Raw genomic sequence first — 72089 nt, forward strand, 5'->3', positions numbered from 1 at the left:
AATCCAGAAGCAGAACTAATGTTTAGTGAAGAAAGCTTTTGTGTATCTGTCTATAAGAGGCACAAAAGGGTACAGCTGGGCAACCTAGCACACGCAGAGCAGCGGGATAACATGATAGTTTGAAGCAGGGAGGGAACTAGTATCCATTCAGACATCTACACTTCAGGCAAGCAAGTATGCTGAGCTACCTGCTGTGCCTGGGGCAGCTTCAGCTCACCTCACCTCAATGGCTGCTTCTGGGGAGGGAGATGCTCCGTTGTGTGGCTCAGTCATTCTACTGCATTATCATCTGAGGGACTCCTGGGGATCTTTTCTTTAAAAGAATATGAGTAATTATAGAAAATAATTTGTCCATACAGACACAGCACCTGTAAATAGATTTTTAAAATGGCAGTATTCCATATGCACAGCCAGCTACCACAGGCAGGCTGGGACCAGCATTAAAATGTGGCTTTTCCAGCAATAAAAGCCATTTCATTATCTAAAGCAGCCTTTCCCAGTTCCTGGTTAGCCCTGTTCCTGAGTGGCCCCTGAGTCAAATCTTTGTTAAAAAAACCAAACATATATATATATATATATATATATATATATAATTTTAAAACAAAACAAAATCAAAAACATAAACAAACAAACAAACAAACCAACTACCAAAAAAAAAAAAAAACCCAGTAAGATTTAACTTTATTGCATACCAATAATTTCGTGTTTGGAGAATACTCCTAGTGCTGGATTTAGTAACATGGAAAGCTCTGTAATTCTTAAATGTACAATTGTCCCATCAAATGTAAATTTCTGTTTGGTAAAATAGCATTGATTATTTCTTTCCATTTTAAAGGATTATTTTATTTTTTACAAATACCTAGACAATTCAAAAGGTATCAGATAGAAAAGATTCAATTGTGCACAACATTTTATTAAAAGTTCTACCTATTCTGCAGATTCATCTTTTATTTAACCGCTAAGTGAAATCTGGGGTGACCCAAGTGACCCAATTCCTTTGTGTTTTATAAGAAAAAGAAGAAAACAGAATTCTCTGCTTCCTGTATTTATTGGCAATATAAGAGAACTAATAATACAAAAATAATCTCTTGCACATGATTAACAAATTCCTGACAGCCTCACATGGCACTGAGGTTAAGCTTCTATTACAGTAAGAAAACCCTTGGACAAGGCAAGACTTGCTACCAGTTTTAGGCATGTGGTTCCCATCAGGACCACTGTCTTAAATTGTCATCGTAAGCAGAAGGTACTACAGTCTTAGGGAATGGATTTGGCCTCATCTCCAGTGAGATAGCAGTGGAGAATGCTAAAACACACACACAAAAAAAGAGAAAAATGTCCTAAAGTTCATGAAACAAGAGAGAAATTGGTCTTGTGAATTCCATAATGAACTAAGTCTCACAGTATCACTAGAAAATTGTACCAAAAACAACAACAAAAAACAACAAAACAGCTGAAAGGTCTGTTGAGAAATGAACACTGGGGACCAGTCCAGCAAACCTGATGCATATCCCAAAAACTCAAAGTATTGACACGGTGTCTGTATCATTCATCAAATGCTCCCATTCCCCATTCTTCTACACCATCCCTCATCCCTCAGCCATAAAATAAAAGCAATTTAAATGCACAAATCCTACCACAACTATTTAAAAAAAAAAAACAAAAAACTGACTTTTGCCCCTTAGGCCTTTAAGAAATGTTCAGATATAAATATTACTTTTTTTTCTTATTTGTTTCTCCTAGCACATCCTTACAAACCTTTTATATTGTGTTTTATTATCAACTTTTATTAATCTTTTTAGGTCTCTGAATAAGATTATGTATTAAAATGTTATCATATATAGTACTAATTAGGTTGTCCCTTTGCAGACCCTTTAGAGACTGGAATACTGAAGCACAGAAAGACTCCAGCTTTGAAAAGCACAAGACAGAAGTTAGTAGCCTTCAGGTGTGAAGCAGAAATACAGATCCCGATCTAAAGATCACTGAAGTCAACGGGAGTCTTTCTATTGACATTAATGAGTTTTTGATCAAGCCCTGAATGACCTGTCCACAGTCACACAGTCTATGAGATAGAAGGGAAACAGGAGACTGCTACCAAAATTACTTTTTCCAGTGAACCTGACTGGATGGCAGCATACTTGAAAATTTACCACAGGCCCTGGCTGATACCAGACATTCACAATGACATTTTTCATAAATGAAAATATGGCTTACTGTTCTAACTTTCTGGGGTTATCTTCCTTTTCAAATCAGGTACAGCTACTAGAAATTCCTGAAATTTCTGACCTGAAATGTCTGCTTTAAATAGAATACTTTTTGACTACTATGAACAGGACAAAGGTTTTATTGCTTTTGTATGTTTGTTTAGCAAAAAGCCTGGCTAAGGCATGAGTTTTGGTCCATCCCTGAACATTCTCTTGAGTTTTGGTCTGAAGTGGTAGTCTGGACTCATTCTCATTTTTTTCTACTTTGGTGAGACTTTTTTTAACTGACCTATATGTTCTCCATTGGTACTTGCATATAGTGAACTCTCAATCATAAAGGCTCGTGTACCTGAGAAGAGAAAAATTTTATACTGGAAAAAAAAAAAATGTGAGTATGTGTCTGTGTACAAGTAGATATATGTATTTATATGAACATACATACATAGGCATCCATATATGAAGTTAGATTTGTAACTTGGGTAGTAATATCTAGGTATCATACACCCAGATGTAAAAGCTCCTAAAACATTAAATATGAAAGTTAAAGTCATTTCACCATTCAAGATGGAATTAAAAAAAATATTCTTTTCAATACTAAATGAATACTTATTTAAAGTGCACAGCTCACTTTTACGTTGTAATATCCTAATTCCGTACTTCAGCATTTATCACCATGCAACTAGTCAGACTTCAGTGTAGCACAGCAATCTGAAGATTGAAATGTTCTGCTGCCCTATGGTGAATCTCAGCCTTGGACTTTGCTTTTGGAATCAATGCTACCCTCCCCAAACTAGAGAAAAGTTTGGACTAGATATGTGAGATCAGAATGTTTGTCTTCTCTTTCCCTCTCACCCCTCCTTTTTTTTTTTTTTTTTTTTTTTTTTTTTTAGCAGACATCAAAAAGGTCTGGCTTTTGAGTTTTTCAACTATTAGAAAATGAGAATAGTGCCATAAAGGTATTCTTACTTATTAAAACTTCTCTTGTGTTTCTTTACCTGATGTCTTTCTTTGTGTAATGCCTGCCTAGCAATACTGGCAAATTGTTTCTGAAGAGCTACAGAGAAGAAAAGGCTTTGATCCAATAGAAAAACATCAGTGTAATAGCAGCAGATACCTTTTATTTTCCAGTCTTTCAATGGCCCCCTTCAATTCACAAAACACACACTCAGTGATTAAAAATTCCTGTCATTTTTGTTTTAGAAGGCATGAACCTACAACTTTAAAGTGTGATAAAGTAAATCTTCTGCCGGAGTGATCAAGGAATTATGCTATTGTCCTGTCTTTATATTTTCCACAATGCATAAAGCATCACTGTCCTTAATTGTTCTTTCATCTCACCCATTGACTTGAAATCAGCATTGCTCTCCAGGAGTAGTATTAGTTTGAGAACTGGTAAAGAAAAGCAAAGAGGCTTAGCATACCTCAGCACTGCAGATTAAGTGCCTCTTCAAAGATGTCACCCCAGATGTGGCAGGCTACATTCCTACTTTCCCTGGCAACAGCTGTGGAGCCACATCAGTGCTACTGCCTTATGTTCCTGAACATTATGAGAAGGAATAAAAGCTGCCTTTTTAATGGCTTGCGTTTTTGTTGGGAGCATAATTTTCTGTTTACATTTCAAAAGGGCAAGCTTTCTTGTGTTTTCACTGCTGACAGATAAAGATGAGTTGATGTCCCATACACAATGCTTCCTTTTCGGGCTATTTGATAGTGCACCGTCTATTGGTTCAGTTCGTCATTCCTCCCAGACATTGCAATCTCTTTTTCACTAAGCTGTGATTATAAGTAACTGCTTGTAATTTCTTTAATGCCTTTGGTTGATTTTAGAATTGTTTTATTTCACTTCCAATTTAAAGTGGTCAGTGGTGTTACTGTGCAGTGGCCTGAACACAGCCAGGCTACAGATGCAGCAGATGCAGGAAAAGGAGGGTTTTGAGACCAAGCTCCACCTGAGGTGGGATTATCCACACAGGGGCAGAGAGTAAAAACTGCACGGCTGCATTGTGCAAGGGTGGGAAGCATTTGCGTTTTCATGTGTGCCTCAGGAAACCCAGGCTGGACTCAAACTGTGACCAAGAAACTGAAGTGTCTGTAGCCCATCCAAGGCCTCTGAATCATTTCGCTTCCTCTATAAAAGGGTTACAGTTCTGAAAAACAAATGCTGCTAGTGAAAAACAGCTAAACATATCAACACTCACTCTACGTTACTGCTTTCCATTAGCTGTAAGTTGTCTGTATTCTAAAACTGGTAGTATGTTTGATTCTGTGGACATACAGCTTTTCCAGCTTTTATTTTGGAAAAGGAAGACTTCATGGAATGCAATTTTTTTATAACATGTCTGTATGAGCCTCTTATTTCAAAACCTCTGATACACACAATTCAAATTCTACTATATGTAACATTTTCCCCTGAACTCTCCCCTTCCCAATTAATGTATTGAGCCATTAGATCTTCACTCTCTTTCCCATGTGTATGTTGTATCTTTAATCTGACAGAGTTTCCTGAACCTTTTTGTTTATATCAGTCTTTAAAGTTTTCCCTTTTTGCCAGGCTGCTTCCTCTAACCCACATCAATATTAAATAGTCTCATTGATCTATCATCTGAGGGTTTCTACATTGCTGATGTCTAAATGTGTTGTTGTCTGACCTGTCCCAGACTATAGACTACATATTTTTTGTAGCAATCACCACAACTTGCTTTGTTGCTTTTCCACCACTTAACACATTTTTAGTGCATGCACAACTGGTAGAAACATATCCAGATAGTAAGCAACCAAAATAAGTTGCTGTTTGGTAGCCTTCATGTAGCTAATTGATTGACTTGGAATCTAGCTTACAAGTTTATCACAATTAATACACACTTGTGAATACATGCCAGTCATTATCAGAGAGAAAAATGAATTACAGAAACCCCTGGTGTAATTGTCTTAGAAATTCACATTTCCAAGCCTACAAAATACAAAGTAGAGCACAATGTATTTAGGAATAAACATAACGAAGAAGGTGTAAGTAGACCTATTTCAACTACCCACTGGTATAGAGACACAATTTTAAATATGTGACCTATTTGTAATTTTCAGCACATCCGTTTTACAAGTAACAGCTGGATGTCTCTGAATGGAACCAGTTTATCTCTGTATGGTTAATAATTTATTATTATATGTGTATATTAAGGTTCACCTTGATGACAGAGGTACAAAAAAAAAGTCTTATTAAGATGTCTCCGTTACCCAGAATTGATCTGTACTGTAGCTAATGAACAAAATGCAATTTTGTTTATAGACTGTGTCCTCTATAAGTAGGTCACTCCTATGAATATCCTGGATATCAAATGACATCAGTTCTACCTACCTATTTAAGATGCAGGATAAACTAAAAGGAATTTAGTATTAAACCTGAGTTTATTCCCCACAGAACATTTGCTGCTTGCTCTGCTGTAGGGAAGTAGCTCTGAAAGCAGCTGTTCCTCTCTGCATCTCACAGCACTCACAGACATTCAAGCCACTTGTTACAGATCAGAATATGGATACTCAGGCTAATGAACTTCCTTTCCCTACAGACATGCATGAAGGAAGGAACCAGAGGTGAGAAAGAAGGCCAAATGGAAGGGAGAGACAGGAAAGACAGTGTGAAGAAAATGCTCAAAAGGGGCAGAACCTTATAATGTTGCTACATGAAATTGAGGGTAACAGGCATGAGTGAAATGCAGAATTTTCTTTGCACCTACATTTTCTATGGAATACTGTAGGAAGAGTTACCATGAGCATGTTGTGACTAGGTGGCCCATGTTGTCCACAGAAATATGATTGACATATGAAGTGTCAAGTGGTTTTTATTTGTAAAAAAGATTTTAATGAGCAATTAATCAGCTATTGATTGGCAAATTCTTGATTACTCTTAATGTAAGCTTTAAATAGATCCTAATTGTCTACTTACAAAATAATGGCAAAATTCTCTTTCGTGATCATCTTAAAGAGTGTGCTACCACTGTAGTTTCTGAAGAACACAAATGGGATTTCCCAGGAAAGAAAGAACCTTACCCATAATAATAAAAGCCTCCATAATCATATGTCAATTTAATCTCAGGATGCCAAAGTTTTCTGTGCCCATATTGCTTCCTGTGCAACTACACAGGAAAGGCACACAACAAACCCATCATAAGTAATACAGGAAAGTGATCTGAAACTCAGCAAGTGTAACACTAATATTCTGGGTATGCAGGTACATAACAAAGTTATTTTGTCCACAGAGCTTAACAAAGCACTAAGAAGGGCAGCATAAGTGTGCAAAGTCAGTGATGTTACAGCTCTTCCTGTGAGTCTGTTTCTGGGGTCTCATATCCTACATACCATATGAGTCACAACACCTAGACACGAAAGACAGACTGGAACTATAAATTATCTTTCTTTTTCTTTTTTTATTTAATTAAGGCCAGACTTTTCATATTGTTTTACTTTAGCTATTTTTAAATACACTGAACTACAGATTTGTAAAGCATGTTTAATACTTGCATGTAATTCTACATTGTGTACATTATGACTGAAAGTTGTGCTTTGAGCCCATGAAAAGTTTATTCAATTCTTTTTTTTCAGTCCTTCATTCATATATAGGCAAAAAGCCAATGCTACTTATACTTTTCCATGATGGGCATCCACAATTCAGATTAGTCAGTGTTAACAGATCTTATGTAATTCATTTGAAGGCACCAAAGGGTAAAAACTTGCTGTAATTTTTAACTCAAAAGAGGGGTGTAAGTCTCAACCTAGCAGAAACATGAAATCTGTTGAAGAAGTTCAGAAAATGTACAGTGAAGAAACTGTATAAAAGGTCTCCAGAAAAGAAGGAAAATTTAAAAGTAATTTCCCTTGTCACTCAGATACTTGCCTGAACTTGCATCAAAGAAAGACCTGACATAGACAGAGAGGATGTCACAGAAGAAACAGCACTCAGTAGAAAGGATGCTGTGAACAGACACAAAAACATTGCTAGGGAAAACAAAAAGCCAGGAAACAAAGCTTTAATTCTGCAAATCAGGAACATTAAATCAGGCCAAGGAACTAGGACCAACCTACATATTAAATAAAGAAGAAAAGCCTTTAGTACCATAAACATACCCAGAAGTTCTCTTGAGGTTGAGGGAAAAGAGTGTCCCTCTTCTGCCTCCAGACAGATGGGGAGGAAGCTGCTTCCCGTAGTCTGAGGGGAATGAAGAACTATTTCAAGGTCTTGGGAAGGATGGTGAAAGACTCAGGGGCTCAAGTGATCTTCTCTTCACTCCTTCCATCTTCAAGTGACGATGTGGGATGGAATAGGAAAATTCAGTCTCTAAATGGTTGGCTCCAAGACTGGTGCTACAGGCAGGGCTTTGGATTTTTTGATAATGGTTGGTTTTATAAGACACCAGTCTGGACAGTGTCACACGGGAAAGGTTTATCTCGCAGGGGTAAAAGGATACTGGGGCAGGAATTAGCTGGGCTCATTTGGAGAGCTTTAAACTAGGCTCGAAGGGGGATGGGGTTGTAGCTGGGCTTGTCCCAGTGGGGCAGCATTCTAAAACTGATGAGGACCGGGTGGCATCCTCTGCCCCTAGGGAGAAATCAGTGTGCTCTGCTCACTCCCTGAAATGCCTGTACACTAATGCGTGCAGCATGGGGAATAAGCAGGAGGAGTTAGAATCCTATGTTCAGTCGGGAGATTACGATCTGGTGGCAATTATGGAAACATGGTGGGACAGCTCACATGACTGGAATGTGGTCATGGATGGCTATGCCCTTTTCAGGAAAGACAGGCCAGCCAGGTGTGGTGGTGGAGTTGCTCTCTATGTGAGAGAGCAACTACAATGTACTAAATTCTGCCCAGGAGTGGATGACGAGCAAGTTGAGAGTGTATGGGTCAGGATCAAGGGGCAGGCTGGCAGGGGTGACACTGCTGTGGGCATCTGTTACAGGCCACCAGATCAGGCTGAGGAAGTTGATGAGGCCGCCTATGGGCAGTTGAGAGTGGCCTCGCAGTCACAGGCCCTGGTTGTTGTGGGTGACTTTAACTTCCCTGATGTTTGCTGGAAGGACCATTCAGCCAGCCAGCCACAGTCCAGAAGGTTCCTCCAGTGTATTGATGATAAGTTCCTCATGCAGATGGTGGAGGAGCCGACTAGGAGAGGTGCACTGCTGGATCTCATCCTCACTAACAAGGAGGGTCTGGTCGAAGCAGTGAAGGTTGAGGGCTGCCCGGGTTGCAGTGACCACGAGATGGTGGAGTTCAGCATCTTGTGTGGCAGGAACAGAATAGCAAGTAGAATTGCAACCCTGGACTTTAGCAGGGCTAACTTTGGCCTTTTCAAGCAACTGCTGGGGGAAATCCCATGGGCAAGACTGCTTGAAGGAAAAGGGGCCCAAGATAGCTGGATTGCATTCAGAGATTGCTTCTTCCATGCTCAGGATCAGAGCATCCCCACACGTAGGAAGTCAAGGAAGGGAGCCAGGAGGCCTGCGTGTTTGAATAGGGATCTGTTGGGTATGCTCAAGCAGAAGAGGAGAGTTTACAGGTCATGGAAGCAGCGGCTGGCCACTTGGGAAGAATATAAGGCTGCTGTTAGAGGATGTAGGAAGGCAGCTAGGATAGCCAAGACCTCCTTAGAATTACAGCTGGCAAGAGGGGTCAAGGACAGCAAAAAGAACTTTTTCAAATACATAGCAGATAAAACTAATACCAGAGGCAATGTAGGCCCACTGATGAATGGGGTGGGTGCCCTGGTGGCAGAAGATACAAAGAAGGCAGAATTACTGAATGCCTTCTTTGTCTCTGTCTACTCTGCTGGAGGCTGTCCTCGGGAGCCCTGTACCCCTGAGACCCCAGATGAAGCCAGGTCAATGGAGGAGTTTGCTTTAGGCGATGAGGACTGAGTTAGGGAGCAATTAAATAGTCTGGACATCCATAAATCCATGGGATGCATCCGCAGGTGCTGAGGGAGCTGGCTGAAGTCATTGCTGGACCGCTCTCCATCATATTTGCCAAGTCTTGGGAAACGGGAGAGGTGCCTGAGGACTGGAGGAAAGCAAATGTCACTTCAGTCTTCAAAAAGGGCAAGAAGGAGGACCCGGGTAATTACAGGCCAGTCAGCCTCACCTCTGCCCCTGGCAAAATGATGGAACAGCTTATCCTTGGTGCCATCTCAAGGCATATCAAGGATAAGAGGGTTATTAGGGGCAGTCAGCATGGCTTTACCAAGGGTAAGTCATGCTTGACCAACCTCATAGCCTTTTATGAGAATGTAACAAGGTGGATGGATGATGGCAGAGCTGTGGATGTGGTCTACCTTGACTTCAGTAAAGCCTTTGACACAGTCTCCCACAGCATCCTCACAGCTAAGTTGAGGAGGTCTGGTCTAGACAATAGAGCAGTGAGGTGGGTTGCAAACTAGCTTAAGGAGAGAAGCCAGAGAGTGGTAGTCAATGGTGCAGAGTCTAGTTGGAGGCCAGTATCTAGTGGAGTGCCTAAGGGGTCAGTACTGGGGCCAATATTATTCAATATATTCATTAACCATTTAGACGAGGGAATTGAGTGTACTATCAGCAAGTTTGCTGATGACACTAAGGTGGGAGGAGTGGCTGACATGCCAGAAGGCTGTGCTGCCATCCAGCGGGACCTGGACAGGCTGGAGAGTTGGGCGGGGAATAACCTAATGAAATTTAACAAGGGAAAGTGTAGAGTCCTGCATCTGGGCAGGAACAACCCCAGGTTCCAGTATAGGTTGGGAAATTACATATTAGAGAGCAATGTAGGGGAAAGGGAGCTGGGGGTCCTGGTGAACAGGATGACCATGAGCCAGCACTGTGCCCTTGTGTCCAGGAAGCCCAGTGGCATCCTGGGGTGTATTACAAGGGGGGTGTTTAGTAGATCGAGAGAGGTCCTCCTTCCCCTCTACTCCATCCTGGTGAGACCACATTTGGAATATTGTGTCCAGTTCTGGGCCCCTCAGTTCAAGAAGGACAGGGAACTACTGGAGAGGGTCCAGCGTAGGGCAACGAAGATGATTAAGGGAGTGGAGCACCTCCCTTATGAAGAAAGGCTGAGGGAGCTGGGTCTGTTTAGTTTGGAGAAGAGGAGACTAAGGGGGGACCTTATTAATGTTTATAAATATATAAAGGGTGAGTGCCATGAGGATGGAGCCAGGCTCTTCTCGGTGGCAAACAATGATAGGACAAGGGGTAATGGGATCAAGCTGGAACACAAGAGGTTCCACTTAAATTTGAGAAAAAACTTCTTCTCAGTAAGGGTGACAGAGCACTGGAACAGGCTGCCCAGGGAGGTTGTGGAGTCTCCTTCTCTGGAGACATTCAAAACCCGCCTGGACATGTTCCTGTGTGATCTCACTTAGGCGTTCCTGCTCCAGCAGGGGGATTGGACTAGATGATCTTTTGAGGTCCCTTCCAATCCCAAACATACTGTGATACTGTGATATTTTTGGTGCCTTAATAGACAAAGTGCAATATTTCTTCCCACTCCCCATATCATGTTCTGAAAGGTCATGTATTTGAAATAAGCATAGAAAAAAGCTTAGTCATGGGGTAAGCTGTGTGCTAACATCACTCCTTTATAGAATTCCTAGCAAAAATGGCATAGAGTTTTGGCCAGAAACAAGACAATAAGAAGTTAGGCACGGTGGAAGTTTTTCTCTATATAAATCTACTATGTGCTTCCTTACCTGACTCTGACACAGACCACAGTAGTAGCTAATAATTTTCCATAGCAATTCCTATCTCTGTGATAAAAAACACAGAAGTTATGTGTTATCTTCAGAATGGCTAATCTAGGTCAATCGACAAGTATACATTTAGTTGCCTTTGTTGCCATCCCTCAGATAACTCAAACTACATCTGTGATCTGTAACAGAATGCGGAAAATGGAATGGGAGAATGGGGTAGGGTGTAGAAAGGTGGAGGGACAAGAATCTGAACAGAGAGAAAAGGCAAACCAAGAGAAAGACAAGCAGTGCAAGAAAGATAATATATGCAAGAGAATCCAACAGGAGGATGTTGCTCTCAAAATCAAAACAATTTAGTCTTGCATGCCTAGGCTAAGCAAATTTTTTTAGCTTTTTTTTTCTATTTATTATTTTGTTCTGTATAAAATGTGGGAGGCCTACTATATTCAGGAGTCTCCTTGCATTACTCTGCAGTGAGAGCAATTTCCAAATGCATTAAGCTGTGAGGAGAGCAAAGATGAGTAAATTAAACCATATGGAAGCACAGAGAGTAAGAGGAAAGACAAAACAAAGATGATATCATAACAAAGAAATCAGAGAAAGAATAAATATAATAGGCATCCGTATGTATATTCAGGACATCCTGGGAAGAGCTATGGTAAGTGAGTCACAGAGATCTTGTGCAGTGAATCTGAGAGCTCCAGGTCATCTCAGATCTGCAGCACTGTTGCAGTCGAACTTTGATGTACATGTGTAGTGGGTCAGAGACATCCAGGGCACTCTAAACTCATGGAAGACGGTCTGAACAAATCATCTCTGCATGCACAATGCTCAAACATTTGATTTGCAGATGTCCAGAGGCTCCCGGGGAACTACAGTTCTTACCAAACTATAGGGCAAGAGATCAAATTCTTCTTTCAGTTTTCTTGTGAAAAAGAGTATCTGGAAACTCATATGCCTGGTATCCTAAGAAATTCTACAGAAACCATAAGAAGGAGCACAACAGAAGTAGGTAATAGAAGGGTAAAGTATGAGTGAAGAAATATTACCTGCTGAAAATCAGGATCTCTTCACAGTTAGTGACAGCAATTATTGTGAAGAGGTGATGGTGGAGTAGAAAGAGCAGCAGCAATGTCTGTATTATCTAAATGCCTACATGTAAGGCACTGACACACATCTAAAAGATCAGAGAAAAGAGAGAGCAGAGAGAGGAATTAAAAAGGAGAATGCTGGAGTATCACAGCATTTCCCAGTTGTATCCAGTTCCACCTAGCTTATAAGACCTATTCCTTGTCAAATTCAACTTTATTGATTTTTTGCAAATAAAACACTGCCTAAGTTCAGTTTTACAGACAACCATGCTGAGTGTAATGGAATGGATGAATTCTCAGAAGGTGTAAAACTGGTGTAGATGGCACTACAGCAGCCCTCCTCACTCTGTTCTTTACTTTAAAGGCCGGTGGGGTGAGGATAGATAAGGTCAGAGCATGTTGCCATCTCCAGTAATCTGGAAATATAGTCTGGACTGAAGTTAAAAAGCCCTAATTTGCTCTAATTTTTTTGTACCATCAGAGAAGTAAAGGCAAAGGAGGGAGCCAGCTATACCTTTGAATCACCAGTTATCCATTTCTCATTTGGTACAGTTGAGGCTTTAGTCTGGTGAGAAATTAGTGTTTGAATTGCATGTTTAAACATGTGGTCTGAAAGCACTTTATGAGCCATGTGTATTAGTGCTCATATTTGTGTGGGTCTGTTGAGTTTTAATCAATCAGCCTTGTTTCAGAAGACTTTAATTTTACTCTCATTAAGTATGTGTGAGATTTGTGTGTGTGCAGGCGCATAGATTTATCCCTGTCAGCATTTAGAAAATTACATGCCCCTAGTTAACATGTTGTACAGTACTATAAATTCTCATGAATATCACATTGCAAAGGATAAGTTTGTCCAATGGAATGGGATGGAAACTTTTCTAATTTTCAAACAAATTACCTCTGCTAAATAGACAGATATTTACTGCCTGTGCTTTTTTGTACTCTGTTTGTGAAGTATAACTGTTCTATTTAACACTTCTGCTGTATTTCTGGAGAGGGTGCCTGGGAAAAACACTGTCCAGAATTTTAGACGTTAAAAAAACTCCAAAACATACGTAGACCTGAGACACATTAACATATATCTTTCACATTCTTTTCATGCATAGGCTCTGCTCCAGTGGATGATAGCAGTCAATGTGGAGTTTTTGGATAATCATCTAATCACAGCAAAAATATGGAGGCAAATAAAGCAAATTACATGCCAAGTAAGATTTCAAGTGTTTGTCCTGATCAAATGGAAATTGCCATTCTGTCACACCTTGCACCATCGTAATTTAAGTAACTTGTTTCAGTGCACATGAAAAAGAAAGTCTCCAGCAACTCCTCTGTGCTTTCTTTCTTCCGTACCACTTGTACCTTTAGTTCTTTCATTCTTACTTAGGGCTACAAGGGTATAAAATCAGTAATTAACAACCTCTTTATTGCCTCTGCAATAGTAATGGCCATGTATAGCCTTGAGGTGCTAAGAATAAAAAACGGTTTTCCTTCCCTGTCCCTTGTATTTAACTAGCACTCCACAGTTATTATTAGGATCTTGCCAAAACTTCACCTTTCACAAGAATCTTGTGATAAAAGTCTAATCCCCATACAGTGACCTCTGCATGCAGTAATCAATACTTATGCTGTAATATTTCCCCTTCTTGCTGTTTCAGATCAGTCTTTAAAAAAAATAAATAAATAAATAAATAATTAAAAAAAAACCACGGCTGGGGAGAGATTAGATTATCAATTATCATGAAACTGTCTGCAACTTCAAAGGACTGCAGAGCAAGGGAAACCATAGTTTATCAGGACTGTAAGCGTCCTGCAGTTATCTCTCATGTCACCCAGATGTAGAGCAGTAGTTGGAGGAACAGCTTGGGTCTATGGTGAGAGACTGGGCTGGTGGAAAACTATAAAAGCAGCATTTTCTTTGGAACATGAATCATTGGTTTTGGGTCAGATATTGACAATAAGTAGGAACTTGAATGTGTTAACTACGAGCAGCTCGATCCAATATAGTCATGTATCTATGCAGCATGAGCATTTTATCAATAAGCAGACATGGGATGCTTTCTTTTTGCCCGAAACTCCAGTTTTTACGTAGGTCAACAGATTGTTAATAGCGTGTCAAAGAATGATACATTGATAGTCAGTAAAACTGCAAGATGTTTGTCCTCAGTCATTCCCACAAGTATTAAGGCTATGAGTTTGCACAGGAAAACAGCTTTGCAAGTCAAGTAAAACACAAAAGTTTGGAAGCAAAACTCTAGCTACTGACATCACTTCCTGATACAATGTGGCAGTTTTATTTGGTCTTGTTTTCCAGTGGGATCCACCAGGTTCCGGGTTGATACCTGTGATATCTTCCAGCCAGGAACAGTGGAAAATTAATGTAATGTTTATTAATACATAGAAAAAGCCTCCAGCTATACAGAGCACCAAATAAAAACAACTAAAGTAGCATGTAGTCACAAGCCCAGTTAATGTGCAACTTTCTGTGTCAGTGTATGATATACTGAATGAAAATAAGTTCATAAAGGAATTTTACTTAGTAATGTTCCACCCCACTACCCCTTTTTTCCACCCAATATATTTGCCCTTGGCCATGATCACAAAAGCACAAGAAAAAAATGTAACTGGCAAAGCTGGGCATTTTTATTTGACATAAAAAGGACTGGCCCTTAATACGTATAACAAAGATAAGGAAGTTTAATACTAATGTTTGTATTTTACACAACATGCAAGGATCTCAATGCACTACAACAAAATGGAGATGATATCATGAAGTTAACATATAATGAGCCTCACTCTACCATGGACAAATGGTAACAGTTCCCACCTCAAAAAATGTGCACAGGTGAGGAACAGAAGAGAGACCTAACTGGGATGACATGTTCGAACAGAAAGAACACTGTTAGAAGCATTATTTTCCTGCCTCCCTTTTGTTTCTCTAGTTGTTGTTATAGTTGTTTCTCTATAAAACAATATTGGGTTATTTATTGTTATTGACATTCCCACAGGATTGCTTATCACCCAAGAGACTGGCTGGTGCCTACACTTCCCGTATGCTCTTAGCCAACTAAACCATAATGGTGGAAGGACCTAAACTTTGAGAGAGCCAGGAAGATTAAGAAATTATAAAATCCGTGCTGAGTGGTATATCTGTGCCCCTTTGACCTTTGTATTTCTTGTTAAGGTTAGAAACAGGCCATATACCAAAGCTAATAACATTTTACATTTTAAAAAGTTCTCAGGAGCATACCTGACAAAGAACTAGAATTTAGTCCTTGTCACAAAAACCTAGAAAGAAAACCCAAAACCATTCACAGTGTATGTATTATTTCAACCTCCAGGTGGCTATTAACCAGGCAGTGTAGGAGTCCTTCAGATTCCTGATGGCCCTCTGAGGACCTGATGGGCAGAGAGCATAATATTTCAAATAAATAGTAAATACAGAGACTATACCCCACTGCTTTCTACAGTATCTGATATCTATCCCATTAGGGGTCTCTGATGGGCTATTGGAATACTAAGAGGTCAAAGGGTTGAAAAATGAGAGAAAAATGGGGAATTAAGTTAATTTTTTTTGTGGACAGTTTTGTGGCTCATCTTTCCACAGCTGTCATTTTGCCACCTGCTGGTTTTTAACTTACTTCTCTCAAAGTGTCTGTAGCTGAAATCTAATCCACTGATTCCCCATACAATTATAGGGCTAAATGTAAACCTCATACACGCTTAGAGTCTACTCTCCCAAGTTGTTGTACATTTGGCCTTGTCTCAAAAAAACACTGGCAAGGAAGGATACCTCAACTTTGACCACTGCAAGGTAAGGACCTTGAAAGATTACAGAACAATGTTTGGTGTGAGAGATTGTGAGTGGGATTGGACTTTTTTATTTGCTTGTTTTTCTTTAGACCTCATGTGTCCAGATGCAGAGAAGTAGGGCATTTCTATGAAAAAAACTTCCCCTCTTGTTTGAAAATTTATTTTGCCCACATATGACACTGATACAACCTGAGACTGTTATCCTTTGCTGATAGCTGAGAGAGAAAACATTTTCAAACATATTCTACATTTAGTGCCAATATGCAGAGAACCATTTTCCCTTAGTCAAAGTGAACTTTTACTTAGTTACACACAAGCTACTTTTTATACTAAAAAACTTCACAAATACTAAGATTTAAAAGATGTGCTTCCCACAGATTTATATTACATTGCATCTAATCTTTAGTGATGTCATGGTGCCAGATGAAACAGCTTCCGGGGCGGGGGGGAAAGTGCATCTAATCAGTTAAACCCATTTAGGAATTAAGTTGAGCATCTTATTGTCAGATTAAACTCTGAGGATTGCCAATGTTCTTTTGCCAGTGTTAACAACACACACATAATTATTTCATGTGTATTTCAGGTGAGAAAGATGAAAGAGATCTCTTTGTAAAATGTTGTTGTACAACATGTCTGTTGTAGAAATGCAGCTTGACCTTAGTTGGATCAGGTTTCCTTTTTCTTCATGTTTTGCTGAATGAAAGTCCTTTCTAGAAGGAACACACATGCATACTTGTATTAAAATAAAACATTATTTCCTGCCTTCCTCACTTCAGACAGTTAAGGAAATGAGTGCTCTTCTCCATTGTATACAACTTACCATTTTGCATGTGCTCTCCTCTCTATTTTTTCACTCAGAAGGCTGTTAAAGAGGGCAGAAAGGACACTGTATAACATCCAGGTGAGTCTTACTTGCATTTTGAGCTGGGAAGAGCGTCCATGACCATCTAATTAGCCTTTAAATGAGAGACAGGAGTGCACTTCTGAAGCAAATCTTGCCATCAATGCCATGTACCATGTGGAGCAATCTGAGACAAAAACTCGACTCCTTTTGGATGAAACTGTACGAGAAGCTGCACTTCCACCACTATGGCACATCAGAGCTATTCCAAAAGAAACCTCCCTAAAATGCACATGGCATGGATGCTGTGTCCTCAGCACCAGCTCTGACACTCCATATACAAGGCTTCAACTCTTGCTAATATAGACATATCCATAGTCTTTCTCCTAGCTTCTTGATGCACTGGGGGCAGGACCAGGAGGGACTACATTGTGGGACCAGGCACATGTTGTACAGTTTGCACTGCACATTCTCTTCTGAGCATGGGGACAATTAAACACAACGTTTGACATAAAAATCATCCCAGTGGAGGACACCTTGATAGCCCAATCGTTATTTATGTAACTGGAGAGTAACATAAATCAGCAAGCTTTGGAGGTAAAAAATGTTTCTCAAGCCTCTGTATAGTGTCTGGTGTAGGGAGGCCCTGATCCATGACCTAGCCTCCAGGCACAACCAAAACACAGTAAAAATAATTTGCGTGGCTACTGGGCAAACAGAAGAGAAAGATAGCTCCTCACCTGCAGAGTTTACCTCTCCTAGTAATAAGGGGATGGCTCTTTCATATATAGACAGATTAGATTTGTTTAGATATGAGGAAAGAAACTGAGTGCCTAAGTCCACACATTCCCCTTCATTAAGCAATTTCATGGTCTGAGGTCTTCGCAATGATACGATCATTCAGCTAGAAGTTTACTGAAGACAAAAAGAAGCTAATGTTTTCTATATTCTCAACAAAGAGTCCAGCATAAGATTTAAAATATAAGTAAATTGGGCCAGCTGGTAGAGGCAGGCATCAGTTTATTAAAGAGGAGGTAGCTACACCAGTTGATACCAGATGAAGAATATGTCTGAATAATTAACTGCCTTCGTACCTGCTTTGGCCATCACATGCAACCATCATAACTGGCTCATGCAAATACAGGTTTCACATATGCAGCACAAATTGGCTCTTTGCAGTTTGTATCTCCATATAGGAACATATGATATTCTTGCTGCCCCAAGTGTTTGATCATTCACGCTACCAAACCCTTAATTTTTTGCCCTTGCAACCATTTCCTGGCAAACTGAGCTGAAGGCTTCTTCACAGCACATGTAAAATGGGGATCTGTCATCACAAGATTAGAGATCCAGGACTCCAGTTGCAGGAAGGGGCATGTGTGGGATGAGGCGGATCCAAGTTGCAGAGTTGCTGGCAGAAAAATCCCTGGGAAAGGCAGGTTCACTGCTGCTGCTGCTGCTGCTGCTGGGGTGAGGCAGTGCTGGGGGATGCTCTGCCAGCAGGAGCTGCTGAGCCACGTGCCCCGTGTTCTCTTGGGAGCAGCAGAAGCCAAGGCTTTCCATGGCTTTCCCAACAGGACCGTGACTATGCCCTTGCTTAAATTCACAGTTTATTTTGTGTACTCAATGAGGCAGTCTCCAGTTTAAGGGAACAACTGAGGACACACTGGCTTCAGGGATTTCTTGAAACAGTTTCGCAACCAAAGGCAGCATTGTTTGTGTTAACCATAAGCATATAACAATTTAGATGGAGTTAAAGTCAGATAAATGGGAATTTGGTGGTGTGAGTAGTTCAGAGTTTAGTCGTTTCGGAAGATAAAGTTTGCTCATTTCTTGAAGCATGGCTGTAAACACAATTCATATGAGTTTATTCCTTTTTTCTGTACCACTCCTCATCTATGTCACACATTTGTGCAGATCTTATTGGAAAAGGTGGGGAAAGCAGTCGTCCATCTGTCTATCACTTGAACATTTCCTAACTTTATCATTATGAATTGCTGCTTTAAAAACACTGGGCCAACACTGTGCTGGAATGTATTGGCGAAGTTCCTCTGTCTGATGGACTTCAAAGCTAGAAGATATCATCTTGTCTGACAGCCTCAGTGACTCAGACCGCAGAGTTTAACTCACTCCATGACATTGACATGTAGCACCCACATGGACCTGCATGAGCAGCAACTCTATGTAACAGGAAAATAGCAAGCTCCCAACTTAAAGTAAATTTTCTGAAATATATAAGACAATCATGAAGGAGGAAGAAAATCAATGTCTTGGAGCAGGATTCGTCTCATCTATACCTTTAAGCTAAACAACAAAAAATGCAGCATCAAGTTGATGCTAGGTCTCTCATCTGCCTGTGCAGTCAATGGTTAAGCACCTCCTAAGTATGAGTTCTCCCACTTCATTTTTTTTTCTGAGAATACAGAAGACTAACCCTTAGGGGAGGTGCCTGTCATCTCCATTTACAAGAGACAGAGCTTGGGTGGCTAAGCTAGGCCAATCACTTGCCTATTAGTATGACAGAATTCAGGTGAGACAAATGTCACATGAGGAAAGAAAACATAGATTGCAATTTTTTTTTAAAGTAAAAAGACATCAGAGGCTTCAGTGTAGCACCTGCAGAAGTGAACCCTGCTCATGTGCCATACTTGTTTTAGGAGTGTTGTCCATGGCAATAGCTCAGACCTTCTCAGGGAGGTAGGGATATGCATTTGTCCTGACTTCAGCCTATGGGCCTAAGCACAAACAGCTCAATAGCGGGATATGCAAAAGGACCAGCCTGACTTCTGCTGGTCTGAGTGGGAGTTCAGCAACTAGCTGCTTATGAAAGTATGGCTCAATGAGAATTGTTGATGACCTAAGTAAGAAGGTCAAATATAAATAAGTGCTCCCAGTGTAAAAGTTGATTTTTTTTCCAGTTTTCATTTAGTCAGAAGTATTTATGTAAATGTCACAGCTCTCTGCATACATTTGTATAAAGTTCTGTACATTACAAAATGCAGCAACAAACATCATAATTCCTGCAGGATTAAGCACAGTGAGCACTGAACAATAAGGGAATGACGTTTATGAGCTTGAAATGCTAGCTTGTAGCAGACTGATATATTTACACCTGTTCACTAAAATGTCACATTTACATATATCTATTTTTAATTATATGTGGGCACTGTAGTAGTCAGACTTGTTTACACTGAACAGATCCAGAGTACTGACTGCTGGTTTTAAATATAAATGGAAGAATAAATCAAATAAATACAGTATGACTGTGTAACTGGGAAGGCAAGTTGATAAAATTCTTAATAATAAATCATTTCCACAAATTCAGAATTTTCTTAATGTGCATCAAAATACAATTAATTGTCTCTTTCAGATCAAGCCCTAGTTAGAAACTTGGTTCCATAGACATCACTAGTATAATGCCCACTTACATCAGTAGGTCCAGGAGGTCGTATAAAAAAATCCAAACTTTGTGCAGTGCTCTCCTCTGCCTTCTCCTTCATGAAGTATCCAATGCTGAACAGTCATGTTGCATTTCTGCTCAGTGCTGCCACAAAGATGCATAAGAGAAAAAGAATCACGGAAACAGAAAACAAACCCTTCATCTACAAGAAGAGATTGCATATGCAGTTGACTTGAACTTATATTCAAGGGTACTTATATTTAGATTTTGCTCATAATATTTCAAGTTGCACAGGATAGGAGATTCTTCTTGGGACAGAGGGGAGATGTAATGGAGATGGAAATTTAAATTTAGGCCCTCAATATATGCTGAATGATAACTTCATTGTTCCAGATAGATTTCAGCCTCCTACTAGAAGCTAAAAGCTACCTGAACTGTCTTCCCCATTCAGTTTCCCACAGGCGGCTACTGCAAGAAAAGCCAGAATGCATTTGTGATAGGGCATTATATTTGTTGCTAGCATTGTAAGAAGTGCATTCAGAATAGCATTTTTTTTAAAAAAAAAAAAAAAGCTCTGTTGCTAATCTTTATTTAAAATAATAATGATGCCTCTGCATCTTTAAAAACTGAAGCTCAATTCATTAGTTCAAAGGAAATACTGAAGTCAGTATAAGGGTCATTCTCATTCTGGGCCATGTTGGTGTGAACATTATCAATTGATCTAGGATTTAAGTGACCTGTCTGGAATGCTTGACAAACAAATTTTTCTCATGAATTATACATATTACTGAAAAACATACTTAATGGGAAACTGGGAAGAGGGCAGGTATTTCCATCACCTAGGGGTAAAAGCCCTGCAAATTAACAACAAAACGGTTCATTGAAGCAGGTAATGGATTGGTCTCTGAAAACAAGAAATCTTTGTGGGAATGACTGTGATTATTCATATAGTCTGTTTGCTAATTATTTCTAGTATGAACATTATTTTAACTGCTTTAAAGAACCTTGGAAATTATGTGACTTGTCAACAGCGTTGTGAAACACTGCAATATAGAAGCAGTACACACTCATTCATTGGGAAGCTTTGTGTTTGATCACAAAATCAAAATATGCTGACCATATTTATTTTTATATAAGGAATATGTGACTGGGTAGCAAGAGGAAAGAATAATAGAGAAAAAGAATCTTTAAAAAATGGGAGGTACTATGTGTCAGCACATTAGAGCTGAATAGCTACACAGCTAACATGATGTGGAACATATGATGCTCTGAATAGAGAGGATGGGTAAGGGCTAATCCTACATGCTCATTCCTGCATTCTAATTCCATGCCTTATGATGCCCAAACATCCATGTGGTAAGAGTGGTAAGTCAGTGTCATTTGCAGAGAGTCTAAAAGCTATATCTTCCTATGGGCTATATAGTACAACATACATATATATACACAAAACATTTTTCATTATAGTAATTTCCTTTTTTCCTTTGTACCAGACTTAAATGATAACTTTGGCATGTGTGTTTCGTGAGATTCTGGTCTTCCTGTTTTTGTCACTGTTACTTTCAGAAATCATGTCTGCGTTCCTTTTCCATTTTCATTTACTACTTTCAGTTAGTCCAGGAGACTTTAAGGTTTGTATTATAGTATAATTCATTATATCTTCTACTGCTGCTATCATTTGGCTTTTGAAAGGACACTAAATAACTAGCTTTAAAATTAACTATCACTACAGAATCTTCACCTTTTGGCATAACTTCAGTCTTGATTGTTTTTACTTCTAGCTAGGCTTTACTTCCTAGAGTTAAAAACTTAAAGCCAGAGTGTTCTATCTAAGAACCTCCTCTAGCCTCCTGCATAATAGCTGTCTTCAGATTTTACCTAGGGATTTTTCCATTTAAGTTCCGTATCTTTCAGTTGTTCTCTGGCATGTGACTTCAAAGCCATGCAGAGTGAGATTCATATGATTTTTCCACCTGTGAGCTAGTCCTGGAATGAAAAAGGAAATAGTAGATTTTTATCAGCTATTACAAGAAGAGTTCTATTTAAATCTTCCTAAAACAGACTGGATGAACCAAGTGCTGTTTGCACATATTTATGTCTCACCATCAAATGTGAAGTCTGGATGTCCTGCTCAGCAGCAGACGTTCATGCAGAAGACACCCAAAGTTAAACAAGAGGGCTCACACACTCAGCTTTGATTTAAGGCCTTCAGGCGAGGGGAAACACTCGAATCATTTCAGTGACTAAATATACTAGCAGTTAAAAATGCACATATGATTTCTAATCTAAATCTGACTAAATCTTAATAGAATTATAGAATAGCTTAGGTTGGAAGTGACCTTGAAAGACCACCTATTCCAACCGCCCTGCAATGATGGGGATATCTTCAACTAGATCAGGTTGCTCAGAGCCCTGTCCAGCCTGGCCTTGAATGTTTCCAGGGATGGGACATCTACCACCTCTCTGGGCAACCTGTGCCAGTGTTTTACCACCCTTATTGTAAGACATTTCTTCCTCATGTCTAACCTGAATCTCCCCTTTTTTTAGTTTAAAACCATTAACCCTTGTCCTATCGCAACAAGCCTCGCTAAAAAGTCTGTCCCCATCTTTCTTATAGGCCTATTTGAAGTACTGAAAGGCCACAATAAAGTCTACCCAGAGTCTTCTCTTGGCTGAACAACCCTAACTGTCTCAGCCTGTCCTCACAGCAGAGGTGTTCCAGTCCTCTGATCATTTTGGTGGCTTCCTTTGGACACTCTCCAACAGGTCCATGTTTTTCCTGTACTGAGGGCTCCAGAGCTGGATACAGTGCTACAGGTGGGGTCCCACCAGAGCAGAGTAGAGGGGTAGAATCAGCTCCCTCGACCTGCTGGCCATGTTCCTTTTGATGCAGCTCAATATACAACTGGCCTTCTGGGCTGCAAGCACACGTTGCCAGCTCACATCCATCTTTCATCCACCAGAACCCTGAAGTCCTTCTCTGCAGGGTTGCTCTCAATCCCTTCATCACCCAGCCTGTATTGATACTGGGGGTTGCCCTGACCCAGGTGCAGGACCTTGCACTTGACCTTGTTGATTCTCATGGGCCCACTTCTCGAGCTTGTCCAGGTCCCTCTGGGTGGCATTATGTCCCTCAGGCATGTCAACTGCATCACTCAGCTTGGTGTCATCTGCAAACTTGCTGAGGGTGCACTTGATCCCACTGTCTATGTCATTGATGAAGATATTAAACAGTACTGGTCCCAGTACAGTCCCCTGAGGGACACCACTTGTCACCAGTGTCCATCCAGACATTTAGCCATTGACCACTACCCTCTGGATGCAACCATCAGCCACTTCCTCATCCACCAACAGTTCACCTATCAAATCCATATGTCTCCAATTTAGATAGGGAAGGATGTTATGGGGGACCATGTCAAAGGCTTTAGAGAAGTCCAGATAGACAATATCCATAGCCCTTCCTTTGTCCACCAATGTTCACTATCACCACTCTTCATGCTTAGCTTCCTTCTTACTCCACAAAGCTGTGGAATGACACTTACTGTCACTACTGATGGAATGGCATTCACCTTTACAGGAACAGCTCTTTGATGCATGGTCTCCTGTGTGTTCTCAAATTGGAGGAACATTTTCCCTTCCTGACCCTCTCTGATCGGCCTGGAAGAGTGATCAGAGGATGCACAGGACAGTATTATTGCTTCTTCCCATCCTTCCTAGATATTGCATTGGCAGATCAAATTAATTTATTGCAAATGTTAGTGATACTAAAATCAACTGATAAGCATCTTGGTGTAATTTCAGATTGAACATCTTTCAGTACCTATGGCAAGATCGTGTTAGAGGCACTGGGGACTTCACACATAAGCAGAAATTACTTTCAGGTCAGTACCTATGTCATACTGCAAGATCTTCTGGCAGTATCATTTACCTTATCCAAATAAAGGAAAAACTAGTTTTTGTGGCACAAGATTTCCAGAGATTGGCTTTCACCAAAATGAGCCCCTGGAATCAAGTTGTATGTGGTAATGTGACTGACTTTCAGAGACACAGTTTAAGTAACCCTCTTTGCCAGAAGGCTAAACTCTTTGAATAAGATACTTGAATTACTAGATATGAAGAATGGACAAAATGGGCTTTTTAAATTTTTAGTATAAATCAGGTATTGCCTCTTACTTATTAGCATTCCCATTATCTCTCAGCTGTGTGTTTCTAATAAGTGGTTAGATTTTTTAAATTGTTATGGCAAATTTATTGCATTCAAGAAACTTTAATATACTAGTATCAGCGGCCATGCAGATCAGATCGCAGAAGCTATTACACATATTGGGTTTGCTTCAATGAAAGCAATAGCAAAATAATTTATAAACATTATTTATCTATGTATATGCTTCACTTGATTTCAGGTCTCCTGAAGGTGTTATTCTGAATTACAATGCTATTTGGTAGTAGATTTTTCAGTAGCCAAAGAAGGTTAAGTTGTCTTTTGTATAGATGCTACATTTAATTTGCCTTGAGTGTGTGTCAATGATATTAAGCTTGTGGAGGCATTGCAGATGCAAGAGAAAATAACACATTTCTGGAAATAAGCAAGTTAAAGAAACTTTTTGACAAACACGATGAGGTGAGATGCGATTAAACACCCACACACTTTTCAATGAAAATATTAGTGCTACTGACAGTCTTTTAACTATGGACACTTACATTAACTATTGTAAACTACCTGCATGACTATGTCACATTGATACAGTCAGCAATCATATTACTTGCCCAATCATAAGCTAATTTTTTCTTCTTCCAAAAATATTAGAAAACAAAGAAAAGAATCCTGAGACATCCACCTGACATGCATCATCCTCCACCGAAAAAATTTCCTAGCAGAGGTCATTTTAGAAACATCATTTATACTGTGAGCCTCAGATAAAAGTTCTTACCAGCTTATAAATATATGACTTCTCTCCTAATGTGCATACAGGAAATCTCAGGTTTATTTTGTCAAAGGTCTTTTTATCATTGCTTGTGTAGGCTGCTAGGGCTCCTGCATGCCACTAGCTTTTTAGATAATATTCAGTATTTTCATTGTAATTCTCTGGTCATAGCCATTACAAAGCTTACTTGGTCTGTGCTAGTAATCTTACAGATCATATCCTGCAGGCTGTCTGCTAGAATTTTTGCCAGAAGTCGAAAAATTCCAATTAATTAGCAGCAAGGACAAAGCATCCTGAAGGCTCCAAGAAGCTTACCCCAAAACTTATCTCACCATTCCCACTTTCTTGATTGTTGTTAATTATGTATATTATTCAGCTGATCATATAATGTGTAAATTCAGTCTTCATAATTCATATTCGTTCCCTATTATGTGCTAATTCAGCTTGTCACTCTCAGTTTATAATAGGAAAGAACAAAATTGTGGATATTTGCAGACCAACCTAATGTAAACTCCATCAATGTAACACCATCACCTTTGTGTTTTCTAGTGTGAAGACTGATATTGTATATTCTGCTGAAGTTCTCTCTTCTGTGTTCTGTTTCTTTTGCAGTCTCCACTCTTCATTCCTATACAGTCATTCCTGGCTTCACCCTATTTTTTCCATGGATTTTTTTTAATCTCTCGTATTTCTTCAACAATCTTTCTTTAGGTGAATACTAATTCATTGAGGTTCAGGTTAGATTCAGAAAGGTTTTAAATTAAACAAAACTGGTTTATTCTTTCTTGACCTGCAGTAATAACAAATAGATGCCACATGAATTATCTAATGGTCTTATCACCACTATATGAATACAAATAAAATAGTTTTTAAAGGCAGATCTACATTGAAACCCCAAATTTCCCAGTTGGGGGGGTAAAGAAGTATAAAAGCCAGTGCTGCTGTTGAAGATTGCAGACCAAGCTAGTTTCAGATCATCTAATCAAGTCACTGACTTCTTGTATTACTCAGAGTCAAAAGAGGAATGAGCAATTCAGATCACCTAGTCTCCAAACTTCCTTCAGGTCATCTCTGTACATAGTCAGTGGAAAGAACTGCTGAAATTAGGTACCTACAGCATGTGATATTCTTAACTTAGCACTGTGGCTGCTCTCTCCAACACCTCAGCAGGACAGGCAGCCCTGGCTTGTAGTGAACTGCATTGCTTTGAGTCTCTTACACTTTCGCAACACACTAAGCACTTGACACAACTTTGAAGGGTATGAAAGTGTGATGGGTTTGGAAGGGTCTTTTACATCTGACTAAGAAAATGAGTTTCAAGTCAGAAAGATTTATTAAGTTTTCTCTATAGTTTCTATCACATTGAATTGTAGACAGGAAATAGGAGCACTGTTCTCACAAACAGGAGTGATAATTGCTTTGTTAAAGGTCGCCCAGATGGGACACAGATATTCAGAACTGTTTCAAAGTGTAGTGAAAGATACAATTATCTTGATTCTTCACAAGTGAGTCTCAAGTTAAAAAAAAAAAAAAAAAAAAAAAAAAAAAAAGACACTGGGCTGTCTGGAATTAAATTTTAGGTTTCTTTCAATTAAATGTGTATTTTACTAACAGCTTCACTGCAGAAGAGGCCACTAATTTTCCAGACTTTCCAGGATGAGATCCATGCAGCAGGATACATTCATTACAACCCTGGTTGAGCTCCTCTTTGAGCCTGCACAACTATGCTTTGTTAAAACTCACTGTTGGATCCCATGTGCTTTACCCTACTTGACCTAATCAGTCTAGACATCACCATAGTTCTCTCTGTCACATTACTGGAGAGGTAGTGAAAACAATTTGCAGTAATTAAGAGATTTTTTTAAATAGTGTAGCAGTTCCTGATCGTGTCTGTTGGGGAGTCACTAATTGCTATGATAACTCTAGAGAAGCTGAAATTATTACTTATTTCCTCTTTCCTGTGTTTCTTTTGACAAAATACCATCACCTGGTAATGATGTCACAGATGCAGCCAACTGGACTCATGTGCTTTGCTACTTCTAAATTCATGCAGTTTGGGCTCATGCTTAATCAGCTGAATCACAGTGCTAGCCTCTAATACTTATCCCTATTGCTATTACCCTTATTGTCACTATCTGAGCAAAGTTAGAGAGCCGTATGTAATCGGAGTTCCAGCTTTTACTTCCTTGTTATACACAACATAGAGAGACTCCCACACCCTTCCCGGCTACCTGCATCCTCAGCTGCAGAGAACTTTGAAATATGAATTTAAAGCTACTAGAAATCTGTATTTTCTTAACAAGATACTTTTTTCTCTGGTTTGCTTTTTTCTCCTAAAGTGAACAATTATGAATTGTAATAACTGTATTCCAATAATGTTTTATTCTGTCAAAATGGAGAGCTCTCCCTGAGGGCCACATTAGTATCTTTTTCTGTCTAGGAATGCAGCTGTTCTAGGGCAGGCTCTGAGTAACGTCTCTAACCGGCAGATATGCAGAGTGCTTAAGCTAATTATGTAATAAGGGAATCACTCCTAAAATTTTATAAACGTTAATATAGACATTTAACTTCAATTTCTTTGAAAGTTGAACAGGAAATGAGAATTCTTGTGGCACCAGTACCAAATGCTCATTTTTATACTGAGGTTTTCAAAAGTTGGCTATTGCAGATCTAATGCTGTATTCAAGCTGCAAATTACTCTCTTTGGCATTGAAATATTGCTGCAATTAAACCTGCAGTAAAGTATTAAAAGGCAAAAAAAAATCTTGCATCTGATTGCCTTTACACAAAACTATGTGGATTTTCATTGATCTCGAAAGCTGGTCCCTGAGATTTGAGTTTTAATTTTTCATACACAGATAATACCCTCTTCCATAATTCTTGGGTAACAAATTTTAAATTTCTGATTTAAGCAGTTCCACAGTAAAGCTAGTATTGTAAGACCTATCTAAGGCAGCTTCTTTAACACAGTTTACAATCTACAGGTCAGCCCTTATTCATTTGTCTAGCTGCATGTCTTTGTTTCTACATTGGTATAACCCAGCAAACCATTCCTTTCAATTACAGTCTTTTCTCAGGTATTTGGTAAATAAGAAAAATGTGTTTTCAATTACAGTATTTGAGAATGGGGTTTGGGGGAAGGGAACAACAGCAGGCTTAGACCAAACACAGTCCTCTCCCTACTCCACATTTTACATTTCCATCCATTCAAACTCCCCCTGAAAAGTGACAGCACTGTAGACAACCAAGAGCTTCCACATCCAAGGCAGAAAATTCCTTTGGCAGTACTGTAGTGTGACCACTCTCCAAAATGCAGACCACAGTTGTTTAAACAGCTGGACCTTCTGTGTCCACTGAGTGACTATTAAAACACAAAAAAAGAAAGAAACTCCCAAAACAGGACTCTTCTCATATAGAAGATCAAAGAGGTAACAACCTGTCCATGGTAGATATTGATTTTGTTGCTTATTGTGCTACTATTTGGCATTAAGAAAAAACCTACACTTCATTTCGAGAGCAGAACTAGACTGGTATTCAAACCCACACTTCTGTGCATCCATATTCAATAAACATAATCCCAAACCCAAGTCCAGACTCAAAGTAGTATGCAATGATGAATAAAACTTCCTTCTTGTTACCAGTTAAAACAAGCCAAAAGATGCATTTGCCTGTGATATGGATGGGCTTGAATGTGCCACTCCATGCATCTCATATGGACTTGACATAGGATGCCATTGCTAGGTCCTTTCTAGAAGAGTTTCCATACTGCAAACCAAAAAGGTGAAAGAGATTGATTGGCAGCCTGACTTTGGCCAGGAGAACACAGCCCTGAGTGCTAGATGTCCCACAGTTTGTCAAGACAGGGAGTTTGTTAGGATCATTTGCTAGACTCCACCATAATGGTACACTATAAACAAAGCAGATGAGTGCTTGTTAAATATGAAGCATATGGTGTTAAAAAAAAGGCAGAGAGTGTGCTACTGCCCCAACAAGCAAAGTCCCAGGCTCAGCATTTGCAGTTCTAGTCCCTTCCAAACTTCTTTTCTTGCCAGTTTTGGAGAAGTCTCTGTAAACAGTTCATTTGCATAGGTCCATGGCCTGCATTTTCACAAAGCAGAATATTTGATTTATGGATTTCAAGGACTAACTTTAGGTTCCTAAGCTTGAAAATTATTTCACAAAAAGAACCAAAATGCAAGGATCTCCTCTTTAAGACTGAAACTACAAATCCACATTCACCATTCCAGCCTTCAAAGATTATAGCCATAGAAGAAGCATGACTATTGCATCTGTTGCTATTACTCATCAGTGCCCCAGATAGGATTGTCCAGTTGAGGCTGAACGTCTGTGCTACTTCAGTCCTGCTACCATTAGTAACTGAGGTAACTAACCAAAACATGGGTGACTATGACATATTCATTCTGCATTTAATAAGGAAGAAATCTCCTTTCTAGTTGCAGAAAAACATCTCCCTCCCCACACATGTCTAACCAGAGAAGTACAATTCTGGTTTAGGAGGTTTCTGAAACAGAATTTGTCAGAAGCTGGGAAAATAGTTGAAGGAAGCAATGCCAAATCCTTACCCTGCTTCTAAACTCTTGTCTAGTAATTCATTCCTTACCCTTGTTGGAGACAGTGTACTAAGCTGGATTAACCTTTGCTAAGGCACAACACAGCAATGCGCACTTGGTCCCAGCTTTGAAAAGAGCATAGAGACAAAAGCTAAAAGCTAAAAGCTAAAAGAACTAAAGCTTATATCTTAAAGCAGAGCAAATATGATATTTACTAGCTAGGAGGCCACAGAAACACCTTGTAGTGTGGTACATTCTGTAGCAGATTTAACAAGTAGATTTTCAGTTTAGCTTTCAGTACTTGCTCCACTGTCCTATTAGTAGAATTTCTTCTTGTACTAGCCATATCAGATGTGCTGTTCAAATAGCTGATTGAATTTCTATTAATAGACATAAAAGTGTTAACTCAAAGCTTAAATGAAAGATCTGGGAGACAACAGAAAGAGCACATGATGGATATTGGCTTGCTGGCTTGCTGCATTGTTTTGTTTCCCCTGTTATTCCTTGAGATGCTGCAGCTTGTGTTTCAGCTCTAAAAATTACAAACACAGCTGGGGTGTACATTCTAAACACAGTAGGATGTTACTGTGATATTACCACTGACCTAGGTTCAGTCAGAAGTCCTAGGAACTACCAGATGCACAGGATGGAAGCAAACATGTTCAAATTCATTGTAGTTATGGAGAGAATAAAGAGAATGAGAGGGTTTGTGATTGAAGACCTCATAAATCAACATTTTTACTGGAGAAGCAAGGCTTCTAATTTTCTATAATAAATGCTAGTGCGGAAAACTTCATTATAATATTTGAGGTTTGAACATCCTTTGCAGTCTATTATACATGCAACTGTGGAACAGGGAGAGCACTGAGGGTGAGCTAGAGCCAGGGCTCTGCTTTTAGGCTGACAGCTATGCATGGGTGTATCCATGTTGCTATACTGACCAGCCCATATTCCATTTCAGCATACTAGATGGTATTACTGATGTTGTTATTCTCCATCAAGGGATTCTGGGAGTCCCAAGCTCCAGCGAGACTGGACTCCACACTGACACTTTCCAAATTGTAGCTCCCCATTCACATTTGTGTGAGTTACTTCTGAAATGCAGACTTGTAAAATAAATGTAGCTGCTCAGTTTCTTGCTTAGAGTCCTGCACTGTTGCATTCAATAAACCTTTGATCACTACAGAATACGAATTTTGAACCATGTCACGCATACATACACTTCTCACCTGTTATAAGTGCCAGAGTCCTGTTTTGTCTGAGGGGATCTGTCCTTCACATAAACATATGGGGACTGCATCATTGTTCCTCATTATGTGAATGACAAAATTTTCTCGTTATGTGAATGACAAAAGTGACGATTATTATCCTTGACTGACCCAAGGTTATGACCCTATCTGCATGAAGACCTTGGCTCCGTCAACAGAATGGGTAGAAGCTGCCCCAAATCTGTCACTCTAAGATGCTTATGATGACCCAACTTGTCGCATTACTTCGGTATGCAGACCTTTCTCACAACTCATTTAATGGATATACACAGATTAACCATAACATTTCTACCAAAAAAGAAGTCTTAGTTATAGTAAAGTCAATCTCCTTGATACATGGGCACTATTTTTTGCATTCAGAAAATCGCTTATACCTTTTTCAAACCACAAGCTACCTCTGTAACTCCTTCCATTTTGATGGGTAAAGTCCCACAGTATTTCTGTAGTTAACTTGGATTTCAGTCCTCATTTTACAGCTGGTGAGATAATGTGAACTACAGAAAGTTTACAGGACTCAACTGAAGTCATGTTGTAAGTTAGTGGCAGTCTGTCAGAGTCAAGAAGGGGATTTAGATGTCTTGAATGCTCTTCCTCAACTCAATATTGCAGCCATTTTGGAATAGAATGTTCTGAGAAACATTATACATTGATCAACACAGTTTTAGGTTCACAGTAGGCATATTTTATCTTTCTGTGATATTTATAAATACAGTCTTTTATTATTTGAACAGTAAAGCAAGTACAGAAGTCTTCCTAAATAGTTGCCTAAATATCGCTGTGACAGAAAACTCCAGTGCTGGAGTTGCACATACTGAAATTTCAACTCATCAGCAACTAATCAAAATCATATTAAACTTCTTGTATAGGAAACAAAAACAGAAAGAGAAAGCGTGTACAAAAGATGTTAAGGGTTACAACCTTGGACAAGTTCTTTACACAAATCCAGACCTCTGTTCCATTTCTACATTACTAAATTAGCATGAAATACCGTGAACTTCAAACGATAATGTCAATTGTCTTTAGCCATTTCTTTTATCAAAAAATAAGCCTTTATGGATTTCATATGTTGACTAAGCCAAAGGCACAGTCAGCACAAAAATGTTTACAGATGACAGAACTCTTGGTTTTTTTTGGAAAAAGGATCAAAGGGAGGTTGAGAATATACAAACCCTGGTGGTTAATACACACTCATAAACAAATAAATAAACTAGCATCATGCTTACCGCGTATGGCCAAACTATCTGTGTGACTGACTAAGGCTCTGCTATCAGATCGCCTTTGTTTTGGAGAACTCACTTCGAGCCCCACTCCCCACCAGGACAGGACTCCTTAGATAAGGTTCTGTCAATACCCTCACTATCAGCTCCAGTTTTTAGGGATTTATAACTTGGCTGTAAAACTTGATCTGAGGGTTAGGCTTGGCAGACAAGGTCTCAGCCTGACAGCAGTGTTTTTATTACATTATTTTAAAATGAAGTGGCTCTTTTTAACCTTAAGGAAGATGCAAGATGCATGTAAGTTAACCAGTTTCAGGAGGTTTTTGGCTGCTGCTATAACTCAAGACACAGTGTTGTTTTCCTTTTTTTTTTTTCCCTCTTGAAGAGTGTGTGTTTCTGTAGGAGCTTCATAAAAGAAACCACATTGACAACTATGGACACAGAACTCTGTGAATACCCACAGACAGCCCTCATACAGACTAAAATCATTTATAAAAGCAAAGCAATTAAATCTCACCTACTTAGTTTAGGCAAATAAAATCAAACTGAATTCATATTGAAAGGACTCGTAGCTGGTCTTCCAAGAAGCACCTATGTAAAAGCTGTTGGAGGTGTTTGTCAAGAGTGAAAAGTAGTGGACAGACAGAAGGATATATAGTCTCAGATCTACTCAGCAAAGAGGTGTTCACTACCCCACAAAGAGATAACTGCATAGAACTTAGGAAATGGGCAAAGGGTGAGACCAGCCATCCGGAATGATGCTCAAAGAGAAGGCTCTAATACCTGTATCTGTCAGTGTTTAAAAATCAGCAGCATTACTTCATATTCGAGCTGCCTCTGTGAAAGGAATGTAACAAGCTTTATAATATCTCCTGTGAAAGGATCTGTGATGGGCTACTAAAACAATCTACATCCATAATTATTTTTAGTAATGGACTGCATCTTGAGATCCCTATTCAACAAGAGTTTCCTGTGTTTGTTTGTTTGTTTGTTTATTAATCTACATTGTCATAGTGTTGAGTGTCTGACCTGACACACTGTCAATTAACCTTATGTTTTTTACCAGAGAGTGGTAGACTCTGGCTGATAAAACAGGTACTTCTGTAGTGTATTAAGTTGAATGCCTGCAAATTGAGATACATTGCTCAGTCTCTTCTGAAAACATTGCTGTGAAGGTTCAGTCAGTACAGAGCACTCTGTGGCCACTTCGGCACACACTTAAGAACCTGCAGTCAAGGTGTGAAAGAAGGAACTCTTTGCCAAAAAAGAAATGCCATACATTTAAATTATACAATTAAGGAAGAAAGAGAGCGCTTTATGTCACGTATCCTGGCTCTATGCATGAGAGGTATCACTTCTGTAAACCTTTTTTGCTCCAAGTTAACACTCAAAGTTTATGTGAACACAACGGTGGAGGCTGCTGCAGGGCTACATATCCAGTTGGCCTGGGCTACAGCAGGGAAGGAAAGAGACAGATTGTTAACAATTTAGTTTCACAAAATCATCCAGATTAGACACAGTAAGTGGCTGTTCACTGCCTGTTAGAGAGTTTTATTTTGTAATAATAAAGCTTAACAAGGCAAAAACAGCAATGTGAGGTGGTAACACAAGGACAGTGGATAGGCATTGACTGTTGATTGCCTCTTCCGGCACTTGAGCTTTAGACACAGACATAGACAATCAAGTAAATCTAGTATGAACCAGGTTCAGATCAACTGAAAGGAGAAAGTTTTTCATGCTGCACATAACACATCATGGAAATGCTTTGCCTGCCAAAGGTTGCTTGGAAGTCCAAAGCTGTTCATAGTTTTAATGGGGAAGTTGAACAAGGTCGTGGAAGGAAAAGGTTTTGAAGACTGCTAACAGACAAACTCCAGGACAAGGAAATCTTCTGAGCTGAAAATAACAGGAGGAGCACCAAATGAATGCATATAGCAGTTCTGTCCTTACCCTTCCCTTGGTATCCTCTTGTGACCACTGATAAGCAGAATACTGAGCCAATATGGCCATCTCTATGTATGTGCAAACAGGCAACTCCTTCACAGGGCTTTGCAAGTATTCAGGATTTGCTATTGCGGCACAGCTGAAAAACAATATGGCTGGATTATTTACAGCTGTGTCTGCAACACTGATGTGTGTTAGGGTAGAAAGGTTTTCACACCTGGTGACTACATGTTGAAAGTGTTAATCCCAAAATGTCAACATGTATCAACCTGTCTGCAGTTTTTTAGCACTGTGTTAGCTCCTTCCAACCTTCTTCTAAATATCTGAGAATATCACAGACTTCACCTTTTCATGGAGGCAACGGTCAAAAAGAAGAAGGAGCTAAAAAAGGTAGAGCTCTGCCTGAGTTACCATGTCTGGATGAGTGTCTCAGCCACTTCCAGAGCATTTGCCAAGGTATAAGCAAAGCACATGGCATATTTACCTTTCCATCTCCAGACTTACATAGTTTCCAGTATAAACAGACACATTTTTTCCTAAGGGGCAAGTATAGGCACTGAAACCGAGGTATCTTGCAAATCGAGCAAAAAGCTTCAGCCTGCCCTGAAATTACCTGTAGACCTGAAAATTGGGGTTATCAGCTGACAAATATGTTCCAATGTGATAAAAACATCACATCCCAGTAACTGTCCGCCTTCCTATGTCAGTTTAAAAATATCAGTGTCTTAAATATGTGTCTCACTAGTGGTTGATGCAGGAGTATCAATAAGGGGAGAGAAAAAGGAACAATACTGGAAACTTGTGTAAAAACAAAAGAAATAGGAACAATGATTGGGTGGAGAATTGGGAAACACAACCTGAATGCAGAGAATTTCTGTCTGTTGGAGCATGACAGAAGCGCAAGAGAGAGATGAAAGCAAACAGAGCAGCCTGGGCACTACGCTGTGGTGTGTACACTACTAACCAAGTGTGAGGAATAATGAGGGACTGTCTTATAAAAGGAGAGTCACAGGGAGGGATGGAGCAAAACCTACATCATGAGAGGAAAATAAAAAAAAGAGGAGAAAACAGGTGCCTATCAGTTTCAGGAAATCTTGTGGGATGGATAATGCACTTCACGGCATCTGCATATAAGCAGGATATCGTGTCGTCTGCCTGTAGTGGAGAATGATGGGAATGTTTGCTCTTAGCATGCTCAGAAATGATAGTGTGATGTGGGAAAAAAATAAAAGATCATTGCAACTTCTGCACTCTTTGGAGCCCTGTTATCTGCTGGGGATGCAGATTACCACTGCAAGAAGGACAGCTATGCAGTGTGATATGTGTGACACGTTATGGCAGCCCTGTTAAAAAGACTACTGTACTGTCCTTGAAATGGGTCACGTAAATCTCGTCTATAGCAGCTCCATCACACATATCTACCCCTTGTCTCCTCTGCCATGTGCTCAGGGCTTGCCCTTGTTCCCAGTGAAGTTTGTTGCAAAACTGAGAATGATTTCTGAAGGCATGTGCTCAGGTTCTCTGATCTCTACATAGCAGCAGAATAGATACCAAAGGAACACAAGTACAACAAGCTGACTGCCCGAGCCAGACCATCTACAAGGGTTTTACCCAACCAAACTGCCAAACTTCTCATGAATAACAGTATGATTTTGAGCCTGCCACACACACCAAAGGATGATATGAGCCACTTTCTATTCTTTTCCTCCTTTGATAGGGTGTACAGGGGAAGCATACATTAACACGAAAGATTTTTAAATCATGAAAAACCTCAAATACAGAAATTCCAGTCTTCATAGTAAACACAATAAAGATGTCTCAAAACAGTCCATGATGTGTGTTTAATTTAGCAGCTATACTGTGAAGAATCAAACTACATACAGAAAGAAAGCACATTCTGAAGGAAAACAGATCTGGAAATGTAACTATATCAACACTTGCTGTACTGACAGGTCAGGTACTACTGACATGCCTTCCTATTAAAAAGCTGAAGGCAGTGTTGTTTGGAGGGGTGATAGATTCAGACCTGGGTCAATGGAGGAACCTGCTGGATTAATCTGTTGCTGTGATGCTGCTGTTTTCTCCCTTCCTGCTCACTCTAAGGGAATAACTCAACACTGTCTGAGAAACTGAGTGGTTTCCTGAATGCTATTGTCATAAATAAGCAGATGTAGTTCAGTTTACAGAACAGAATTTCTCAGTCTCACCTAAAAACACACAACTTCTAAATATGTTACACTACCTGAAATGGGGCATTGGTAGCACCATAGAGGCCCTGATACTCAGGTTCCCTGGTCAAGTTCACCTTCATCTATGTTTTCTACTGACAATATTTCCTTTCTTGGTGCCCATCAAGAATCTCAAAATCTTTGATTATCTTTTCCCTTCCTTCAGCAGTCAAGCATCAAAGTGCTGTAGAATTACACTGAATCCTAAACAATGGCCTGGAGGTCTAAATAATGCTGGCTCGGCTTTGTCCTTTGGCAAAAGACAAAGCAGTCAATGACAGCTTGGATGGGGTTCTGAGCAACCTGACCTAGCTGAAGATGTCTCTGTTTATTGCAGGGGGTTGGACTAGATGACCTTTTAAGGTCCCTTCCACTCCAACCTATTCTATGATTCTATGACTGAAAAAATGAAAATTAAAAAAAAAAAAAAAGGAAATACATAATAGAGGATAAGAGGAAAGGAAACATAACTTCGAAAAAAAACACACAAAAAAGCACTAATGGAGCTACAAAGTGGAACAAATACCTTAGGCAGAATAGCTTAGCTTAGGAGGCTTCTATTAAAATGGCACCTAAGACTGTGCTTAACCGAAGGATGTTATAGTATTTCGATATTAATGTCCATATGTTGGCCATGACCTTCAAGCAAAACTCGGCCAGGCATCACACCCTCTCAACTATCTTGATTTTCAGAGAACTCAAACTAAGCATCCAGACAGCACAGGAACCACAGAAAACTCCAAAATGTTGCCCCATGTGGATGTTCAGGATGCTAAGACCTCAGAGTTTACCACTGTACATACAGAAGATAAGCTTAGGCACAATCCCAGCAATTGTGCTTGCCTGATTCATTTCCAAACTGAATTTAAAGCACACTGGTAGTGCTAACTGCTTTTGACGGAACAGAGCCCTTGTGACCCTTCAGTCTCTTGTGCAAAGATATATACAGATGCTATTTTCAAGCATAGATTTATATATATAAAAGGAAAAATAGCAGTGAGGCTGCCAGATCATTGCTCTCTAAGCCTTAACTAGGCAGTCTGGTCTGAAGTTCAATCTGGTCAACAGCACAAAATCTTTTGAAGATAAGAAAAAAAATTGTTTGGGGTTGTCAGTTTGGAGACTGTTTGTTGAACTGCTGTGATTTATATTGTTCTAAGGTGAAAGGACTCTAACACAGGAATAACCATTACATGAACACTGATTTACTTGTGGAGGGTTAAGGCCAATAAGCTTGATTCTTCATTCCAGGACAACTGAAGACTAACACCAAAGTCAATGAACATCCATTAGAAAAACAGAAGTTTGACTAAGAAGGGAATTAAGTTTAACGAGAAACCCCACAGTCATATTTAAATGTTATTATCTCCACTGCTTCTATTTATCAATAGTATCAGTGACAGATAAAAGAATGGAGCTTGCATAGTTGCAAGAGCTATTCTCTGCTGAAGACATAGCAAAGCTTTTCATTAACTAAAAAAAAAAAAAAAAAGAAAAAGAAAGGTACTAAAAAGTAAATCTCGCTCCATCAGTAATTTAAAAAGCAAGGCATCTTTGAAAAGCTGTACGAGAGCCACACTGTATAGGTTAATAGGTTAAGACCCACTGATTCCCTGTGAACCTGTGTTCAGTGGAGTTTGTTAGAGAATCACAGAATCACAGAATGATAGGGATTGGAAGGGACCTCAAAAGATCATCCAGTCCAATCCCCCTGCCAGAGCAGGAAGACCTAGATGAGGTTAAACAGGAAGTTGTCCAGGTGGATTTTGAATGTCTTTAGAGGAGACTCCACAACCCCCCTGGACAGCATGTTCCAGTGTTCTGATACCCTCACTGAGAAGTTTCTTCTCAAATTTAAGTGGAACCTCTTGTGTTCCAGTTTGAACCCATTACCCCTTGTCTTACAGTTTGTTGTTACCGAGAAGAGCCTGGCTCCACCCTCGTGACACTCACCCTTTATATACTTGTAAACATTAATAAGGTCACCCCTCAGTCTCCTCCATGCTAAAGAGACCCAGCTCCCTCAGCCTTTCCTCATAAGGGAGATGCTCCACTCCCTTAATCATCTTCGTTGCCCTGCGCTGGACTCTCTCCAGCAGTTCCCTGTCCTTCTTGAACTGAGGGGCCCAGAACTGGACACAATATTCCAGGTGTGGTCTCACCAGGGCAGAGTAGAGGGGAAGGAGAACCTCTCTCGACCTACTAACCACACCCCTTCTACACCCCAGGATGCCATTGGCCTTCTTGCCCACAAGGGCACAGTGCTGGCTCATGGTCATTCTGCTGTCCACCAGGACCCCCAGGTTCCCCTACACTGCTCTCTAATAGGTCATTCCCCAACTTATACTGGAACCTGGGGTTGTTCCTACTCAGATGCAAGACTCTATACTTTCCCTTGTTATATTTCATTAAATTTTTCCCTGCCCAACTCTCCAGCCTGTTCGGGTCTCGCTGGATGGCAGCACAGCCTTCTGGCATGTCAGCCACACCTCCCAGCTTGGTGTCAACAGCAAACTTGCTGATAGGACACTCTATTCCCTCATCCAAATAATTGATGAATATATTGAATAATACTGGCCCCAGTACTGACCCTTGAGGGACTCCACTAGATACAGACCTCCAACTGGACTCTGCCCCATTGACCACGACTCTCTGGCTTCTTTCCTTCAGCCAGTTCACAGTCCACCTCACTACCCAATTGTCCAGACTGCACTCCCTCAGTTTAGCTGTAAGGATGCTGTGGGAGACTGTGTCAAATGCTTTACTGAAGTAATGATAGACCCCATGCACTGCTTTGCCATCATTCCTCCACCTCGTTACGTCCTCATAAAAGGCAATGAGGTTGGTCAAACATGACTTCCCCTTGGTGAAGCCATGTTGACTGCCCTTAATGACCCTCTTATCCTTGATATGCCTTGAGATGGCACCAAGGATAAGTTGTTCCATCAGTTCCCCAGGGATGGAGGTGAGACTGACCAGTCTATAGTTACCCGGGTCCTCTTCTTGGCCTTTTTGAAGACTGGAGTGACATTTGCTTTCCTCCAGTCCTCAGGCACCTCTCCCATTTCCCAAGACTTGGCAAATATGACGGAGAGTGGTCCAGCAATGACGTCAGCCAGTTCCCTCAGCACCCGCGGGTGCATCCCTTCTGGATCCATGGATTTATGGATGTCCAGATTGCCTAATTGCTCCCTAACCCAGTCCTCATCAATCGAGGCAAACTCTTCCATTGTCCCGACTTCCTCTGGGGCCTCAGCGGTATGGGGCTCCTCAGAACAGCCTCCGGCAGTGTAGACAGAGACAAAGAAGGCATTCAGTAACTCTGCCTTCTCTGTATCTTCTGTCACCAGGGCACCCACCTCGTTCATCAGTGGGCCTACATTGCCCCGGTGTTAGTTTTATCTGCCACGTATTTGAAAAAGCTCTTTGTGTTGTCCTTGACCCCTCTTCCCGGTTTAATTCTAAGGAGGAACTAGCTTTCCTAGTTGCCTCTCTACACCCTATGACAACAGCTTTATATTCTTCCCAAGTCGCCAGCCCCTCCTTCCACAATCTGTAAACTCTCCTCTTCCACTTGAGTTTGCCCAGCAGTTCCCTGTTTAACCACACAGGTCTCCTGGCTCCCTTCCTTGACTTCCTATGTGTCGAGATGCTCTGATCTTGAGCCTGGTAGAAGCAGTCCCTGAATGCTAACCAAATATGTTGGGCCCCTTTACCTTCAAGCAGCCTTGCCCACGGGATTTCCCCTAGCAATTGTTTGAAAAGGTCAAAGTTTGCCCTGCTGAAGTCCAGGATTGCAATTCTGCTTGCTATTCTGTTCCTGCCACAGGAGATCCTGAACTCCACCATTTCATGGTTGCTGCAACCAAGGCAGACCTCAACCTTTACCACTTCAACCAGACCCTCCTTTTAGTGAGCATGACGTCCAGCAGTGCACCTCTCGGCTCCTCCACCATTTGCAACAGAAAGTTATCATCAAGGCACTGGAGGAACCTCCTGGACTGGCTGGCTGGCTGAATAGTCCTTCCAGCGAACATCAGGGAAGTTAAAATCACCCACAACAACCAGGGCCTGTGACTGTGAGGCTGCTCTCAGCTGTCTGTAGAAGGCTTCATCAACTTGCTCACCCTGATCTGGTGGCCTGTAATAGACACCCACAACAGTATCACCCCTGCCAGCCTGCCCCTTAATTTTCACCCATAGACTCTCAACTCGCTCCTCCTTCATGCCTGGACAACACTCAATACATTGTAGTTGCTCTCTCACATAAAGAGCAACCTCACCAACACGCCTGGCTGGCCTGTCTTTCCTGAAAAGCATAACTGCTTTATTTTTATCATATGTTAGCTGTCAGTCTAGCATGCATCTATCCTTCATTTCACACGGCATTTCTTCAAGATGGGAACTAGTTAAAATATGTTTCTACAATTCAAAATTTTGCTTTCTTAGAAATGCACAAAAACACAATGATGCAAGCTCTGCAAAAGACAGAAAGATAACAATGCATTTTCTAACTCCATTGGAGTCTATTTCTACTCTCCTATTCTATTTACTACTTTTGTATGGATAACTCCTAGTGACATTAATGGGAGACCTGCTCATGTACAGAGAGAGGACAATCAGACCTTAAATGTGTTCTCACTTTGACAGCTAAATCCCTGGATCCAGGAAGTTCTACATTTTATGTCAACATGTTCCAACACATATGATTGTCTTATGATACTGTATTCCATTTTAAAAATCAGTATTTATCTGTCTTCCTCCTGTAATGTACAAACAGATCTCTTACATATATCTGATAATAGTTTCTATCCTGCAGAAATGTACAGAAACTGATGTAGAGTGCAGTAGAAGCCTTATTACAAAACATACCTTTCTTACTCCAAACCTTCCCCCTGACATTAATGACCTTATATTAGCGAAAAAAAATACAGTGACTTTAGTGAGGATATTTGGGCAATAAAGGTTACAGAGTTGGGCTCTCTATTTTAAAATAATGATTCAGATCAAAATAGTCCTAAACCAAGCAATGCTGCAGTCATGTTCCCAGCAGACAACAGTTGACATGAAGCTAGTTCTGCAGGTCTTTTGGGGTTATATTGGCTTCAACTTTGAAAGAAATCTAGTGTCTGTTACCCAGACCAGTACTGCCTCAGTTTCCCATCATGTAAAACAGGACATTAGTTACATCATAGTAGCTCATGAACAATATGAAGCGTAACAGATTAGTTTCCCAGTGGAAGACAATATATAGTACAAAGATCAAATAATGAGTTAACAATTAAATACTTCCACAGCTAAAACTGTTCAATCTTCTGTTAAGGTTTTATTCACCTATTCAAAAAAAATCACATTACATATTGAGCATTTTCAGTTGGACAGATGTCCCTGGGACTGCTTTAGATAAACTGTTAGTGAGAATATCAGCACAAATTTTCTTTCTTTTATTCCCAGAAGATGAATTGATAGGGCTAAGACTACATGTAGTTCTTTAACATCCCTCTTTAATGTGATGGATTCTCCCCTGTGTTGGGATTAATGTGATTAAGATCTGATAAGAGTCCATTAAAATCTGTTTTCCCCGTCCTGTCTGCAGGAGGAGATAAGAGTTCACCATCTACCACAGTTTTGGGGGAGAGGGTTGAAGAAAGAGAGCAGCAACACCAAGGTATCCCCAAGCCACAAAGGCAGGTCTCGTGACAACTTCAAGAGTAATTGGTTTGGCTTGGCTTGACCTGCCTTGCCTCTCACTCTCTACCCTCTCATCACCAGACACACCTCAAATACAGGTTTAGTGCCTCTCTCTTCAAAGTACTTCTTCCACCCATCCAGCACGCAGGACACCTTCATCTCTCCAACAGACAGATCTGAGTGGGTCCACCATCAACAGCAGCAAAACAAACCAAAAAAAAACCAAACCAAAGCAAAACAACAAAAATGAAATAATCTTTAGTGCTGGCTGTGGATGTCACCAGTTTTTCTTGGAAGATGAAAATACCAGGTAAGAAACTGGGGCTCTTACAGAGGTGGGAGGCAGACGGTAGGGGCAAGATAAAACTGCCACAAAAACAACAGGAAGCACTGTAAATTGTATGGTGCTGGGAGATTTTCAGCAGTGATTCTTTTTACCTAAGGTGCTCAGGAGCTGTGTTTTTCATTGAGATTGTTACCTGAACCGAACGTACGAACTTTTTTTACTGTTCTGGCACCAATGGTTTTGGTTCCTCTAACAAAGAGAGAAAAGGATGTTTGTGTGTTCCTTCATGGGGGATTTGGGGAAGGCAGGATGTTCTCACTTGGTTTTGCTAAAAGAAAATGATGGTACTCTGTGCCTGGGTCATCTTTTTCATGGTTTTGCTGATAATGCCTATATATGTTAGTACCAGAATAACTTAAATGGCAAAAAGCAAATATCCGATCTTTTGTGTCAGATTCACGCTTGTGCAAGGCTTCCTGGCAAATGTAGAATGTCTCATCTTCCCAACTCACCACTAAGAATTAAATTCTCCTGTGCTAGACCCAGGTCTGAAGCAGTCAACCTTTTATATTTGCTTTATCCTGTGCAGTTACAGATTTTTCTTTTCAGACCCTGTTTTATTTCTGTATATCAAATATGAGTCACTGTGATGTGCTACCTTTTGATATGCCTGAGACACCTGATGGAAACTTAGTTTACCTACCATTCTTCTTGACTCATTAAGTTCTCTGTTATTAATCTTCAGCACTGTAGCTCTGCAATGAATACAGACTACAAACAAATTTCTGAGGCAAGACACTAAAAACACAGGAACAATCCTGACCATGCAGTAAGTGCTGACACCTGTGAGCTACACCTCTGTAGAGCTTGCGAGAACTGCAGATCCACATCACCTCCCCCAGATGAATACAGACTATTATAATACCCTCTCTTCAGATAACCTGAAGTAATCAGAGAAAGAGAACAATTCGGGTTTAAAGGGTAGGCAATGGAAAAAAGATAGCTTTGGGTAATTTTCCTTTGCAACACCAGTATGACCTATGCTGCTGCTCCATTTCAGATAGCTTGCACGGTGGCCACATGAAAGTCTGCAAGTAAAGGAACGTATGTATTCAAAGATACAATAATGAACTGATAGAGTGAGTAAAACTGCATGGAAGTTTAGAGACTGTTTTCTGCTCACCAAACTGAATGACTTGAAGCTCCAGACTGAGACCAATTTGGACAGGTCCACAGGAGTATTCTAATTTGGTTCAGGAGTTTACTTCAGTAGCAGTTGTCCTTGTTCTGCATGCTTTGGTTTGCGCTGCAGAACATTGTGGTTACTTTTCTGAGGACAAAAAATTTAAATATGCAGTCTTGGAGTGCACCTAATGCACATCAGCAGCAACCGGACATTCACCCTGTACAAGCTACTCTGAGGTAAAAATAAAATGTATATGCAATGGACATCAGCACCAACCATTTTGCTGTATGCATTTGTTCCTATATGTGTGCACTACTTCCTATCCACAGTCTACACTAATAAACATAATTTTTGTGAGGCAAAATAATATGCATCCTGAATCTTGCTGAATATGGTTCTCACTATAAGTACTCTGAGGATCAATTACAGCTTTGCCTTTCCTTGCCTCATTCTGTGTTTCATGTAATAAGGAAATTCTATTGCAAAAATTAAATATATATATAAATATGTTTTGCCAGGATAAATTTTCCCTGCTACTTTGTGGTATTCTTTTTACACATTCACTCACCAAACCATGAATCCTTCAGTATTCTTTTCCTGAATCTGGCAGCACTTACCTGAGTTTCTCTGTATCATTAACAGATTTCAACTCTGTCTAGGAAAAAAATATTAGCCTCACTTGACAGACTGCAAATTAAAACACCATTGAGTTTATATGATTCACTTGAGGTTATATAGGAATTGTCTGAAGCAGACATTGCATCTCAGTTTCCCCAATGTCCATCTGATGTCCTGTCTTCTAAATTAGCCTTCAGATTCATGGTTTCCTTCCCATTTGTAGGAGTTTTATTTTCTTAATAATTCAGATTTGTTGTTTCCAAAGCCTGTCATGCCTCACTGGAATCAATTAGAGTGACCTTTGGTCTACTGGCAATAATGGAAACCAACATCAGTGCAAATATACATGCTGAAGAGTCACCATGCTGGAGTGGGACCAGGAAAATCAGGAGTTTGTTTTGCTGTAGAAGAGTTTTGGTTGGCAGGGGCTACAGTGAATCTGAAAGTTATGAGAACTGAAATACAACCAACTGGCACTCTTGAATGCTGGACTTGTCCTAGAAGGAGCACTGTGCTTTACAGTGGCAGTAATGCCAACCTGTGTTTAGCTGTGTGAGAGCTGTACATAAAACACAAACAGTGACTCTGAGAAGGTGCCATATGCTGCTGTTCCTTCAGTTCTCTGAGGCTAGTAAGAACCAGGTGAGATTAAGTATTTTGTGGTGAAGAACACACATCTATATCAAAGTGAACTGAGACCATCACATTCATCTCTAGTTGTATTTCTTGTCATTTTTTAGCCCGTATGTCAGTTTTTTTGCTTGTATAAAGCCCTGCTAGTGTGACAGTGAACATATGCTGTTAGTGTGCAATAATTGTCCTTTGGCTCCTTGTTGGTTAGATTTATTACCTAAAATAATCATGCTGCAGCAGAGGAAAAAGTAAATAAAATGTTTATGTTCATGGCAAATCTTGTTTCTCCTTTAAATATTGCAAGAGTTGAATGATCTCAGTGGCCAAAAATGACTTAAATTGTATGTATGTGTGTTTATGTTGGCTTGGACAACTTGATATGATTTTCACCATAAGCTTTCTCTTCAGCCAAAAATCACATCATGTGAGCCAAAGCAGATAACAAACACATATACCTCTGAGGTCATCACTGCCTGAATTATTGAACAGGTTTCTGCATCTCTTCTAGGCATGCATTGGGATGGGAGCTTGCCAATAGCATCTCTTTTTCCAGCACATACTATACATAAACACAAATACATATATTACAGCACTATAAACATAATGAAATAAGGGATGTTACTTTCCAAGATTTCCTTTTACTTTGTCACCAATAAAAAAGAAACAACAAATGCATCATTTTTTCTCTTTGACAAAAAAAAACCTCTCATATCCACAAGACAATTCAGTCTTTGACTTGTCAGACATCATAGAGGTTTGGGGAGGTTTTATCTTTGTTTGACATCTGTCAATATGAACACAAAGGTCTCAAGCCTGTTTTGAAAAGAAATATTTTAGATATTTAAAGGTACAGCTGATTTTTAAAAAATACTAAAATTGTATTCCCAGTACATGGGATGTAGGAAACAATGGAAAATGAACTGATTACAGAATTAATGTGTTCAGTTTCTGAGTAGCAAACAGAGCCTCATCCAGCAGGATGCTTAATTATGCTCCTAACTGTAGGTGTAAGGAAAACAGTGAGAATATTTATTTTTTAGTTTGCCAATGGAACCAAAAATTGTGTGTGGAAGATTTTGTATCAAGCCAAAACAATTTTCAGTCTTTTAACAATTGTTATTGGTTGACCTCACTTTTTTTGCTGTTCTATTTGACCTGAAAGCAGAAAGTTTGTTTCTGCATGAGAAATTTAACTTTGGGGTTTTAATTATCCTTAATGAAATTTTTGCATTTTTTTCCAATGAAGCATTCATTTGGAAATGGAAAATCAAGCCATTGGAATTTGAAAATATTGTACTAAAACAGATTGTCTTTTTCTGACCCTTTTTTCTCTTTAAATATTTGTTCTTACTTTAGGAGTAGTTTAGTCAGCCCCTGAGCATTTGCTGCATTTCAGGGCAAATAAAGCATTGTTCAACAAATGTTTTCCCAGTCCCAGTTTTGAGACTAAATAGCCCTATTGACACCAGTAGCATTAATCACATGTTAAAACAGGGTGCAATCCAGCCTGTTCTACCAAACATATGTGAACCATGTTTGTTTTACTCTGACAGTAGAAGATGATCAAAACTTCAGGGGTTAGGTGCTGTGCATTAATTAAACGTATACTGACCCATCGCCTGGGTTACATTTCAAGACTACTCCCAGCTCCTTATTAGAGGAACGACCCACTAGCATGTTTCTAGCCCAGGACTGTCCACCAACATCTTGCTGTATTTTCCTATCATTTGGTTGCTGAATGAGACACTCTGTACGTGCCTCTGGAGAACAGGCTGGAGCAAACTGATTTTCACCTTTGTGGTTCCCTCTGAAACCTGCAATTGACCCTCCTCCCATGGAAAACTACAAAAGACTTAGACAAAAGGATTAAAATAAAAGTATAAAGAATATACAGAATGTCACACCTGCTGCACTTGTGAATTATTGGTCTCTTAAACTTCTATAACCCAGCACTGTCAGTGACACTCTTTATTTACCCTTAAGGCACTTGACAGCTGCTTAAATGGCTGTCTATGGCAGTTTGGTGGAAACAATAATAATACATTATAAATCAATGAAAATGAAGTTTTTGCAGTGATAATCTGATATAGATCTGCAAACATTTATATGAAATTAAATTCTGTTTGATTGCATCAGCATATGTTTAATTTCTTCCAGCACTATTGATTTTCAAGGTTCTTTACCTATGTTTAAGTTATTTCTGTTACAACTTTGCATTACTGTTTGGAAATAACCTAAATCAGCTGAAACAATTTATTTAATTTTTGACTTTTTTTAAAATCTCTTTACTCAAGTACTGTGATCTCACTTGTATTTTTCAAAAGAAAAGAGCTGTTAAAACTCAAAAATCTTCTGTATCATTTACCTCCTAAGACTCCTCTGTAATTAAATGTGTTGTTATTTCTGGCAAAACCACTGGAGTAGAGGGGAAAAAAAAAAAAAAAAAAAAAAAAAAGAAATATGGGTATAACATTGTGTTGCCTAGGGTATTCATGTCAATGAATAAAACCAAGGTTTTTGTGTTGAAATGGATTTTGTTAATACAGATAGAGCAGTGATTACTCAGTATGCACAGGCAAATAGCTGTGTCTGTACATATTTAGGTGCTGTGTGTACATCAGTGATAATAATCAAGTCATAGCATCCTCTCAAAGAACAGAGGTATTGTTGTGATTCCATTCATTTACTATAAAAACTGAGGCACAAAATCTTCTGAAAATAAGTACTTTAAATGTGTAAATAAGTGTAAATAGTGTAAATAAGTAAATCACATGATTTTGAGACCTAGTGGATGCTGTATTCTATCTTCAGTTCTTGACTTCTAAGATATTTTAAGTTTGAGCATGCAGAGCATGCACATTGTCTGTGCATGGATTTACTAGCTTGTACTTTTACTATTTTTGTATGTGTATGGCATCACTTCTACCAAAATTTCACCATGGCTTTCACATTGCTGTAACAGATGTGGCACAAGTGTCCGTTGGACATGAGTTGGGATGAAAAATCTTAATGTAATAGTATTTTCTCCTGTGACTTGTTGATAAAGCAGTAGTAATTGCTGTATGTACCCTTTCAGCATTCTGAGTGTCTTTTTCTAACACTCAGGGCATTTTCCCTGCTTGGGTACCTCTGTCACCTCTCTGGCAATATACAGACACCTACCAAGTTCCGTGTATCTTTCCTGTGGAAAACACAGCCACAAGAATTGGCCTTTCTGACTGAAAAATTCTATGCAAGCATACAAGAGAAAGACAGGCATCTGATTTAAAACACTCAAATTAAGTTCCTTTGCTGCAGTATGATGGTCACGGCTGCAGTAGCATGATTCTTCACTCCAAATTGCAGCAGTATTGAAAAAAAAAATAGCATACCGAATTAAAAATTGACTGTTTAGTGCTGAATTTCATGGTTGTTCACGCTATGGCCTTTGCATCAAAATAGTGAGAGGAAATTAAATTTAAATTATGCCTGCATTATCCTACTGATTCAGTCAGGGCCTTTTTGTTTACCACATATTTGAAAATATCTTTTTTGTGAATATTTATTATCAAGTTGGATAAGGAAATTTCCTTCAATGAGGAAGATGTTTTACTGTTTGCCATTCTGAGATCAATCACAAATGTCATACAATATTTTTGTGACTCTCTGATTGACTGAAGTTTGCATATAAAACAAGAGCAAGCAAAGGGAGCTATTATACAAGTAGTAGGCTGGGAATTCTCTCTCACAAGCAATCTCTTACAAGCAATTTACATTATTAATGTCAGAGGATACATCCTGCAAGGAGCTGGGCTTGCCTGCTGCAAGCTGAGGGTCCTCTGCACCCCAGAAAATACTCAGATCACTGTGGATATTCAGCTTCCTAGAGCACAGAGTCCCATCAGAGCAGCCATTCTCATACCTTTGCACAACCATTATTTCTCAAGTCATCCAAAATAGTAAAAGCTTAAGATTATAAATATGCTGAACCAGGCAGCCATTCAGAATTTGAATGTAAATTCCTGAATATTTTATGTTTTAATGCTAGATGAAAAAGAGGCTAAAAGAATGGGGGTTTTATTTAAAATGTTAGGTCTACAGTTTAGTTTGCTGTATTTTCTAACTTTTGAGATGTTCTCAGTTTCAAAAATGAAAATCTGAAAAGAAAATTTCTCATTATCAGTCAGTTGGATTTTATGCATCTCACTGATATGATTATTACAATGCTAAATTTTAAACAATTTTTCACTACATTAGAAATTGTTCCAGTAGGAAATAATAGATTCTTGTTTCTGGTTTGTGGTTTGTGGGGGTTTTATTTGTTTGTATGGGGGGTTTTTGTTGTTTTTGTTGTGGGTTGGGGTTTTGTCTTTTAAAAAAATATCAAATCAAATGCAAATAAAATTTAAAACTGTTTCTACCAAGTCTGAATTCAGTCTACATTTGAGCTATCACAGTCCTTTGTGGATGGAATTTTTGACACAAAAGTCATCATCAACACAAGCTGAGGCAGCAGTGGTACATCCTTATACTTCAATTGCGGTACCATTGGTCAAACGATATTTCTTGCAATAGTGAATTTCTGGGATATGATTTGCCCACAGAAAGATGCAATTCTGTTCCTTTGCACTGATGTTTCTTCCAGGTTCACTGGAGATGCTCTGAAGTTAAAGCCAAATAAAGAACACAACTTCTGTATTTACAACTAGGATGTGACTAGAGCAAATTACTTTGAAGTAATTAAACAAATTTGTGCCACTACGCAGAAAGAATCATGAAAAGTCTGCTAGTAGTCTAATTCTCATCAAATATCCTTATCTGACACTTCATTTCTAGGTGCTTGACAGGAATAGACAAGAGAGGCTTCAGAGTCCTGCTGGGGTCACCACGTTCATGCCCAAGCATGAGTTAGGGCAGTGCAGGAATAAGTTCTCCTTGTGAAGAAATAGGTAGAGCGAGGCCATGTAGCCCTTCTATGGGAGTATAGAAAAGGTATCAGCTCCAGTTGCCCACCTTTTCCCTGTTTTGTACTTCTCTTGGAAAAGGGAATTTTTTCCACTAACATCTCTGGATGCTTTTAAGGCCAATTGACCCCATGTAAACTGGTAAACAGTGTAAAGGAAAAAACAGACAACAAGATTTTAATCAGTAATAGCCATTACTATAGAAAAACATAAGCTTTTAAGTGACTTCAGGGAATCTATTTCTGTGAGTCAGGAGTGCTCATACCAACAAGGCTGCAGAGTTAGTCACTGTGTTTCTGTAGGGCCATTTTCCCCATGAGCCACGAGTGGTAAGTAACTACCCTGGTTTAACAAACAGACCTTGGGCATCCAGGACATTACAGAAACTATCCTTTGTAGCAACTGTGCCACGAAGCTCCAGGATGAAAGCTGCAAACAAAACAATTTCATGGGACAGAATCATACCTCCCTTTGGAAATCACTACCTATCTAAAGCTAAGGGAAAGCATAATTAACATTTCCCGTAAGATTTTGCTGCTAAACACAAAAATACAGCCTTCACCAGCGTAGGACAAAATCTGCCTCTCAGATCTGCCCAAATCCCTGCTTTGGCAGCCAGGTGTGTTTGTGGAGCTTTCCACAGCCAGAGCCTGAACCCCACGACCGTCTGTGCCCCCCAAAAGGAGACCTGCTGCCTGGGTCAGCAAAGGTGCTGCTGCCTGGGGTACATGGCAGCTTTTACCAACAGGCCCAAATCATCTCCTGCTGTGCTAGGGGCTATAGTGTCACAGTGAAAGTACTCAACAGAATAAGCAAAATACTTAAATCGTCTCTTGGAAAAGGAATGTTTGGGGTAGGAGGAAGGTCAAGGGAAAATTCAAATTCGGCGTGGTATTATCTGTTCTCAGGACCACACCTTAAAAAGGATGCAAAAAACAGATTTATCCTTTCACTGTAATTTAAGAATCATTCAATAAAGGAAAATGTAATTAATATATGCCTTAAACATTTCTCTATTTTTCTGGCTTTTTATTGTAGCGAAATAGTAATGCCCAGAAGCCACTGCTTCTACTCCTTCACAATTCTATAGGCTTTATGTGTAGCTGTTGGTTGAAAAACTGTCATGGCTTGTTATAGTTTCTTTAAAGGAATGCACTTATCGAGCTCTCTATACCTAGGACACTTTTTCTCAACCTCTGCTTTTTTTTTTTTCCTCCTTTTTCCTATTTCTCACATTCACTTTCTTACTTTCTTTGCTGCCTCTTTCTCCTTTTTCAATCTTTCTCATCTAGCCTTTCCATTGTTATTCACCCTGTTTATTGCTTCAAGCAATCCTGACATACTGGACATCATCTGAAACTACAAACGACAGGATGCAATAAGCTAGAGAATAGCAGTAATCTGAGGAAAGTTCTTCATTCACTCTTGCTCCTAACTCTCTGTCTTCTTATCCTACATAGAAAATAAAAAAATCAATACCACCTCACAGGGCTTGATAAAACTGCTGGACGAGTACAGCAGGCATGCTGGATATAGTAAATTAAAGTGATCAAAATTTTCCAGTCGACTCTGCCTATAGCCTACATAAACTAACAACCCTGCCTGCAGAATGTCTGTCACTCTAGAAGCTTTATTTTATCTGTGTCTCTGATTACCTAGAGAATGAGTACATATATGGTATATGTGTGCACATTTATCTGCATGCATATGTGTGAGAAATAGATAGGAGTAGAAATCAGCCTGTGTTTAGAACAAATATTTCCTTTTAGATGGGTAGATTTTGATTTTGCTAACATATTTGTATGCACAAAATGCTGTGGAAATAAACATATTATTATTGCAATGAAAATCAAAATTACTGCATTGTATTTAATTTTCAATATGTCATTCCCTGTCCAGCTAAATTTTAGCCAGTGTAAATCAGCACTTAAAATACCATTTGAAGATCAGGATTGTTACCTTTTCATGTTGTTTTTTCAGGTCTAGACATGGCTTAACAATTTCCAATCAATGTCTAAAAACGTATTTGAGAACTGAGAGACAAAGCAGGCAGCAGAGAGATCTGGTAGTAGCAGGATTCATTGACCAAATACCTGAGAAGCTAAATTCTGCCCTCAGAGGCAAATGTAAATGGATGCATTGACTTCAGGGGGAGATATGTAAAATGTGAAGCCTCAAATTATTTCATAATCAAAATGCCATAACATAAAAATTACAGATTGCCTGTACAAAAACGCTTGTCTCATGGTAATTCAGGAGGTATCCTAGCTTCAAGATAATGGAAGAACAGCTAATGTCTTCACCTGGATCTAGATTTTTCTCTGTTTCCACCTTTCTGGGTATTTAACCATGGTGAGTGTGCTGGTTTGACTGGAAATGGTTTAATTTTTCTTCATGCAGTTAGAAACCTTTTTTTTTTTTTTTTCATAGCTAGCACGCTCATTATTTGTACTTAGTTTGAGGACAAGAGACAACACACCAGCACAGAGTTAATGTTTTTAATTACTCTAGTCTGAGAGCCAAGAATGTTCTGAGCACTCTGCCCATAGGTGTGAGGCATCGAGGAAGGCAGGGCAGAGATGGGGCAGAGCATGACTGACATCCAGACTGATCAATAAGAGTATTCCATCCCATTAGTGTTGTGCTAATTATTTAAGGAGAGTTGAGAGATGGGATCTTTCAGTCGTTTTTTCTGATCTCTCTTGCTCTCTTTCTTCTTTTTCCTCTTTTTTTTTTTTTGTCAGAGCCAGGGGAGTTTTTGGGGCGGGACGTTTAGATTGGCTTTTTATTACTTTTGCAGAGGCCTCTGGGTTTTTGTGCCCTTTTCCTCTCTTTTCTCTCTCTGGGATAGGCTTTAGGACCAGGTGTGGCTTGCTGGGACTTGCTGCTCAGCTGTGGACAGAGTTTGTGAGGAATTGCCTTGAGTATCTTTTATTTCTATTTTATATGTATATATTTACCAGTAGCATATTAGTATTTTGTTATTTTATTAAACTGCATTTATCTCAATCCAGGTTTCTCCCTTCTCTTTTGATTCTCTCCCATTTTGGGGGGCAGGGGAGGAGGTGAGTGAGCAGCTATTGTGGTTGTATTGTTAGCTCAGCTTAAATTGCGACAGTGAGTTATGTCAGTTTGTGTCTTTTGCTTAAAATGACCTGTATCTGATGAGCTACTTAAGGTCAGTAATTCATGCAAGAGCCATGACCCTCAAGTTTCGGTGCCCGTGCACACTGCCTAGGGAGAGAGGCTGAGCATTAAACTCTGCTGTGGAAAACTGTCTTCTTGTTTGGATTTTTATTCCTAAACACATGGTACTGATTCAGTCCTTTGAAGGTACTAAACAAAACTTCCTGAAGGAAGCCTACCAGTGTGCTCAAAAATCAAATGAGTAATAAGTCTTTGGTAAAATGAACATGTTCAAAAGAAAAAAAACAACAACAACAACAACAAAAACAAAAAAAAAAATTCCACAAAAACACGGCGTTATCTGAGACAGTTTCCATTACACTATGTCCTTACTGGGCAATGCAGAGAACCTGGAGAGGAGAAATAGAAGTGTCCAGTTTTTTTTCCACACACCAGCTAACATTCCCCTTCCCTTCAGGGAAGCCCTTTCTTTTTCTTCCTCTTTCTACCACCTCTGCTCATCACTGCCTTTACACATTCATATTTCTCTTTCTGGGTTTGTACACAATTCTGGACTCTTTCACCACCCCTCCTCTGCCACATACACACAGCACACCCAAGGAGGATCATGGAGCACCTCCAAGGTCTTGTTTCTGAGGCTTTGGTTCCTTTCTTTCTCTTGTGTTGCATCCCTCCTGCAACACATGACAGTGCTGAGCTCATGAGACTTCTTGTGCTACTTTTGCAAGAGGTCTACACACTGAATAAGCTATTCCAGAGTAAAATAAGATAGACCAGCCCACTCGAGCAAAATGTGGCAAAAACACATCTTGAGATTCTTAGATGCCATGCTGAAGCTTTCAGAGTGTCTCTGCTGCATTTGTGGCTCCAGATTTTCAGTGTTCAATTTTAATAACGTGGTGCTTTGTATCTGTGTACATAGTTCTGTTTGAACATACAATTTTTGTTAATATTTAGGTACCTAAAGTAGGTTATGTGTACACATATATAGGCACTGGTCCTCAAAACATGTTACATGGAAAATATAAAATAATTCTAGCTGTGCACTTGGGCAGTGTGGACCATACCTGATTGTCTGGAATACTATAGCCTATATGTGACCACATCAAGCTCAGGGGTCAACAGTAAGAACTTGAGGAAAGATTGTAGGTGTGTAAAAAATACGAGGGAACTTCTTAAGCCTTACCCTAGCACAGAGTTTGAGGATTACATTCAGTGATTGCATTCACCTCACCTGGTTGCACAATGGGTTGCTCGACTCTGCAGCACAGCTGCAATGTCCACAATGTAGTGCGTTTTTTTCCCAAATAACACATATATTTTAGTTTAAAGCCTATTGATGTAATTCAAAAGATTGTATACTAATCCCCTTTCTGTTTGGAACAGTGGATAATTATCCATTATTAACTTTTTCTCTGTCTTTCCTTATTCCATATAGCACTATCACAGCCCACTTCCCCACAGCACCTCTTTTTCCAGTAGAAGAGTTCTAATCTTCCTATTTTTTTTCCTCATATTGAAGATAAGAGGACCGTCTTTTGGTTTTATTCTCTTTTACTTTTCTCCACAAAGCCTATGTTCTCTGTGTGCCTTGGTGCTCATGCATTTCTCACTTGTATTAATGGGACTTCCAGATAAACAGGGAAAGGACACAATGCAAGCAAAGGATCACTGAGACTTGAACTGGTGTTTCATGAGTGCTGTGCCTGCTTGGTCTAAATCCCACAAAACACCTGAAAGCTCTGCTAAAGCGAGGGCTGCAGACCTTGACCTGAAGAAACAGCATTTTAATTCAGCTGGAAATCAACACTTTGCCCAGCCTAGATGCCAAAAGCACCTTCACTGTGATGCTCCTCACTGCACATCAAGCATGGAAATAGAGCAGCTCATAGTGCATAGTGCATTGGTGCATAGAGCACTAATCTGGGGGAGCCTGTGATCATAGCAAACAAAGAAATGTCTCAAAATGTAGTTTGTTCCCTGTAGGCTCTCTACCAGCTAGCTTTCTAGTTGGTAGAAACTTGCTGGGAGCTATTGCAGAGTGTCAGATAACTAGTCAGGGACAGCTCTGCCATACATAGCCACATGGAGCAGTATCTTTAGGAGATTCCATCAATTTTTAGCATCATTTCCCATGATGTGAAGCACTATCCAGTGAAGGCAACTGACAGAGGACTGCAATTAATTGTGTATATAATAACAATCACAGAGAAAACACATCGTTAGAATACCTTGTTTCTCTCCTACAATATCTTAGTTATTTCTATTTTCATCTCTTGTGCTTTCTTCTATCACAAGTAATGACACCATGCCATAAACTTCTTTCATTTTTTTCTTAATTCAATGCCATTTTAAGTTATTTAAGCAGTACAACTATATTTTTGTGCCACTATAAATTAACAGTCCAGTGGACGGGTTAAAAAATTGCTCCTGTGCTGAGACCCATTTACCAAGTTTCAGTCCAGAGCAATGTTTAGAGTGAATTTGTAAATCCCTATGGACAGTGGATTTGTAATGAAAATGCTGCCACAGACTTCTAACTATGCCAGCACAAAGGATATTGCTAGAATAAAAAGCCGTCACATATCAGATTAGCATGTAAGCATGTATCATAGCATTATATGTTCCTCTTTGTATATTCACCCTCAGAGCTGCCTGTTGGCATAGGAGCTTCTTTTCTGCCACTATCGTAACTTTATTTTCCTGTATCAAACACAAAAAAATAGACTTTAAATTGTGCCATATTTATTTACTATTGAAAAGAAAGCTGTTACATACAGTATCTTCGAAGGATTTATGCAAGCATACCAGAGACCATGGATAAATATAATTTTTGAGAAGTATATAATGGGGCCAAATCCATGTGGACTTTCCCAGATATGGTGAGATGCACCTCCTCAAACATCAGTTATCTCCCTGTACAATGCTAAATCTTGCTTCCACAAAAGGAAGCACACACCTTTTCAATAATGTAGTTGCAAAAACTCATGCAGGGCCAACACAAGCTTATAAAAGTAGATTTAAAAATTCAGTGTTATGCCTAAATTCAGTATGTGGCAGTTCACAATGCTTTCAGTCATCATCTTTTGGTAGTAAATATCACAAGAATATCTGCTGAGCATCTGTAGTCAAAGCAGCTCTCCAAGCACAGCAGAAGCTACAGGGGTGCTGTCAAGATAGACTCAGCATTTGGGCTTTGTAATGTAATGCTGATTTTACACAGCCCAACACTAAAGAAATCACTCATCTTTGTTTGTAATCAAATATTTCGCTTGCATCCTTGACAAGCTGTCATGATGATATGTTGCTGCATGTTAACCGACTGGTGAGACTGACTGAAAAAGGCAGTGTCCCCACTGCTCATGAAGCTTCTTGTGTTTCTCCCACTCTTTTCACTGTCACAGCTGGAATTTTCCTTCTTGACTGCTTTCCTCGAACCCCCCTTCTGATGCCCACCTCCATCAGTACCATTTCTCTCCCATTTTTCTGCATAGAACAAAACGTGGCTCCCTGTGCAGGTGTCAGAAATGGAGGGAGAGTTAGTTAAACAGGGAAGCAGTTGATCCCATCTTTTTGAGACAAATCCTAAAAAAGGATGAGCTGAAATCCATCTAAAGGGAAGACAAAGAAGAATATTTGCAATGAAGCTTGGGGAAAAAGATGAAGTGATCTGTGCTATCTGAAAAAAAATGCAAGAAAGGTGACAAGCCTTGAGCTCTGCAGTCAGGCAGACCCCTGTTTTATGTCTAACCAAGAACAGGCAAATCTAACAGTGTCAGTGTGTCTTTACATAGGAGGGAAAATGACGCCTGCGTCATAGATAACAGTCGTTCCAGCAGTATCCTGTTCCCTTATCACAACAATCTCCTCTTAAAGCCCTGGCCAGCCTCACTCATTCCATATCCCACCAGACTGAATGAGCTCACAATTTGACACGCCATCACTGCACCCAAGAAGTCCGCATCCTCTTTAATCTAAAACCATTCTATACAATAGGCCAAATTCAGTGCTAACATGAAAACGCGGTGTTCCATTGGAATAATTTGGAATTGTTCCAACTGTTCTGACTTGTATCAGAGGTTCTCTACAGCCAACAAAAACAACTATGACTATCACGACTGGAAAGAGCTGTTTCTAGTGTTTCATCAGGGTTAAAATCTTTAATAACTTGAAACCTTTCCTTTTAAAATTGTTATTCTGTTGTGTAAAGTTGTGCTTTTAGCCACCATGACTCAAATTTTCTTTCTTCTTTTTTCTTTCAACACAATTGCAGCAGTGGCATTTGCATGCCAACATCTTCAAAAACCTGCTGTCATAGAGAACCTCTTCAGAAGGAGTGAGAAATCATACAGTGATATAGCCACAGTAAACACTGCTTTTCTCTAAACTGAGAACTACAGGAACCTATCCTGAAGAAGAAAAGAGAAATATGCATATAAACTTAGAATTCTTCCCCTATTTCGGTAGGGGGAAACAACATAAAACTGTGAAACAGTGGGCTTCTCCGTTTGGCTGGGATGTGCAGAAAGAAAGAAACATTACAGTCTTCCAAGTCCCAGCAACATTTCATGTGAGTTATCCTGTGTAAAGACGTGTTCCCAACCATGGGGACAGGAGACAAGTCCCAGCAGAGCATTTCTGTCAACACAAACATCAGCCATTCAGTGGGAACCTAGGGATGCTTATGTGACCCTGTCCCCTTGCTTCACTCAAGCTGACAGAGGGAGGCCTGAACAGTCTCCCTGTGTAATCTTGTTCTGTACAGTAGCCATGGAGGGACCATCACTGTGACAGCTGAAAGTTATGCTTTTTGGAGCTCACAACCTAATAGGCAATAGGCAACCTAATAGGCAATAGCCTAACGTCTGTAAAGGTCTTGTCCAGGCACCGTGTCCTTTAGAGAACAGACTTCTGACCCATGCCTCCACCTCCATGTCCCACTGGCAGTGTGGGCAGAGGGCAGGAATAAGCCAGTGCTGCTGGTGGACTTGCAGATGGTGATTCATAAGGCAGACTTGGTCCATGTGCAGCTAGTTAGAGAGTTCTGGTCTAGGGAGCTGAAGTCATGTGACTGATAGGCCCTCTAGTGTCACTATGATGGCCAAATTAGAAAGGTTATTGTAGGCTAGATCTGGCAGATAGGTGTGAGAGATAATGGCCGATGAGCTTTACTTCACAAAGAGACAGAACTGATAATTAACCTTGAGGCCCCACGCAGGACTTTCTGTTATGAGAATGGAGTGAAGCTGCTGATATTTAAATAACAGCTTATATTGTAGAAAAACAGGAAAGTCTAAACATTCAAGGTTTTTTAAAAAAAGAAAATATGTTATCTAAATATTTGCATTTCTTTTTCCTATTAATTTGGCATTCATCTGCAGCTGTAATTTGGCTTGGTGCTTGCTCTCATCAATCCTACTTATTAGAATTAGATAAAAACAGCTCTTCTTGGGAATGGCCAGGTCATTTGCAGCACATTCAGCAAAAATATATCCGTGGTTATTTTTGTTTAGTATTTAATTAGTTAAACTCACTAGGGAACAAAAACTGTACCAATGTGACCCGTTGTGTCAAATGAAAGCACTTCAGATATCAAATACTGGATGTACAAAGTGAACAGCTGTGAATGACCTGCCAACTGAAGTAGGGAAGGAGTTAATCCCCTCACAGGCTTAGAGGAAAGATCACAGTTGCCAGCTTGTATATAGGAATTTGCAGGTTGGTGGGGCTGGGCCAGCTCTGGGGAATTAACTAATTCCTTCATCTTCTTCCAGTGTATTATAAGATGTCTGGGCTAGAGGAAGTGAAGCCTGAGACTGATGGGGAAGAGTCAGTCAGGAAATAATGAGGATAATGCTAGAAGGAAAAGAAGGAGGGAGAAGTCCTCTTAATCCTTGAGTTTCAGAGGAGTGGTCCCTGCATGGCCTTGCAGCTGCTTGTGGGAACTGTTGCATCATTTCAAACTTCATGTAAGGGGAGCCCCTCTTGCCTCAAAGGGCAGAACGTACTTCACTAGCTTTATTTGAGGCTTTTTTGAAACATGGCACAATACAGAATTTTTTTCACAGGCTGTAACAATGCAAATTCAAAAGCTGGTCTGGCACCAATGGCAGAAGACAGATGAGGTGGTTTTCTTATATGAGTGGAAAAGAAAGCATCAGAAGATGGGATGTATATAAATTGTTTTCCACGCCTTTTTCCTAACACGAAAATCCCACACAAACTTCAAGTTGTAATTAATTTCATGGTCAGATTAAAAGAGTAAAGTCCAGCCCTCCTGAGGGAATGCAGTGTGTGGCTTGTGTTCTCACTCCGGGATAAACTGAATATAGAAATGTTTACCAGTCTATACAGCCACTTACAATAACAAGAATAGCAACTTTCACATGGGCAACTTTTGCCCCTTCTGTCCTACTTTCATATAAACTTCACTGTTTTTACAAACCCAAATATTTAGTCCAGTTTATGCCAATTGGTAATTGAAGGATTGGAGTACTTTATAGTCTTCATAATCCTGACCAGTCTGCAGATACTACCACACCCTGTTTAAGAAATATCTCATACTGAGGTCATCAACATGGTTTATTTCTGATCTGTTTCTTTTCCCACATAGTTTTGAAGCTTTGAGGTTACAGGAGGTAGCAGAAGCTCATTCAGTGGCAGATTACAGGAATAAACAAGATAGGAGAACAAAGACCTGATTATGGTGAGAAGCTGTGGAAACCCAAATATCCAAATTAAGGGATGAATGCACCCTCATCCAAGAGAACAGAGCAGGTTGGGACATATGGTCTTTTTAAGAGCTTTAATGCTTGAATACAGCAGGAAGAAACCCCAGAAAAGCAGATACCAACATAAAGACTATTGCAATGCTTGCCACAAAATATACAGCCTCCATATTAACAAAGGGGAAGGTCAAGTGCTTGTGATGGCATTGCTCCCTCACACGCTTTTATTACATATCACCTACCAGGCACAAGCTTGCATAACTTGCACAAAATACTAAGTACACAGAACAAGCAGGATTTATTTGCCAGTAGGCATGGGGAGAAAACTGTCCACGTGACATTTGCTTTAGCAGCTATGCTCCACATCCCACCATCTGAAAAAGTTATATTCATTTTACACTCACTAAAGGCTTTTCTGAGACAGGTTGCACTACCTTGACATAGCTGGATGTAGCTACGCTCTGACTGATGGTCAATTTACACCCAAAGAATAACCTTCCTTTAATATACTGCTGAATCAAGAAATAGCTCTACCTGCATCATGTATGAATTTGACCTATGTACTATCATTGCATAATTTATATAAATACTGTGCAGTAACTGGTTAAAGTACTATAAATTATTTTCTGTTATTTTTCTGAACTATTTAACATACAAACTGACAGGTTCATGGGTTAAAAAACAAGTAACATTTTTTCTTTGTTTTTCTCTGAAGAATTCAGTTTGGAAATTTAATGTAGTTCACATCTCTAAAAGCTGTGAGGTAAACTAAGCTGTAAGGTCAAATGGCTGCTTTGGTGTTCTATACATTCTTATTCTGAGATTTAAAAAAAAAAAAAAAAAGAAAAAGCACAATTCTTTCCTAATGATTCAGTTCTTCATAAATTATATACAAGAAAAGTAAACTTAGGCCAAATGCAGGCTCTTGTCTGGAAAATGTCAGTAGATGTTAAAGCCTCCCATTATTACCATTTCAATTACGCTGCCTTGGAATCTGTCCTGAGGAAAACAAAACCAATATATAAAGACTGGATCATCAGCCTGCTGCTATAGTCATTAAAGTCTGCAGACATTTACTAGTAGCTTCAATAGGAGCTGAATTGTGTTCAGAATAAGCATCAATCTTTTTCTTTTCATTTATTTTTTTTTTCCTTAAGAATTGTGAAAATGAGATCATTCCCATTGTAACCAAATTATAGGGACCTAGTCCAGAGTGTTTTCCAGAAATGATCAAGAAAAGAGAGGTGGACTGTGAAAACGTTTCTTGCTTCACGTTTTCTAATCCAGCTCATCTGTCTTCAGTGTAATCAGTCAGTGAACAGGCTACAATAAATCCCTGGACATCATCTTTGGCCCAAAAAAAAAAAAAAAAAAAAAGCAAAAGCAATGTTAAAATAATTTGTGATCAAGTCCCGCAAGCAGCTGTGACCTGACGTGAGCCCAGGGGTGGGAGCAGAAGGTCTCACTGTCAGCAGGTGCAGGTTCCATCCTCAGCCCAATTGTGGGTACTTCTTTTCCATAGCTCAAACACTGCAAGTGTCACACATTTGTTAGACTACTGCTCAGCAAGAGTGGAGGGACAGATTTTGTGCTCAGCTGACACCGCGCAATTCTCTGCCTTCGGTTCTCCCGGCACCCCGCATTAGCAGCTTTGTATCCTGAGATACCCACAACATTTTCTCTTTGGCTCAGTTTGGTTTATGCTCTTGTCTGATATTTTCAAGGGCTTTTAATCACAATTCCAGCAGATGGATCAATGACAGATATGAGCAAAAACTTTTTCATGCTAACAGTGCAGGATTTTTTATCTGAGATAATATTTCTCTCTTAAAAGGCCTCTACTTTGTTATGTATTAATTAAAATCTAAATACTAAATATTGATTGATGTGTTATCAGGCCATAGCAGTTGGGTCCTGCCACATTGATTTTTTGCTGTGATTTATTATCATATTTAAGAAAAATCATTTTGGGTGATTATACGAGGAAATAGACTTTAGTGAGGATGTAATTCTTTTGTATCACTTTTGTTGTGTAGAGGATGGGCCAATTCCTCAATTGTGGCTAAGATTGCTGATATCCTTCATTGCTTCTTCTCTTTGGCCTCCGACGGCTAATGCTTTAAGCCTGCTTGGTCTTGTCATTAGGAATAATGGGCATTAGGATTACCTCTTTAATCACAACTAAGATTAACAGATGGTATGAACCCAACATCTTAAAATTATCTAGTTATTAACAAGTATTTCCTTTTAACACATCAATAACATTTGCTTTTCTAACTGCTCAGGCAGAAATGCAAACTCTAGCATTAATAACAGGAGAATTTATCACTTTTGTCTATTACTATCGCTTTCTACATAAAGACATCCTAAATATAATTATAAAGAAAATTTATATGTAGCTCTAGATACTGTGGACTCTGAGTCTGTGATTACTGGGGAAACTCTTATTTTCTGTATACCTATGTGTGGAAATAAATGGGGGGCTGTATGGATGTATATACTGCTTTATGTATGCATTTTTATTATTTTCAGCTGAGGAATTAAAAAAGCTATGTGCTCCTTTTAACTGAAGATTTTTTCTGTTAGTACAGTGAGACAAAATACACAATATTTCAATTAGCATTCAGAATAATAGTTTTTGGTATGAACCAGCAGAAGAAAGAATACCTATGCATTATTTAATTTGCAGAAAAATCAGGTTATTAAAACTAATGCTTATTAGGTCCAAACCTTATTCTTTCTGTTTTCTTTTTGTTTTATCCAGATTCAGATGCCTAGTGAGGATTTATTAAGCTGTCAGAGCATACACATAGCTATTGTAATGTGTATTTTGTTTTGCTTTTCATTTCGCATTGGTAAGAGTTACTGAGGATACTGTATTGTGACTTACAGGCAAAATTATCAACTGAAATGACCAGTTAAAGGAAGACCATTTTTTTCAAAGGGGGAACAGAAAGTATCTCTTTCTGAGAATTGTTCCACAGACTGATAGTTTTCCTTAGGAAAACAGAAAAACAGATAAGTAATAGATACAAATGTCAAAACTCTGAAATGGTCAGCAGCTACATTGGATTAACCGTTATTTATTAAGTGCTTTCATTGCACTGAACTCAGCAAAACACAGAGAAGGACAGAACCTGTGCTCTCAGGGACTTACCCTTTCAATAGATTTCTTTGAATCTGTGTTACACTTATAAATACTGATATTACCAAGTAGAAGATGGTTGCATCAATATGACTAAAAAAACAAATATCATAGAAGGGCATCTATTCTTTCCGTAATAACAGTGACATAATCATGTCTGTCTTCCATGACCACAATTGTCTGCTAATATAAGTAAAGGTTTCTCCTTAAAATGTAAATGAAAAGACCTATCTGATACTACTTACAATTGCTGGAAAAAATTTCATTTCTGGGATATAGGAAATTAATCTCTTTGTAACATAGATTAATGCCTCTATTTGAGTGACTGATAGAATGTAATAATTACTTGTGCTGTTGACTAGTGTAATAATTTTTAAATGTGCTTACCAATTAACCTTATAACATTTAAACACAAGATTTAAACCATTACAGGAAAATACTTAACCATGGTGTTCAGTTTTGTTCAGATTTCAGTTCAGTTCACTTTGTTTCCTATAAATTGTGGTGATGAACGGTGTAAAAAAAAATTAATAATGGAGTTTGATAATAAACCTTCAGTGTTGTAAGAACCAAGGAGCACAAAGAACTACATGAACCACTACCAAAATGTTGTGTAAGCAGTGCAAAATGGAGGGTTTAAATCTACCATATGATGAATTTCAAAATACGGACATACAATTAAAATTTGTTTCAAATTTTACGTCTTGACACCAATCTCCTAACAGAATTTCTACAACCACCTTTTTTTTCCCCATTCCTAAGGAATTAATTTTCCCCTCCCCAGTGATGTTTAGTGTTTAATCCTGAGCACATAACAAAAGAAACTGTTTACCTGAATAGTCAGAGGATATAGTGTCACTAATCATACAGAAATTGCTGTAAAAATTGCAAATTAAATATAAAATATATTGCAAATAAAATATAAAATATAAAAATCATAGATTCTCCCTCTCATTCACTCAGATCTCTTTCCCTTAGTTCAGTGTCAAGTGTTGCATTTTACTGTGGTGTATATGTAGACAGAAGGTGATTTTTAAAATATTATTGTCTTTTAAAATTGTCTCTTGTAAGACTGAGTATCTATTAACAAAGTGCTTCCTTAAATTGGATTTGGTTTTGCCTAGGAATTGCAGACTTCAGTGCAACAGGTAAGATCTCTTCTTGCCTTAACCAAGTCTACAAATTAATTGTCTACACTGCATATGTGCAATTAAAGCCCAGTGAATTTGGCAGGGAACTGTTGGGTTTGTTTGTTTGCCTGTTTTCGTCTGTTGGGCAAAAGGTAAAGCACCACGAAAGTAAACCACTGTTCACGTTTCTTCCCTTACCCCTCCCCAAATAATAACAGTGACAACACTGCACTATGGACTTTTCACTGGCTAAATAGCTTCTTCAGAGAAGACAAATGCATTGCTGTGTTACAGAAGACTTTTTGCAGCTTTTCACCTTAAGGAAGTCCAAACTGAGGATCTGGTCCAACAAGCAGTTTTATATGGGAGTAACTTTATCCACTGGGGCAATTACTCCAAATTTTACACATAAGTATAAAAAAACTTATCACATGGGCATGCAATTATTAGGAAAAAAAAAAAAAAAAAGTGGATTTTTTCAGATGTGACTAATGCAGGAACAAGCAATGTGGCAATCTTCCTTCACATCCCAAGTCTGTGATAGAGATGCTAAAAATATGGAGATAACTAGCTGGGTGAAAAACAAAATCTCCAGGCAGGATTTTGCAGTTATTGTTTACATTTACGCAGCCTTAGGGATTTCCATATTGTTTAACAGGCCCCTGAGATAGCTAAGCTTTTCATCCAAAAATGTTCCCCTATGTAGCACACAAATGTCACATGAAAGGTGGGGGTGGAAATCCTGCATGTAAGACGGGTTCAGTAGAGCTTGCTTTAGTATTAAATTGTGCATTATTTCAGTACAAGTGGTTCTTTTCTTTACAATAGCATGCAGAAATGTTAAGAAGTAGCCAGGAAAGTCCTGTGTGGGAGAAAAGATGCAGCAATGTTAGTGAATAAATGAGAAAGCAAGTCATCGCAATGCTCCCCTTTTATTCTGAGTGCACTCTGCAGTGTGTCTGGGGGAGGGTTAGACACTGAAGGGTCCCATGACCTTGCAGATGTAGAGGTGAAAGCCTCTGGGGTTTGGCAGCAGCATGACAAGGATGAGTGACCCCTCTACAGCTTGCTAGGGCATAGATCCTCCTAGAATCACGCAATATTCCAGCTCGTTTCTAGCAAGAAGCTGTGGAAAGTAGAGGCCACAGGTCTTCTGAGAAACGAGTGTGCTTCAGAGCAAGTGGTTTTAGGCCTACAGATCCTGTCTAGCATGCACCTTTTGGTATCATTCCAGTCATCATCCCAAACTCTCCATGCTGACTTTCCCCCTTGCCATGCCACATAGTGACAGTGAACTTGTTTCTACAGGCTCGAAATTACTCTTCCCCTTCCTCCATCGCCCCCTAGGAATGCTGCCTCCACTGATTATTTTGAAGCCTCGTCTCTTCTGACTCGTCCTTCTTTCAAGTACTGTTCTTCAGCATCACACTGCAAGGAACGGATTTAGACTTTTTTTCATCACAAAGAAATGCTTTCCTTAGACACTATGAAGTTAAGATGTAAAGACTTTCAGATTATTGCCTAGTAGACTTTGTGAAAGAGAAAGTGATTGCTTTGTTTTTCTAAGTCTGCATTTTCAAAAGTTCATTTTGCATTAATTCATTTAGCTCATCAGGCTTGAGTGTCATAAGGGCAATTTCCCACCATAGTTCCAGGGACCACTCCAACTTATCTTGAGTATTAGCTCTGCCGCTGACTGTAGCTTTGTGGGCAGGCCAGGCCCTGGATGCTTCAGGAGTCTGCTAGCACAATCTCTCCTTGCTTACACAACCTGATGAGGGAAATTAAAATCTTAGTTCTCAATGAATGCTGAGTTTCAAAAGAAGGGAAAAAATTAAAGATTTTGCAGCATAGATTATGGGTTTAATTACTATGTTGACACCTATGTTAAAGCACTCTAAGGTTTTTTTAATGTTTAACAAACACTATTTTTCTCTTTCAATGTGTCACATCTTTCCTGCAAGGAGAATGGTACAAGAATACCCATCTGCCTGAAAGGGCAACCTTTCTTATATGGTTTTAAAGACAGAGAATTGCTATGTGAGCTTGATTGAAAAGTGATGCTTTATATCAACGTGCTCAGAGAACTTCCCTCTTTTTATCTCACTGGCTTCTGTGGAAACTCAATATCAAAAGTTATCCCAAGTCTAAGTAAGTGAAAAACTTCCACATGGGGACATTGAATGAATATAAATAAGTCTAAAAGCTGCAAGATTATGAAAAGTCAGCCACAAAGAATTTCTATGTCTACAGAAGGCATCAGTAGATCTCCCAGCTGTCAAGAGTACCATGACATGAAGTCTTCTTCAAGAGGGCTTTGGCTGATTGCACAGGATGACTGATAAATGCTCCATCACATTTGAATATTCTGGATTTTCCCTGGCCAATATCTACTTTGTCATATGCTGGATGTCACTTCTCTTCTGGGTCCTCTGACACCCTAATCCCTGAGCTAGTGTCACTAATGGCAGTCAGTCTGTAGTGTTACAAGGTCAGCTGAGACATGGATCTCTAATAAGATTAAGACTCATCAGTATGGGTTTAGCCCTTTTCTTTTCTGAGACAGAGCAACAGAATTATTCAAGACTTGCAGCAACAACTCCAAGCACTTGCTAAGTATTACCTTCCCTCCTCTGCTCCTCTGGGGAACCTACTAGACAGTTTTGCAAATTTGTATAAACTCTTTAATGAAAACAGAAAACAAAAATAGCAAAGAGCAGTTATGTTTTGTTTGAAAATAACTTTTCTTAGACATAATCTAGATTTGCATTTTTTTTATGAAGTGATGTGCTTGTCAGCATGTTCTTTGATATTTTGGTAGGTAGTTTTTCAGTAATCAAGAGAAAAGGTGAGAATTGATGCTTGTGTCCTTTCCAGGAGGGCCCTTCACTCTATTCTCTTCTGTCTGGGTGCAACAGGTTTTATACCTCATGTGAGCAAATTACAAAGCCTTGTAAATTGGGATATGCTGTAGTTTTCCAAAACTAAACATTCGAAGAAGTCAGAAAACCCGAACTGGTTATTGCTTCACAAATGCTTGTGCTAGCATCTTGTAGGTGAACTTCTAGGAAGTTTCACATGGACATGCATTGTACCTTTTCCTTTATGTAATAACTTCAGGTCTCATGTTGGTGGACGTCAACTGGATGCCATAGAAATCTAGGAAAGGCATTTCACCCACTTTCCATAGGGAAATCAACCCCCTCCCCCATCTACCCTGACACCCAAATCCCAGATACAGTAGCTTTGAATGACAGCTGGATTTTGAATCCCATGAAGAGACTCTATGCCTCTTGATGGATTCATTGTGACACTGGCCAGGCTGCCTGCAAACTGGCAGACAGCTCTGTTTGCCAAATGTTGACATTATCTAATTGGCATTTCAGCTCACTTCTCATTTTTAATGGACATGAGAAAGACCCAGCCAGGAGAGCACTGCAGCAGTGGCAGCGTGTTTGAGCTGCGCTGGCTGCAACCTCCCTTGGACAGCTGCAGGATCTCACCAGCACCCAGGGTGTGGAGGCCAGTACTTAAAAGCTGCTGGACCACTTTTTGGAAAATATAGGAACTGAGAAGGAAGAATGACAAATTCACGTGTAGATGCTGGTAGTCAAAATAGTCTCATGTTATTGTGGTGCCTAAATAGCTTAGACCACCTAACCTAAACAGCCAAAGCGACTGTCCTCATTGGAAAAACAGGCTTGCCACAATCAAGAAGATAGTTAATATACATGTTCTGATCTGTAGAAAGTCTTATGATGCATTCTATTCAGAAATATCAAACCTTCGAATGAGTAGCTTAGAGCAGAGCACACAAAGTGGGCCACCTGCTGAAGCAGCTGAGAGATGGCAACACATATTTTATGATGGCAGTCTATTCATTCATAATTGTTGTCTACATCTCAATAAATAGATCTGTTTCTCTTTTTCATATCTATCTGCCTGGCCTGTCAGAGAAGTGCTGGATTACTTTTTCTCACTGTACTAAACTGTTTTTCCAAATAAATTATTACACCTCTCTTGGCTTGCAGCAATAGTGTAGCAGAATGGATAAACCATTCTCATGGTTCAGCCATCACTCTAAATCTTCATCAGAAACTGTTTCAGTAGCTGCATCCCTTTATCCTAAACATGTCATTCCTAATTTCCTCTCAGAGGGTCTTTCCACCTTATTTCATATTACTTTAAATGGCAGGATATAGCTCCATGGAAAAAACTCTGTAAAAAAATACTGCCTGGATGAGAAGAGGTGTGGTGCAAGAGACATAAGCGTGAGTCAAGATGCTTGAAGCTTTCTTGAAATTAGTATCGCATAAAATTTTTAATCTTACCACTCTGTAAATCAAATGTGTGGCCAAAAAACCTCAGGACTACCAGATAAATATGTGATCTAACAGTTGCAATTAAGCTATTTCAGCAGTAACCCAGGAACTAAATACGAGGAGATGTGATTACATGTATAACCAGGGCTTTTAAAGAAAAATAAAAAATAATAGGAAAAGTCCAAATTTAAAAAAAAAATATAATTTTCAAGTTCATGTTTTCTTTCATCTTATATTTCTTTAATATTAGCTTCATTGTCACTTGGTGGAGCTGGAATATTTTACATTGCACTCCTTTTTGCTAACAACACTTTCCCAGGTGTGGTCTGCATTAATGATGGAGAACTTTTTTATAGCTTAACATGAAGAAGGTTTTTAACAGACTACCGTAAAAGGATTTTCCAGTTTAAGTGAGGTTATGAAATTATTCACCATTCTAACAACACATTAAAGCTTTCCTGCAGTCTCAAATAACATTTTCCATAATACCCCCTTCCAATTGCATGCACGTGCATGTTTTCAGCCACTCTCCACAGTACCTTAACAATCACTACAAATCCCACTTATCTAAACTAGTGGTTAAAAACCTTTAAGAGAAAGCTGTTTAATTAAAAGTAAAGCAGACATTTATTGTGTATTTAGTGTGTCAATTTTTCTATGACCTAAGAACCATTTCCTAATTAAATTTTGTAATTCTTTCATATACTACGACTACAATATGATAATACAAAGTAAACATGACAGCTAATTCAATACTCCTATGTGCATTTCTAAAGTATTATTAGCTGGGTGGAGTTTTAAAATCTGAGGCTGGATCTTGCCCCTGTTGAAGTCTGTAAGACTACATTTATACTTTTTGCATCAACTTGAACAAAATTAGAATGAGACCTGTGGAACTCATGGTTGTGATTCACTTACATACATTGATTTAATCTGTCATCATTTCTTAGGTTTCAAGGGAATCAATCCAGATCAATAAAGTCATTCTATATGTAGCTTTTTCTACAGGTTAGAAACACACTTTTTTGTCATATTTTTTTCAGTATTATACATATATGCATATATGTACAGAGAACTCGATGCTAGTAACCCTCACAGTAACATAAACTAGAAGTAATTCCACTGCTATGTATACATTTACACAGGAGGTGGTGTAAAATCAAATTGCTTAAGAGTAGGTGCTTGCTCTTTCACTGGATAATACACACACTTTTGTTTGTGCATAATATACATACTTCCATGCATATTCATATCAAAACATGGCAGGCCTTAAGATCAAAACATTGCCTTTGTATTCAACAGAAACCAAGGATGTGTTCTCCTAGTAATGCCATGATAAGTTGATCACTTAAACAATACTCGAAACACAAGTGTGACTTCAGTACCTTGTGAGGCACAGGACAACTGACAGCGACGTGAGAACACACCTCTGTTGTTCAGTTTTTTATAGTTATTGCTTTAACACTGACATCTGACCTCTTTAGTTGCTTGTGCATAGTGAAGTGTTCCTGGCTCACACCTGGTGTCAGTAATAAAGCACAGCATGCATAAATAATGAAGATATGGTTGTGAAACTTCACTAAGTGGCAACTGTCTGTGACAGAGATGCTGCTACCAGCACTTATTGCTGTAAAGGTTTGTTAAAGGAGACTGCTCAGCGTATGACAAAATGACACAATTAAAGTTTATTCCAAATGACATCGGGGTCATAAAAGGAAAAAAATAAGAGGACGAAATGGCTCTGGTGGGTTGAAAATATATTGCAAGGTATATTATTACGTCTGCACTTTTTGCTATCACAAGAGGGCTTCATATTCACTTTAAAACAGCATCTCTTGAAAGCCAAGTTAATGAAAAGGGCAACTGTTGGCTAGACTGAAAAATGATGGCTTGTTTCACTCTGCTGGATATATTTTCCAGGAAAAGATCTAGTAAGAAAGTCTTTTGAGATTGGGATAGGAGAGGCATTTCTCCTGTCATATACTGGATCAGAGACTTTCCAGATGAGAAAAGGATTTCAGATTCAAGTAGTTTGCAGGGAAAAGCTCTCACATACACAGAAAAGTACTTCTAGTGTAGAGTTTGTCATATTCTGACTTATTCTGAAATTTCTAGATGAGGGTTGAAACTGTGGGCCCCTTGAGGACCAGACATATAGCCCAATTTGCAGAAAAGTTACTTGCTCCTAAGCACCTCTTCCATTGGGAAAGAGGAAATGTATGTAAATGGAGACTGAGGTGCTCCAAAGAGAAATTAGAAGGCAATAAAATGTCAGTGATTTTGAGCCACTTGTAGTTAATTTTCCATTGATTCCACTCATCACTCTGCATAGGGAAGGAGGAAAGAATATTTCATTGAATTTCTTCTGCTCCACCAATGCTTTGTGATGTACCTAGTGGGGATGTGTGATTCTTTCTCCAGGTAAGCAGAAGCAGAAACGAAAATATGGGATTGGACCACAAGTACCACTTGTGTGCATTAATCCAGGTAAAATGAAAATAGATCAGCTTACTTCTGTTTGAGAGACTGCAAGGACAGCCTGGAAGTCATAGAAACACTTCTTACAAAGTGCAAAATTAGAATATTTAAGGGTATTTTTAATTTAAGGTATTAACTGAAGGACGTTTTTAATCCTAGGAAGCCAAGGAAACCCAGGTCAGAGAGGAGCATCACTTTGAGTATTTCAGTTTCAGTCAATTGAATAAGATGCAAAGTCCCACCATTCAGCTAAAAGGTGCCAGAAATCAGGTCCAACAAATTCAGCTTCACTATGACATTTTTCTTGTGCTATAGTTGAGGAAAGTGATGAGTTGCTTGCAGTCCTGTTAGCATGTTTTAGTAATTTACTGCTGCCCCAGCTCAGACTGCTCCTCTGCTGCACTCGGGTTTGATTAATGAGGGATTTTTTAGGAATGTTCATTTTCAGGACCTTTTTTTTTTTTTTTTTTTTTTTTTTTTTGCACTGCTACATACTTGCACCATGTATTTCAATCAACTGCTATTTCACAGGCAAGGAGCAATAAGCTGTTGTTACTTACATGCCCACGTCACCAGCATAAAAAAAAACATTGCTAAAGATGTAGCAACAGCTCAGTGGCTGCCTAAGCTGCAGACCTTTGGATTTCTAGGGATTGCCTCTTGCAGCAACACTAAAACATATTTTCTCTATTAACTTTTATGATGCAGTTTTAAGTTTGTAATTTCAGTCTTCTCCATAGAGAAAGGATGTTTAGGGAAGAGAGCTGGGCAAACATTTTGTTATGCTTTCTTGACATATTAACACATCTTCCAGCAGTCTGTGGCTCAAAGCATCCTGGACCACAGGTCTTATGTTTAATAGCCTTTGGTGATTTTTTTTCTGAAATAACTGTACCTGAATCTATGTATATTTTTTGCGCCCATTTTATGTCAGCACTAGAAACAACAAGATGAACACCAGGCCTCCACAGACATCTAATTTAACACAGAAACACAATTTTCTTACAATGGTTGGATGCTTTCCTTGCAAAGTGTGATGTTAATTGGAATACAGTGATCTTCAGTGCAAAGATTTTTCTTTGTTAGAAATAATGATAAAACAAGTAGAGCCATACTTGCGTTAATAAAAAGTTGTCCTACCCTTTCAATATGAAAATGGGCTTTGACCCTTTTTAGCTAAATGAGTTCAAGAGAGAAATTGAGCAGCAGTATTTGGGCCAATTAGTCTCTACTATGCTGCTTCTCTTAGTAAAAAAGATTATTTGTCTTCTACCCCAGCTCTTTTCTGGTGCTTCTTGGCATGCATTACTTCATTGTGAAGGAAGATCCTTCTCACATTTCAGGAATGAGCGTGTGCCCTTGTAAAATCAACAAGATTAAGAAGCCTTAAGGTAGTGATTCCTGCCTTAGCAAAACATACTGCAGAGCTATACATCAACACTTTCTGACACATATTAAAAGGAAAATGAAATTCCTGAATAATAATATCTTCAAAACTGGACGTAAATGGTTTTTTTGTTTACATCTGTGTAATACTTCTAGCAGATACCTTTTCATTTTGTGTTCTGTTTGTCAGCAGGA

Source organism: Nesoenas mayeri (genome assembly GCF_963082525.1).
Source record: "Nesoenas mayeri genome assembly, chromosome: 2".
Classification (NCBI taxonomy): Eukaryota; Metazoa; Chordata; class Aves; order Columbiformes; family Columbidae; genus Nesoenas; species Nesoenas mayeri.